The sequence below is a fragment of the Hippopotamus amphibius genome, chromosome 16 (genome assembly GCF_030028045.1).
Source record: "Hippopotamus amphibius kiboko isolate mHipAmp2 chromosome 16, mHipAmp2.hap2, whole genome shotgun sequence".
Taxonomy (NCBI): Eukaryota; Metazoa; Chordata; class Mammalia; order Artiodactyla; family Hippopotamidae; genus Hippopotamus; species Hippopotamus amphibius.
This window is the reverse complement of record NC_080201.1, coordinates 46,502,695-46,574,783: the sequence shown is the minus strand read 5'-3', so window position 1 is coordinate 46,574,783 and position 72,089 is coordinate 46,502,695. Positions and strand designations below refer to the sequence as shown.

General features: G+C 40.3%; 2 protein-coding genes across 2 annotated transcripts in view; one reads left to right on the top strand and one right to left on the bottom strand.

Moving 5' to 3' along the window:
• The window catches only part of ZNF792 (zinc finger protein 792), a 13,826-nt gene extending 11,523 nt beyond the window's left edge, over positions 1 to 2,303 (top strand). The window contains exons 3-4 of the mRNA XM_057710839.1: positions 1 to 59; positions 679 to 2,303. The exon at positions 1 to 59 is cut by the window's left edge and continues 64 nt beyond it. Coding sequence (XP_057566822.1) covers positions 1 to 59; positions 679 to 2,303 — 1,684 coding nt within the window. The remainder of the gene's footprint in view (positions 60 to 678) is intronic.
• Positions 2,304 to 20,426: 18,123 nt separating this feature from the next.
• Positions 20,427 to 45,083, bottom strand: ZNF30 (zinc finger protein 30). Its single transcript, XM_057711227.1, has 5 exons — positions 44,984 to 45,083; positions 43,488 to 43,567; positions 41,388 to 41,520; positions 40,298 to 40,393; positions 20,427 to 22,419 (listed from the first exon to the last, which is right to left on the bottom strand). Exons 2-5 carry the CDS (start codon positions 43,494 to 43,496, stop codon positions 20,801 to 20,803), a joined length of 1,857 nt encoding a protein of 618 aa, XP_057567210.1. The 5' UTR covers positions 43,497 to 43,567; positions 44,984 to 45,083; the 3' UTR covers positions 20,427 to 20,800.
• Positions 45,084 to 72,089: the final 27,006 nt, after the last annotated feature.

Sequence of the window (72,089 nt, the reverse complement as noted above, 5' to 3'; positions counted from 1 at the left end):
TGACCAAGTGGACATGACATCAGCCATGGCAAGAGGGGCATATAGAGGTCCTGGCTCAGGTAAGTGGGAGATGGGGGAACATGTGATGTCACTACTGTCTTCAGAGCATACCTGCCACTTTTCTCGTGTTCATCATTGTTTTCTCTTCTATCTTTCCTTTCCTTTTTGACATATTGCCCATTTGTCATTTCTGCTCTGACTTGGGGCCCCTGGCTGTGCCGCTCACTGTTTCCACAGCTCCCTCTGCAGCACTCTCCAGTGTGGGCCTGCACTTAATGTCAGGAGATATGCACATTTCCTCTGATAGTCCTTGAATACCAGCTAGCCACTTGCAATCAGATTTTCCTGGGCCTGGACACACCCTTCTGTACAGCCCTCTCAGGTTACCAGTAGCCAGCACCCCCCTGAAAAGCCTTTGTAGAGAAGTGAGTAGAAGACCTACCTTTCCACCTGATACTGTGCCCATCCTTGTGTCCTTGCTTCTGGTTAGGCCTCCCCTATTTCATGACCTTACCAGGCACAGTACTGCAGAGAAAACCATTCCTTATCCTGACCTCAGGCCTCTCCTCTTGCCAACAATCCCATGGACTCATTCCTGGATCAGACTTGCATTTGCAATTGGGTTGTTTCCTTCTATGAAAATTAACATGAATGTCACCAGCATTTCTCTACTTTCAGATTTTTTCTGCAGAACAGAGTGTGAGGAGTCACCTGCTGAGCTTAGTGTTTCTGTAGAAGTGTCACAGAACATGAACCCCAAGGAGGTCCCATCCACCCAGAAGGGCCACTCCTGTGACCTGTGTGGCCTACACTTAAAAGACATTTTGCATCTGGCTGAACACCAGGCAACACATTCCAGGCAGAAACCACATGTGTGTGAGGCATATGGGAGAGAGTCCAAGTTCAACACCAACCGTCACCAGCCACAGATGCAGCAGAATGTGGGCACGCGTATTGGAAGGAATGAAGGCAGGGCCTCACTTGTGAAGAGCTGCAGAGATGACACATCAAAGAAACCTTTCACACTGAGGGAGGGTGGGAAGGCCTTTGTGGCCAGATGTGGTTTTCTCCAGCATCAGGTCACTCCCTGTGTGGGGGAGCCACACCAGAGCTCTGAAGGCATGGTGGATTTTCCCACTGTGCAATGTCATAATAAATGCGCTGAATTTGAGAATGCTCTCAGTGACAAACCCTCACTTTTTCAACAGAGAACCCACACTGGAGAAAGGCCTTATGAGTGCAGCAAATGTGGGATACTCTTCAGCTATGCTGCTGGCCTCTTTCAACACCAGAGAGATCACAATCGAGGAAAGCCTTATGAGTGTGGTGAATGTGGGAAGTTCTTTAGCCAGCACTCCAGCCTCATCAAACATCAGAGAGTTCACACAGGTGAAAGCCCTCATGTGTGCAACGAATGTGGGAAATTCTTTAGTCGAAGCTCCAATCTTATTCAACATAAGAGGGTGCACACTGGAGAAAAGCCTTATGAGTGCAGTGAATGTGGGAAATTCTTTAGCCAACGCTCCAACCTCATTCATCATAAGCGGGTTCATACTGGCAAAAGTGCTCATGAGTGCAGTGAGTGTGGAAAATCCTTTAACTGCAACTCCAGCCTAATTAAACACTGGAGAGTTCACACTGGAGAAAAACCTTATAAGTGCAACGAATGTGGGAAATTCTTTAGCCACTTTGATGGACTTGTTCAACATCATATAGTTCACACTGGTGAACGACCTCACAGGTGCAGCGTGTGTGGGAAAGCCTTCAGCCGAAGCTCCGACCTCATGAAACATCAGCGAGTTCACACTGGTGAACGGCCTTATGAGTGCAGTGAATGTGGGAAACTGTTTAGCCAAAGCTCAAGCCTCAATAGCCATCGGAGACTTCACACTGGTGAACGGCCTTATCAATGCCCTGAATGCGGGAAATTCTTTAGCCAACGCTCCAGCTTCAATAACCATCGGAGACTTCACACTGGTGAGCGGCCGTATGAGTGCCTTGAATGTGGGAAAACCTTCAGACAAAGTTCTAATCTGAGGCAGCACCAGAAAGTTCACAAACCAGATAAGCCATATAAGTGCAATGAATGTGAAAAAGCCTTCAGCCAAAGGTCTACCCTCATCCGGCATCAGAAAATTCACACAAGAGAAAGGAGTTCAGAGAATGTGCTCCCTCCTTCTTTGGCACAACAGCACCCACTAGAAATTAACTCTGAGAGTGGTCTTTATGAGGGAGCTGTCAGCCAGAAGTTGAACCTTGTTCATCCAAATATCTTCACTGGAGAGATTCCCAATAGATGCTAGATATCTTGGAAGCTTTCTGGAGTAAGGTTGCTTTTTCCGACCACAAACTTTGCCAGAGTTTTTGTCACTGCTAGTGGTAGAAGTCATGTCAGCTCTACCCACTGGCAGGTCTCCAGAGTGTGCATCAGCTACTGCCTGTGCTCAGGGAAGGCAGGCCTCTGTTTCCTCTTTCTGAGAGGGAATCATGAGTAGCCTGAGGCCATAGGAAGATGTCATTCTCTCCCCGTGACTGATTTAGCTGTGGACATGACCCATCTTTGGCTGTGAAGACCTGAGCTGGGTCCTACTGGTAGCTTGCAGGGGGTTCCCTTTTTGAAGAACATTTGTTGATCTTGTATGATGCTCATGATGGATTCATCCAGCTTCCACATTACCCATCCTAACAACTACTTACTTTATATTGCTCTGGTTTGGGTGATAAGAGCCTTATTGATAAAGCCACTTTTAATCCCCTGCGTTCTGATAACTATGTGGAGTGGGCTGAGAACAGAATTAAGGTCTACCAAACCAAAGGGATCTCCAAATTTATCACCTCAGGGAAGAGCAGGATGGCAGAGAACAGTCCAGATTTGGCCTCATTTGTGTTGCTACCTGAGGTCTCCTAGGGAAGGTTGTAGGGCTTTGAGGGCCTAATGTTGTGGTCTGAATGACATGAATTTTTGTGGATCACAGATTACCCTGAAGAAGGGGAGGTTGTGCAACCTCCAGTGCATCTGGAAGCAACATGATTTGGGCCCCTTGTTTACTGGGGATGCCTCCTATTCCCTAGCACTGTTGAGTAGACACTGTTTACCTGGCCCCCGCCAAGGAGTTATATGCCTTTAATGTCTAACGTTCCAGTATATGTCATCTGCTATAAGACTCACTGGGTCCAGTTGGCAAACTAGAGGGAATGTACCTGTTTTAAAAGTGCATCCACAAGTGTTCCCTTAAATGTGACTGTGCAGGGTTCAGCATTTGCAGAAATTCTCAGGACCTCCAGACCTCTGTCCTATGACCAAGGTAACTAGCAGAGCAAATCAGCTGAAGGTTTTGTGGATTACTGCAGGCTCTCTAATTTATTCATGTCAAGGCCATTCCTGTGTTAGCAGGAAAATGGGGACTAAGAGAAGGTAGATCCTGTACACCAGGGATGAGGCATCTGTGATATAGCCAGCCATCTCTGCTGCCAATGCACAAGGAGAGAGGTAGTAGAGTCAATATGGGGTTGTCAAATCTTCTAGTTTTCTAAAATGAGTGGGAGATCAGATTTTTATGTGCAACAATTTCTTTTTAATGCTTTGTTGAGGAAATTTTCATGCAATAGTTGGCTGTATGTATTTAATGTGTACACTTTGATAAGTTTTAAAATACATATACACTCAGGGAACCAACACCACAGTTATGATAATGAATCTATCACTGACAAAGCTACCTCATGCCCCTTTATTATCCTTCCTTGCCTCCCCCAGGGAATCATTAGCTACATCCCAAGGAAACCATTGTTCTACCTTTTTTTCCACTATAGGTTTGTTTGCCTTTCCTAGAATTTTATACAATTGGAATCATAAAGTATTTATACTCTATTTTTGGTCTGTTTTCTTTCATACAGCATAAGCATCTTGAGAATCATCCATTCTGTGTGTGTGACTAGTTCATTCTTTTTACTGCTGAGTAGTGCCCTGTTGAATGAATACCACAAATTTTATGTTTTTTAAAATTAAAAATATCTCATAAAATACACAACATAAAATTTACTGTTTTAACCATTGTTAGGTGTACGGTTCAGTGGTATTAATATAGTCATATTGTGCAACTATTACCATTATTCATCTGCAGAGTTTTTTTCATTTTGCAAAACTGAAACTATTCCCATTAAACAATAATTCCCTATCCCCCTCCTGCCTCCCCCCACCCCCGGCCCAAGCCCCTGAAAACCAATATTCTACTTTTTGTAATGGAATCTGACTACTCTAGTTACCTCACATAAATGGAGTGATGTACTATTTGTCTTTTTGTGACTGGCTTATTTCACTTAGCATAATGTCCTCAATGTCCATCCATGTTACAGCATATGCCAGAATTACTGTCCTTTTTAAGATGAATATGCCATTGTGTGTATATGTCATATTTTGCTTATTCATTCATCCCTTGATGGATACTTGATTTATTTCTACCTTTTGGTTATTGTAACTAATGCTGCTATGAACACAGGTGTACAAATATCTGTTTGAAACCCTGCTTTCTATTCTTTTGGGTATATATCTGAAAGTGGAATTACTGGATCATATAGTAATTATATTTTTAATTTTTTGAGGAACCTCCATACTGGCTATACCACAGTGGCTATACCATTTTACATTTTCAACAAGCATTCTAATTTTTCCACATCCTCACTAACACTTGTGTTTTGGATTTGCGTTTTGTTTGTTTCTTTGTTTTGTTGTTGTTGTTTTTTGATAGTATCTATCCTGATGAGTATGAAGTGATATCTCATTGTTTTGATTTGTATTTCTGTAAAGATTCATGATGGTGACTATTGTTTCATGTGCTTATTGGTCACTTGTGTATCTTTAGGAAAATGTCTATTCAAGTCCTTTCTCAATTTTTGAGTTGGATTGTTTGTGTTTTGTTGCTGCTGAGTTTTAGGAATACTCTCTCTGTATATAATGTTGGATATTAATCTCTTATTAGGTGTGTCATTTGCAGATAATTTCTCCCATTCTGTGGGTTGCCTTTTTATTCTGTTGATTGTGTCTTTTGATGCACAAAGGTTTTAATTTTCATGAGGTCCAATTTGTCTTTTTTTTCTTTTCTTTTCTCTTTTTGCCTTCGCCTTTGGTATCATATCCAGGAAATCACTGCCAAATCCAATGGTATGAAGATTTTGCCCTATGTTTTCTTCTAAGAGTTTTATAGTTTTGGGTCTTGCATTCAGGTCTTTGATCTATTTTAAGTAAATTTTTGTGTAAGGTGTTAGGTAAGGGTCCAACTTCATTCTTTTGCAGGTGGATATTCAGTTTTCCCATTGATTGATCTTATCAAAAATTATTTGACCATATATGGGAGAGTTTATTTCTGGACTCTATTCTATTCCATTAGTCTATACTTTTGTCTTTATATCAATACCTCACCATTTTCATTAATGTGGCGTACATTAATGTAGTAAATTTTGAAATTGGAAAATGTGAGTCCTCCAATATTGATCTTCTTTTTCAAGGTTATTTTAGCTATTCAGGGTCCCTTGAGAATCCATATGAATCTTGGCATAGATTTTCCTGTTTCTGAAAAAAAAAAGTTATTGGGATTTTAATAAGGATTGCATGAAATCTCTAGATTGCTTTGAGTAGAACTGACAACTTAATGATACTCAGTCACCCAATCAATGAACGTGGGATATGTTTCCATTTATTTATGTCTCTTTAATTTTTTTCAGCAATGTTTTATGCTTTTTATAGTAAAGTTTTCACCTCCTTGGTTAAGTCAATTCCTGTGTTTTATTCTTATTGATGATATTGTAAAAGGAATTGTTTTCATTTTCTACTCAGATTGTTCATTGTTACTACATAGAAATGCAAATGATTTTTCTGTGTTGGCTTTTTATCCTAGTTTGTTGAATTAATTTATTAGTTCTAACAGTAATTTTGTGGAGTCTTGAGGGTTTTCTAGATTTAAGATTATTTCATCTGTGAACAGAGATAACTTTACTTGCTCATTCCCAATTTGGATGCCTTTGTTTCTTTTTCTTGCCTAATTGCTCTAGCTAGAACTTCCAGTACTATGTGGAATAGAAATGGTGACAGTGGGCATTCTTTCCTTATTCTTGACTGAAAGCTGTTAGTTCCTCACCATTGAGTGTGATGTTAGCAGTGGGTTTTTTATGTATGGCTTTTATTATGTTGAGGTAGTTTCCCTCTATTCCTAATTTGTTGAGTGTTTTTATTGTGAAGGACTGTTGAATTTTGTCAAATGCTTTTTCTGCAGCAATTGAGCCGATCATGTTTTATCTCCCCTTTATCCTGTTACTGTGGTGTTAGATGGTTTTCATATGTTGAATGATCCTTGCATTCTAGGAATAAATCCCCCTTGAACATGGTGTTTAGTCCTTTTAGTATGCTGTTGAATTCTGCATGCTAGTATTTTGTTAAGGATATTTGCATCAGTGTTCATAAGGGATATTTGTCTGTACTTTTCTTTTAGTATCTTTTTCTGGCTTTGATATCAAGGCAAACAAATTAGTAGGTGTTCTCCTTCAAGTTTTTGGAAAATTTTTGACAAGAGTTAGTGTTAATTCTTCCTTAAATGTTTGGTAAAATTCACCAATAAAGCCTTCAGGTCCATAGCTTTCTTCATTGTTGGGAGGTTTTTGATCACTCATTAATTTTGCTTAGTAGGTATAGTTTTATTCAGATATTCTTTCTTCATGACTCTGTCTTGATATTGATAGATTTTGTGTTTCCAGGAATTTGTCTGTTTCATCTAGGTTATCCACTTTTTTGCATACACCTGTTCATAGTACTCTTGTAATCCTTTTTATTTCTGTAGAATCAGTTGTAATGTCTGTACTTTTATTTTTGTTTTTAGTAATTTGTTATTCTAGCTAAAGGCTTGTCAATTTTGTTAATCTTTTTGAAGAAACATCTTCTGGATTCATTGATTTTTCTCTATTGTTTTTCTATTCTTTAATCTTTATTATTACTTTTCTTCTAGCTTTTGGTTTTGTTTGTTCTTTATTCTAGTTCCTTAGGTTATACAGTTGGATTGTTGATTTGAGCACTTTCTTGTTTTTAAATATAAGCTTTAAAGCTATACACTTCCTTCTTAATACTGCTTTTGCTGCACCTCATAAGTTTTGGTGTGCTGTATTTTTGTTTTCTTTCATCTCTATTTTCTTTTTTTTAGAAGATTTATTTATTTATTACTTATTTTATTTTATTTTTGGCTGTGTTGTGTCTTCATTGCTGCACACAGGCTTTCTCTAGTTGTAGCAAGCAGGGGCTATTCTTTGTCGCAGTGCATAGGCTATTCTCTTGTTGCGGAGCATGGACTCTAGGTGCATGGGCTTCAGTAATTCTGATGCATGGGTTCAGTAGTTGTGGCACATGGGCTCTAAAGCACAGGCTCAGTAGTTGTGGTGCATGGGCTTAGTTGCTTTGCGTCATGTTGGATCTTCCCGGCCCAGGGATCGAAACTGTGTCCCCTGCAGGCAGATTCTTAACCATTGCACCACTAGGGAAGTCCCTCTAATTATTTTCTAATATTCCCAGTGATTTTTTCCTTGTTCCATTGATTGTTTAAGGGTGTGTTGTTTAATTTCCACAAGTTTGTGAATTTTTCAATTTGCCTTTTATTATCAATTTCTACCTTCATCTTGTTGAGGTTGGAGAAGATACTTTTAAAATCAATTAAGCCTTAATTTGTGGCATAACATGATCTATTATGGAGATGTCCTATGTGCACTTGAGAAGAATGTGTTTTCTGCTGTTGTTAAGTACAGTATTATGTATGTGTCTGTTAGATCTCATTAGTTTATTGTGTTGTCAAGTCCTCTGTTTCCTCATAGATTTTTTTGTCTGGTTGTTCTATCCATTATTGAGAGTATAGTATTAAAGTCTCCAACTATTATTGTAGAATTATTTACTCTTTCAATTCTGTCAATTTTTGCTTCATATATTTTCTTGGTCTATTATTAAGTGCATAAATGTTTATATTTGTTATATCTTCTTGCTGTGTAGAAACTTTTATTGCTGTATGAAATGTCCTTTGGCTCTTGTAAATTTTTTTTTAATAAAGTCTACCTTGTCTGCTATTAGTATAGCCACCCTTACTCTCTTTAGTTATTATTTGCATGGAATGTGTTTTTCCATCCTTTCATTCTCAATCTACTGTGTCTTTGGATCTAAAGTTAGTCTCTGTAGTGAGCATATAATTGGGTCATTAAAAAAATCCATTCTGTCAATCTCTGTCTTTTTTTTTTTTTTAATTGGCTGTGTTGAGTTTTTGTTGCTATGCATGGGCTTTCTCTAGTTGCAGTGAGTGGGGGCTACTCTTTGTTGTGGTGTGCAGGCTTCTCATTGCGGTGGCTTCTCTTGTTGCAGAGCATGGGCTCTAAGCATGTGGGCTTCAGTAGCTGTGGTATGTGGGCTCAATAGTTGTGACTCATGGGCTCTAGAGTGCAGGCTCAGTAGTTGTGGCACAAGGGCTTAGTTGCTCCACAGCATGTGGGATCTTCCCGCCCCAGGGCTCAAACCTGTGTCCCCTGCACTGGCAGGGGGATTCTTAACTACTGCACCACCAAGGAAGCCCAATCTCTTTTGATTGGAGAGTTTAATCCATTTACATTTAAGATAACTACTGATAAAGAAGGATTTATTTCTGTCATTTGCTATTTGTTTTCTATATACCTTATAGCTTTTCTGTCCCCCATTTCCTGTATTACTGTCTTTTGTTTTGATTTTTTAATGTGAAATATTTTAATTCCTTTCTCATTTCCTTTTCTGTATATTCTATAGCTATCTTCTTTGTAGTTATCATGTGGTTACCATCCTAAAATTATAACACTATAATTTGAATTTATACCAACCTAACTTCAATAACACACACAAACTCTGCTCCTATACAGTTCCATATCCAACCCTTTCAGTTATTAATGTCACAAAATTACATCTTTATATTTACACTGTATATCCAAAAACATAGACTAATAATTGTTTTTTAATGCATTAGTTTCTCATATAATGTAGAAATTTTAAAATGGAGTTACAAACCAAAGTTACAATAATAGTAGTTTAAAAGTTGCCAATGCATGTACCTTTACCAGAGATCTTTATTCCTTCATATAGTTTTGAGTTAGTCTAACGTCTTTTTATCTCAACCTGAAGGACTCCCTTCAGTGTTTCTTGCTGGGCAGGTCTAGTGGTAACAAACTTCCTTAGCTTTCATTGATCTGGGAATTTCTTAATTCTTCCCTCCCTTTAAAGACAATTTTGCCAGATATAGGGTTCTTGGTTAACAAGTTTCTTCCTTCAGCACCTTGAACATAACATGCCCATTGCCTTCTGGCTTCCAAGGCTTCTGATGAAAAATCTGTGGATAATCTTATTATTTTTTGAATGTGACAAGTAACTTCTCTCTCATTTCTTTCAAGATTCTTTGTCTCTGTGTTCTGACAGTTCATGTTTTTTTTTTTTTTTTAAGTTTTCTATTTGTTTGTTTTTAATGTGGGCCATTTTTAAAGTCTTTATTGAATTTGTTACAATATTGCTTCTGTTTTATGTTTTGGTTTTTTTGGCCATGAGGCATGTGGGATCTTAGCTCCCTGACCAGGGATTGAACCTGCACCCCCTGCATTGGAAGGCAAAGTCTTAACCACTGGACCACCAGGGAAATCCCAATTGTGATGCGTTTTGATTTGGGTCTCTGTTGAGTTCATTCTTGGAGTTCATTGAGGCTCTGGCATGTTTATATTCATGTCTTTCATCCAATTTGGGAAGTTTTCAGTTATTAATTCTTCAGGCTCTCTTCCCCTTTCTTCTCCTTCTGGGACTCCCACAGCATGCACATCATTCCTGTTGAAGGTGTCTCAGAGTTATCCTATATTCTGTTCATTTTTCTTCAGTATATATATATTTTTAATTTTCCTGTCTTGAAGTTCACTGATTCTTCTGTCTTCTCAAATCTGCTTTTGAATCCCTCTAGCAGTTTTTTCCCCCAGTTAAGGTAATTTTAGCTCCAGAATTTCTTTCTGGTTTCTTTTTTGCTTTCTAACTCTTTTGTGTTATTTCCATTTTGTTCATACATCATTTTCTTTACTTTCTCATGTCTTTACTTGTTTTATTATCTACAAGACAGTGGTTTTGCGTAATTAGACTTTGTCTAATAGATCTGCCATCAGGTCTTTTGAAGAGACAGTTTCTGGTGATTTATTTTTTTCCCCTTGAATGGGCCATGCTTTCCTGTTTCTTTGTATGGCTTGTGATTTTTTTTGTTGAACACTAGACATTTGAGTCTAATAATGTGGTAACTTTGGAAAGATTTCTCATCTTCCCCAAGGTTCATCATTTTTATGCATTAAAATTTTTGAAAAAAATTGTTGTACGGTGTCTCTGCTGGTGATCCACTGGAGGTGTAAACATAAGGTCTTCTCAAGTCATTTCTGAGCCTGTGTCTTTCCATGTGCAGTGACTTTCTAAATTCCCCTGTATATGTGATTGCTTTGAAATGTCTTAGCCCTAAAACCTGGCTTGCAAAGGGAGAAAAGAAAAAAACGAAGGGGGTGAACAGACTGGTACAAATCCCCTGAAAGTTGCTTCAGCTGGAGAGGGAAGGGTTTGCCACAATGGGATGATGGTTACACAAATGGCTGCTGACTTCTGTGTCTCAACCTCTGCAGTCAGAAGCAGTAAGAGATCAGAGCACAAATCCTCAGTATTTAAAGATCAGGGTTTCACCCGGGTTCCCACCAACTGTTTGCAAGCTGCTCCAGGGACACATGCAGAGCTGCCTCCCACAGGGCACGGATGTGGGGGATGGGTAGCTGTTACAGTGCTCAGGTCTGAAATTGACCAAAATTAACTACAGTTTACCGTCTAAGCTTTCCTCTGGAAGTTGCAAGCCTTTGAAGAGTTCCAAAATAGTCATATAAGACACATTTTGTCAGTACAATTGTTGTCTAGTTGGGGAGACAAGTTCCTGGTGCTTCCTATTCTACCATCCTCCCATATTCCTTAATCAAGTGCACCACAATCTTTTTTAACCCTTTCTTCTGTTAAATGACATATGGGTTTTTGGCTATTACAAATTAAGCTACTGTGACCATGAATGTACAGGTCTTCATAAGGGCCTATGCTTTTACTTCTCTTGTGTTAATATGTAGAAGGGCCATGCCTTTGTCACAGGGCAGGTGAATATTTAAAATTTTTGCAAACTGTCAAATTGTGTTCTAAAGTGGCTGTACCATATGTGTTTCACCCAGCATCGAATAAGAGTTCCAGTTTTTCCACGTGTTCACCAGCAACTGCTATGATCAGTTTTCAATGTTTGCCATACTAATAGGCATGTAGCAATAGAATCTCATTGTAGTTTTACCTTGAATTTCTCTAATGACTCATAATTTTGAGCATTTTTTAATGTGTTTATTTGCCACCCATATATCTTTGGTGAAATGTCCATTCATATCTTTTGCCTATTGTTAAAATAAACATTGGTTGATATTTCTATTTTCATTAACAGGAATACATTGAAACTGCAAAGAAATTTGTTGGAATGTCACTCATTTATCAATGATGTCAGTAATTTACTTACCGGGATAAATTTTTTTGAATACTGAAAGAATATTTCCTCACAATTCTGTGCTGTTCCCAATGGAAAATGACAGACACAATACACCTTTACGTTTAATCTGAATTATTAACATACTCTCTACTTTCTTAAATCTTCACATGAAACAATAAATCAAGCTCTGAGTCACAGTGTTTACCACACAGTCAATTTCAAACTACAACACGATGTCTCTGAATGTGAGATTAGGGTGAGGTGTGTAGTAGCACACCATCATATTCTATTTATACCATACAGGGATACATTAAATATAAATAACCTTAAAGCATAGATAATAGTAAAATGTAGTAAAATAATAATGATGAGTTTTGAGTATCTCTTAGCTTAAAAACACCCAGGCTTACTCAAGTCTAAACTACATGTATTTAGCACATACAATTTGATACATGTTTATACCTATGAAATGAAAGGTTTTTCTTGAGCCCTCTGTAATCTCTCCCTCTGTACTCATCCATCTGCAGGAAACCACTGATCTGCTGGCTGTCACTACATATTTGTTTACATTTTTTTTAGAAAATTACATTAATCCAGGAGCAGTTTAGGTAGGCAGTTAAGAGTTCAAGATCTGCTACAAAATTGCAGGCAAGCTGTCTTTTGGGGTTGTAGTCTCTGAAGACTTGCCTGAGGCTGGAAGGTTCAATTCCAAGGTCTTTTCTGTTGACAGGAAGCTTCAGTTTCTTGTCACATGGATCTCTCCATAGGAATGATCATGGTGGGTTCTCTCAAATAAAGCAAGTGATCCAAGAGCAAGACAATGCACCCAAGAAGGAAACCAGTGTCTTTTATAACCTAAAATTCGAGGTGATTTGCCCTCACTTTTGCCATATTATGATTCATACAGGTTAACTCTACTAAAATGTAAGAGGGCTACAGAAGAGTGACAATATTGGAAAGTAGGAATTTGGGGGACCATCTTAGATCCCCCACTACAACTGCATGTTTTACCTTTTTTACATTAATTTTCAAATATCAAACCCTGGATTTCTTGCTATGTTACTTTTTTTATATTCTTGGATTTGATTTGCTAAAATTTTGTTCAGTTTCTGCGTCTATGTTGATGAAGGATATTGGTCTATGGTTTTCCTGTAACACCTTTGTCTGGTTTTAGTATGTTACCTTCGTACAGTAAATTGGAAGGCATGCCTTACTTTTCAATTTTTTGGAATAGTTTGTGTAGAATTGGTATGGTTTTTTTCTCTAAATATTTAGTAGAACTCACAACTGAAGCATTTATGCTTGAAGTTTGCTTTGTGTGAAGGTTTCTAATTCCAAATTTAATTTCTTAAATAGGTGTAGGGCTATACAAGTTTTGTTATGTGAACTTCAGTCATTTGTATTGCTAAAGGAATTTGTCCATTTCATTTAAGTTATCCATTTATTTGGTACAAGTAGATTCACAATTTTCCCTTATTCCCTTTCAAAATTTATATAATCTGTAGTGATGTCTCTTCTTTCATTCCTGATATTGGTAATTTGTGTATTTACTCTTTCTAACTTGATAAATCTTGGCTAGAGGTTTGTCTGTTTTTATTCTTAAGACTTTGGGTTTCTCTGACTTTCTCTGCAGTTTATCCAGTTTACTTCGTTGATTTCCATTTAGATATTTATTATATTATTTCTTTTCCTTTCTTTGCTTTTCTCTTTTCCTAGTTTTTAAATATGGAAACTGAGATCATTTTTCTGAAATCTTTTCTTTTGTTTAATGTGTTTAAAAAAAACAACAACATTAAACCACTTTCATCTAGGCCTCAGTCCTGACAATTTTCTCCTATGTTTCCTTCTAAATTATTCATACATTTACATTGTATATTTCAGTCACAATCCACTTTGAGTTAATTTTTGTTTAAGGCATGAGGTTAGATTGATCTTGATTTCTTTTGCCCATGGACGTTCAATTGCTCCAGCATTATTTGTTGAAAAGACTTCCATGCCTTCATTGAATTGATTTAGTTGGTTTGCCAAAAATCACTTGGTAAGTTTGGGTCTATTTCTGGGTTTTCAGAATAGTTCAGAACAGAATAGTTCTATTGACCTATGTTTTTAATCCATGCATCAATATCATGTTATCCTGTTTACTGTAGTTATATAACCCTTATCATCATGTAGCCCTTAACATTGGATTGGGTAGGGTGACTCCCCTCAAATGGGGCTTCCTCCAAAAAAGGCTCTAAATCAACTGGCATTGGACTTCCCTGATGGTACAGTGGTTAAGAATCCACCTGCCAATGCAGGGGACACGGGTTCGATCCTTGGGCCAGGAAGATCCCACATGCCATGGAGCAAATAAGCCTGTGCACCACAACTACTGAGACTGTGTGCCACAGCTACTGAAGCCCACACACCTAGAGCCCGTGCTCCTTAACAAGAGAAGCCACCACATTGAGAAGACTGCACACTGCAACAAAGAGTGGCCCCTGTTCTCCACAACTAGAGAAAGTCTATGCATAGCGAGGAAGGCTCAACACAGCCAAAAATAAATTAAAATAAATAAATTTACTTAAAAAAATACAAACAACCCAATTGAAAAATGGGCAGAAGAAATGAATAGACATTTTTCCAAAGAGGAAATGCAGATGGCCAATAGGCACAAGAATAGATGCTCAACATCTCTAATCATCAGAGACATGCAAATCAAAATACAATGAGGTATTACCTCACACCTGTCAGAATGGCTATAGTCAAAAAGACCACAAATAGGGACTTCCTGGGCAGTCTAGTGGTTAAGACTCCATGCTTCCAATGCCAGGGATGCAGGTTCAATCCCTGGTTGGGGAACTAAGATCCCACGATTTGGCCAAAAAAGGAAAGAAAAAAAAAAAAAAAGACCACAAATAACAAATGTTGAGGATATAGAGAAAAGAACCCTTGTACACTGTTGGCAGGAATGTAAATTTGTGCAGCATGGAGGTTCCTCAAAATACTGAAAATAGAGCTACCATATGATCCAACAAATCCACTCCTGGGTATATAGCTGAAGAAAAAGAAAACACTAATTTGAAAAGATGCATATGTTCCAATATTTATAACAGCATTATTTACAATAGCCAAGATATGGAAGCAACCTAAGTGTCCATCAACAGATGGATGGATAAAGACGTGTTATATATATAGTTATACACACACACACACAATGGAATAATACCCAACCAAAAAGAGAATGAAATTTTGTGATTTTCAATAACATGGATGGACCTGTTTAAAAGACCTGGTTGTGTTTAAAGGTAGCAAGATCCAGTTAACATTGGAAAATGGCACACTGGGTTCCCATGGCATGCAGCAGTAAAACAATAACCAGCAGGAAGTGTTTGAAGCTTTTGGTGAACTGAGCGGTGGAAGACAGTCCTCCTGGGATTTCGTGATGTGGCACCCTGCCTTCAGTACAATCCTCTAAAACATTAATGGAAGGAAATATATTGAGAGTTTAAATTTGAAAATGTCTTCTAGCGTCACAATTTATTGATAGCTTGGCTGGGTATAGAATTCTAGCTTGTAGATATTAGGCTTCAAAAGGGTGAAGATATTGTCGCTTTAGCCTCTTTCAGTATTTCTACTGAGAACTCTCTATATATATATCAATATATATATTGGTCAATATACATATTGATCAATCAATATATTGATTTCCCTTCCTTTATATGTGATCTTTGTTTTTTTCTGGAATCTCCAACTATCTTTTAAAGTGCTACAATATATATGTCTGCATGTGCGTCTGTTTTGTTAGGTAACTGATGAAACCTTTCAATCTTTAAATTCTTCAGTTCTTACAAATTTGTTTTTATAATTTCTTATCAAATTCTCCCTTCATTTTCTTTTTTGTGTGTGACTACTATAACTCAGATTTTCATTTTTTGACATTTTCCCTTATTTATAAGCATTCTCTTTCTTTCATTTTCCTCTGTGTCCCTCCTCCCCAATTTTAGGGCTATTTCCTCAACACTACATTTCATTCAACCTCTCTTTGAACAATTTTAAAATACATATTAGTTTTAATGTTCAATAATTCTTTTCATTCTTCTGTTATTTTGAACAGAATCTTGTTATTTCTCGGATGCAATGTAGTCTCATATTCCCCAACAATACTATAAATTTTGAAGTTATTTTGTTCCCCTGCAGTTTTTACTCCATATTTCCTTTATTGTTTCTTTTTTCTTATCTTTCAAATACCTAGTGATCCACAGCTATCCACTTATATTTAAAAGTCAGGTGTTGAAACTGAAATCCCGCAAGCTGCACCACATGGCCAACGACATTCAAAAAAAAAAAAAAAGAGAGAGAGAGAGAATGAAAAGACAAACTGGATTGGGAAAAAGTATGCAAATCATACATCCAACAAAGAACTTATATCTAGAAAATATAAAGAACTCTTCAAAATTCAACAGTATAAAAACAAACAACCCAATATGTAAAATGGCAAAGAAGTCAAAAAAATGCTTCACCAAACATATATGGATGTCAAATAAGCACTTGAAAAAATGGTGAACATCATTAGCCATTAAGGAAATGCAAATTAAAACCACAATGAGATTCCATTAGACACTTATTAGAATGGCTGCAAAGAAACTGACAACACCAAGTGCTGGTAAGGACGTGTAACAACCGGAACTCTCATACATTGATGGTGGGAATGTCAAATGGCACAGCCACTTTGGAAAACAGCTTGGCAATTTCTTATAAAGTTTAACACATAGTAATCATATAACACTTCTACCCCTAGGTATTTTCCTAATGAAATGAAAATATTCACAGAAATGTGCAAATGGTGCCTTTATAAATGATTGTCAAAACCTAGAAATAACCCAAATTTCTATCATCTGGTGAATGGATAAACAGATTGTAATTCACCCATACAATGGAATACTACTCAAAAATAATAATAAAAAAAGAACAAATGATGAACACAAGAAATGGATGAATCATAAGTGCATTATACTAAATGCAAAAAAGCCAGAAACAAAATTCTGCTAACTACTTGCATGACATTCTGGAAACAACAAAAATATAGATCAGTTGTTGCCATGACCTGGGGTTGGAGGAAGGGAATTGACTACCCAGGAGTGAGAGGGAACTTTTTGAGGTGACAGAAATATTCAGTATCTTGTTTGTGGTCATGGTTATACAACTGCATGTATTTGTCAAAAGCCATGGAACTGTACACCTAAAAAGACTGATTTTTACTACATGTAAATTATACCTCAATAACTCCAAACCAAAAACCAACATCATCAACATAGATATGAAAATTCTTTAATAAACATTAGCAAAGTGAAAGAAGAAATGTATGACAAATATACTATGATCTTAGGAATAAGAAACTGAACTAGCATGTGAAAATCAATGTAAATCACTGTATAAAGAAAATAAACAAGAAGAACTGTATGATAAGCTCACCTGATGAAGAAAGATCACTTTAATGATAAAAGGGCAATCCCTCATCCTGATAAATGACATCTATGGAAAATCTAAAGCTAATGTTATATTTAATGATGAAGACCTAAATGTTTTCTCTCCAAGCTTAGAGAAAATCCAAGATGTCCACTCTCATCCTTTCTATTCGATATCATACTAGATGCCCTATGAAATGCAATAAGAGAAGAAAACGCAGACTGAACAGGAAGTAGTAAAAGTCTCTTCATTCACAAACAACATGGTTTTTTCTGTAGAAAATTCTAAGAAGTCTACAAAAAGCTATTAGAATTCATAAACAAGTTTAATAACATCAGAGGATAGTCAATATGCAGGAAAATTATATATATAAATCACATATATACATTCAATAACACCAGTTATCATAACATCAAGAATTATGACATACTTAAGGATAAGTTTAACAAAATATGCAGAAGACCTGAACACTGAATACTGTAAAACATTGCTGAGAGAAATTAAGGACCTAAGTAAAAGGAAACACATATGTTCATGCATTGGTGGACTCAACAGTGTTACGATAATAATTATCTCCACATTGATCTGTAGATTCAGTACAACGCACATTATAATCCCCCAATCCATTTTCCTCCACAGAAACTGACAAGCTGTTTTATTTGTTTTAATTAATTAATTTCTTTTTGGCTGCATTGGGTCTTCGCTGCTGTGCACAGGCTTTCTCTGGTTGTGGTGAGTGGGGCTACTCTTTGTTGAGGTGCTTGGGCTTCTCAGTGCAGTGGCTTCTCCTGTTGTGGAGCACGGGCTCTAGCTAGGTGCATGGGCTTCAGTAGTTGCAGCGTGTGGGCTCAGTGGTTGTGGCTCGCAGGCTCTAGAGCACAGACTCAGTAGTTGTGGCACACCGGCTCAGTTGCTCTGTGGCATTGTGGGAACTTCCTGGACCAGGGCTCAAACCCATTTCCCCTGCGTTGGCAGGTAGATTCTTAATCACTGCACCACCTGGGAAGTCCCTGACAAGCTGTTTTAAAAATATGTAAATGAAAAGGACCTTCAACAAAGAAATTTTTGAGATGTACAGCAATTAATACTCTGGTATTAGAAGAAAAACAGACACACAGTACCATGGTATAGGAGAGTTCTCAGAAATATGAGTATATTTATGTAGTTTACTCATTTTTCAACAAAGCAACTCAATTGGGAAAGGTAATTCTCATCAAGAAATGGTCCTAGAACAAATGAATATGATTATTCCTTCTTTTAATAGATTTTTTACCTGCATACACTGTGGCAATTAATGTACAGGTGGTAGGGATAAAGAGGTGAACAAAATGAAATTCTGACTTTTTTTAATATAGTTATTACTTATTTTATCTATTGGTTGCATTGGGTCTTTGTTGCTGCACACAGGTTTTCTCTAGTTGCTGCAAGCGGGGGCTACTCTTCATTGTGGTGTGCAGGCTCCTCATTGCAGTGGCTTCTCTTGTTGTAGACCATGGGCTCTAGGCGTGTGGGCTTCAATAGTTGTGACACGTGGGCTCAATAGTTGTGGCTCACGGGCTTAGTTGTTCTGCAGCATGTGGAATCTTCCCAGAGCAGGGCTCGAACCCGTGTCCCCTGCATTGGCAGGCAGATTCTTTTTTTTTTTAATGGTGTTTATTAAAGAAATTATAATAACATGGACAAATGAAAGGTCTCTGATATATAACCATGCTCAATAATTACTGAGCACCTACTATTACAAGGCACTGTTAGCCACTCTCAGGTTAACTACTGTATTACTTACTATTATTGTACCATGTACAGCAGACCATTGGGGAAAGAGTCTTAGTTCTCTTGATAAAGTGGTAGTGAGCTCACTGTCCTGAGAGCAGAGGTCTAATACTAACCCATCCACCCACCTGCAGTCCAATAATCAGGCAATGATGATGGGAGGCCCTCAAGATAAATACCTCTTCTAAAGAGCTAAGATCTGGCAGGTGGATTCTTAACCACTGTGCCATGTAGGAAGTCCAAAATTCTGACTTTTAATCCTGATTTTCCTGTAGGCATTATTGTTCTAATTAATTTTATTTTAAAATTAATGTTCCAATTACAGTTCTGGCCTCATACCAAAAGTTCTGATACAAAGGCATCTCATTATTATTTTTTCCTGAATAGGCTATAATTTCAAATTTATACATACATACATGTGATCACTTCCCAAATGGAGATGTTAAAAATATCCCTATTCAGATCACTTATTGCAAAAAAGGAGTTGTATGATAGAAAACTCCACCAGTGACTACCTTTACCAATTACAATTAGTATTACTAATTAGTAGTAGTAATTTACCAATTAGTATTATTAATAATGGGAAACTCCGGCATTATGTGTTTGCAAATATATGCACCATTACCTTGGAAGTGTTCTTCAGAACCCAGTGAAATCTTTTAAACTTACAATATAGAAAAAGCCTGGGACAGAGGAACAAGTTACATGACAATGTGAGGAAACAAATACAGAAGGGGAGGCATTCTATAACACAACTTCCTTGGACTTCTCAAAAAATAAAAATCAAGTAAAAAGGCAGGACTCAAGAGCAAAAGATGAATATTTAGGGGCAAAGTCTACAACTTCCTGTTACATGAAGAAATAACTATGTACAGACAAAGAGGGAAGGAGATAGAGATGAAGTAAATAAGGCAAAAAATTACCAAAGATGCTGGCAATTTTACTATTCCTTCTACTTTTCTCTATGTTGAAATTTCCATTTAAAAAAACTACAAAAGAAATTTTCAAATGGACAGTTTATTTTTTTCTATCCTGTGATTAATTTCCATCGTATTCTGAATTCTGGACAAACGATGTGGATTATAGGCTGTTCTCAACAACTTCACACACATTAAAAGGCTGGGTATCTTTCATGAATTGTCTGATTCAGCTTAAGAGATGAGTGCTAAATAAATATCCTCTCATGTTTCTTTCTACAAAGGTTTATCCAGGAAGATTTATCTAAAATTCTAAAATGGATGCATGGAGAAAGGAGCATTTCTAAATTAATTACACCTGTAGGGTCTTACTCTCAAAATTTTACTAGCAGTTAAAAAAATATAATTATAAAACTAATAAATATTGAGCATAGGTTTTTACAAGTGTGTAGGTTCTATTATCATCACCATTTTAAAACAATGCCTGAAAAGTACGTTGCCTAGTGTCAAACAGGTTGTTAGGTGTAGAATGACAACGAGAGTTAACATAGGTGAAATGGCTACAGGCTTTCCAATATGTATCACATTCACTGGTTTTTAAAAATTAGGTTGAATTATCTGAAGTTCCAAATGATTTAAAAGCAACTGGAAGTTTTTTAAATTCACTTAATCACATTAGAATGTGTCATAAAATTTCATGCTATCAATGTTGTGAGCATTGATGATGTTTCCCATCTTTTCTGAATTGGCCACCAGTATGGTGATGATATTCTGATAATGTAAACACAGGAATGACAAATGAAGGCTTTTTTATGTTTTCTGAATTACATTATGGATTCTCTTTTTCTTTTTTGGCCGCACCACGTGGCTTGTGGGATCTTAGTTCCCCAACCAGGGATCAAACCCATGCCTTCACAGTGAAAGCACAGAGTCCTAACCACTGGACCACCAGGGAATTCCCATCATGAATTCTCTAATAAAAGAAAGATGAGAATATTTTCTAGAGGCCTACCAACATATTTTATATTTAAGTTTCTCACCAGCATGAATTCTCTGATGCTGAACAATGTTAGAGCCATACATAAAGGACTTCTTAAATTCCTTAAATTCTTAGGATTTTACACACATATGATTTCTGTGATGTGCTTTAAGGGCTGAACTATATCTAAAGGCTTTCTCACATTTTTTACATTTAAAGGGTTTCTCACCAGTGTGCATCCTCTGATGTTCAGTAAGGAATGAATTAAGTCTAAAGGTCTTTCCACATTCCTTACATTCAAAGGGTTTCTCACCTGTATGAACGCTCTGATGCCCAATAAGTTGTCCATACACAGTAAAGGCTTTCCCACATATGTTACATTCATAAGGTTTCTCACCAGTGTGAATTCTTTGATGCTGAATGAGGTAAGAGCCAGAACTAAAGGCCTTCCCACATTCCTTACACTCATAGGGTTTCTCACCAGTATGGATTCTCCCATGTTGTACGAGGTATGAGGCACGACTAAAAGTTTTTCCACATTCCTTGCATTCATAGGGTTTCACATCAATATGAATTTTCTGATGTTGTGTCAGATGTACATGTACTCTAAAGGCCTTTCCACATTCCTTACACTCATAGGGTTTCTCACCAGTATGAACCCTCTGATGTACAGTAAGTTGATGGCGACTAATAAAAGCCTTTCCACATACCTGACATTCATAGGGTTTCTCACCAGTATGAATTCTCTGATGCTGAACCAGGTATGAACCAGTACTAAAGGCCTTGCTACACTCCTTACACTCATAGGGTTTCTCACCTGTATGAAGCCTTTCATGTTGAACAAGGTATGAGGCACGACTAAAGGCTTTTCCACATTCCTTGCATTCATAGGGCTTAACTCCTGCATGAACTCGCTGATGTGCATTAAGAAATGAACTAAGTCTAAAGGCCTTTCCACATTCCTTGCATTCAAAGGGTTTCTCACCAGTATGAATACTCTGATGTCGAGTAAGTTGTCCATACACAGTAAAGGCCTTCCCACATTCTTTACACTCATAGGGTTTCTCACCTGTGTGAATTCTCTGATGTTTAACAAGGGGGGAGCTAGTACTAAAGGCCTTCCCACATTCTTTACATTCATAGGGTTTTTCGCCAGTATGAATTCGCAGATGTTGAACAAGGTAGGAGAAGGTACTAAAGGCCTTTCCACATTCTTTACAGACAAAAGGTTTTTCACCAGTATGAATACTCTGATGCCGAATAAGCTTTCCATACACTATAAAAGCTTTCCCACATTCCTTACATTCGTAGGGTTTCTCACCATTATGGGTTCTTTGATGTTGAACAAGGTATGAGCTACTATAAAAAGCTTTTCCACATTCCCCACACGCATATGGTTTCTCACCAGTATGAGTTCTTTCATGCTTAACAAAGGCTGAGCCTCTATTAAAGGCTTTCCCACATTTCTTGCATTTATAGGATTTCTCACCAACATGCAACCTCTGATGTACAGTGAGCTGATGTCCGTTTCTAAAGTTCTCCCCACATTCTTTACACTGGTAGGTTTTTTCACTAGGACATATTTTCTCATGTTGAACATGCTTTGAGACTTGACAAAAAGTCTTCTCACATTCCTGGCATTCATATGGTTTCTCTCTATTAAGATTTCTCTGATGCAGAGCAAAAGATGCACATTTTTCATAGGTGGATATTTCATTATAGCTGATTATCTCATCCTTGAACCGAAAACCTGAAAGAAAATGGAAAACCCCCAAATATTTTGTTTTCGTATATAAGAAAAATTGGATTCCAATGGAAGAAAAGCGACAAATTGAAGAGTATCCATTAAAGATAAATAATCAGGTAATACTAAAATATTGTTATGAAAGTCAAAAATAGGTCAAGGAGGAACGCAGAGATGAGTGAAAGTTTACATAAAATAGGAAGGCTGGTGATTAGTAACATAGGTTTCATTTCTGATATTTAGATGTGGATCAGAATCTTTGAAGAGCTTGTTAAAAAAAAAAAGTGATGTTCAAGTACCATCCCAGACCCCATGAATCAGGATACACAGGGAATGCTCCCAGGCACTGATATTCTCAACATTTCTAACAAATGTTTCTGGTATAGATGAAATTCCATCCCCTTCCCCCCCACCCCCGTGGTTTCTCTTTACACTTAGGATAGAAGCCATGTATCTTTCCATGAATAATATGGTCCCCTTTTACCTATCAGGCCTCATATCAAATCATAATTCCCTTTGTTCCCTATTTACTTCACTTCCCCCCTTCAGCACCTGGAATGTGTCACAAATTTTCTCATCTTTTGGTTCCATCTGCAGGTGGTGTCAACTCCCCAAAATCCTTTGGCAGGTGTTGTTTGCAGACTGGATCTTTCTCATCCTATATATGTTCAAGGTAAAATGTCACTTTATCAGGAATACTGGAAACTGCTGACCTTGTCTAAGGATGACCATGCCTTTATTTTCTGTTCTAACACTTCATTCCTGTCATTCCTACCTGTTTCAACTGCACAATTATTTCTCTTTATGATTTTTATTTCTCCCAAATCTCCTGGTGGTAGATAATATTTTGGCCTTCATGACTTTTGCCCTCATCATGCCTATGAAGATGTTGCATCACATGGAAAAAGGTATATAATCAAGTTTACTAATTAGTTGATTTACAGTAAGGAGATTATCCTCGACTCTCTGGAAAGGCCCTTCAAAGAGCTGTCTCTTGGCTTAAGGCAGAAGAGGAATCAGAGACATTCAAAGTATGAGAAGGACAAGACTTGCTGGCTGCTGGCTTGAAGATGGAGGGGGCCACATGGAAAGTGTAAGAAGAAAAGAAATTCTGCCAATGACCAGTGAGCTTAGAAGAGGACCCCATGCCTTAAGAACTGCAGTCACAGCTGGTACCTTGATTTAGCCATCACGTGCTGAACTTCTGACCTACTGAACTATGTGATAATAAGGAAGTGTAGTTTTAAGCTACTAAGTTTGTGGCAGTCTGTCATGCAGCAGTAGACAATTAATACACTCCCCAAGAGCAAGCCAAACCCGTTTCATTCAGCGTTGAACACTAACCCTCTAGCACACAACTGATTATAGGAACTGATTATAAACAAAACAAAACAAACAAAAAAGTCCCTAGACAAAAGAAACGAATTAGGATATTATTAAAAGACACTACTACAAAAATAATTCACTGATAGTCCATTAATATGAAACAGGGACTGGCTGAAGAAATAAACAGTTTCTGGAATGAGACAGGGAAAGTACAAGGTGAGCCTCAGAAAGTAAGGAAAATTTCAAAGATTTAGGGTTTTGATCAAGAATTGGAGGAGTTCTGTGCGGCAAATACAATGACAAAAGGAGCACACATGATTATTTTGAATTAATGATAATAAAAGATGAAACCATAATAATTCCTGTGAGGGGACAGAAAAGGTAATTTTCAATTCTTTTCATTGCTGAATAATCTCTTACTTATAAAGTATTTAACTACTAGTAAAGAATCAAATAATTTCTCTTCCCCTTTTCACTGGTACTATGTTTCAAGATAACCAAAAAGTTCTAGTTTAGAAGACCAAGACAATAGTTACAGAAGAAACAATAGTGACAAAACATTTTCCTACAAATAATGACATTTTTTATTCTGATGAGGGTTAACAATCACTGTTAAAATTGAAACCGTGCACCTCAGACTGGGACTTGAACCTACGTGGCTGGGGCTTGAATCCAGCCAAAAACCTGATTGGGACTTGAACCCACATGGCCGGGACTCAAATCCAGCTAAAACTCAAGATCCTCCAACTGAGAGCACATACCTGGTTTCAGGACTTAATGAAGCTCAGGTTCTTGATGTCTCCTCACAGAAAGAATTTGAGAGACAAAGTGATAGGTAAGAAGTCTACTTAGAGATTCATTTAGAGAAAAACACACTCTGCAGGCAGAGTGTGGACCATCTCAGATGGTGAGAAAGGCACCAGGGTGTGGGGGTTGTCAGTTTTTGTAAGGGTGGGTAATTTCATAGGCTAATGAGTGGGCAGAGTATTCCAGAATTGGGCCACCACCCACTTTTTGATCCTCATGGGCAGCCTTGCAACTGTCATGGCACCTGGAAGTTGACTTGTCCACCATCTTGAACCCATTTGGTTCTAATCAGTTTATGTTATGTCCTGGGGCTATGTCATTCTTTCAAAAGTTGTGCCCTGCCCCCTTCCCTCCTGTTTCAAAATCATTATGACAGGTTGCTAAAAAAAATGAATACTCCTTGACAATAAAGTAAAACCACACAGGTTACTCTTTAGTCACCAGGAGAAAAATTAACTGAATAATTTTTCAGTTATTCTTGCACTGTTATTCTATTCCAGTGGTCAATCTTAATAATGAACACAACCAGGTATTATGTCTTTTGATAAAATACACATCACCTCCTGTGATGTATTCCAGACAAAAACATTTACCTTTAATAAGGACCTACTGTTTAGCACAATATTCAATATCTTGTAATAATCTAAAATGGAAAAGAATTGAAAAAGAATATACATATGTGTGTGTGTGTATATATATATATATATATATATATATATATATATATATATATATAACTGAATCACTCTGCTGTACACCTGAAACATTGTAAATCAAGTATTCTTTGATTTAAAAAATTAAAAAAATTTTTTAAAAAGCTTACCTTTTAAAAAATATTCTCATACTATATGATAATAAGGACATTTTGACCAAAACCAAACAACTGGGATGGCCCATAAAGATAAGCATTGGATTTGTACACAAAAGTCAAATGGAAACCTGAATCTGATATGTTAGCTCATTAAACTGAATACTAGCCTTTAGGATAGCCTCTGTTATCTCTAAAGATCTGGACAATGTCATAAAGACAGAATTCTTATCCATGAAATCGTATAGCCGCTGGTTCAAAACAGACTCTGTTTAGAAAAAATACTGGTCTTACAAGGGAGAAACACTGCTCTCTTACAAGAAGAATGTTGTACTCAAATCTTTAAAGACCTCTCTGAGATCTTTAAGGTCACTAAAATGATCCAGGAAACAAATAAGAAATCTGAAAGTAGATAATTAAGGATATTTCCTCCACAATCTGGTTCTGTGGCCTCTTTGGATTACGGATGAAATCTGTTCTTTTGGTTGAGTTTGGGTACAAATCTTTGGTCCTGGCCTAGAAGCTGACTAGAAATCCTGATGATAATCCTTCTCTTAGGATTTGTCTTTACTGCAGAATTCAAATGTGAAATAACCTACAGTCTTAAATGCTGTTGTATAACCAACTTCTCATCAAATGATCCAAATAAACTTCCAAATAAAAGAATAAGACAGTATAACACTTTTAGAGGTTGGAATGACTTTCACATATACACAACCATAACACATCCAACAGTTGTGTACCTCTGGATAATTATGTCCCAAGAAGATAATGGTCTAGCCTCCAGACCAGGCTGAAGAATGACCAAATAGGGGGTCAGGGAAACAAAGACATGAAACCAACCTAATCCCTTGTGTCTGTTAAACAAAACCAAGGCAAACATCTTCCTGGAGCCTGTCTTAACTCTCCATAGAACATTAGGGCCCATGGGATCAAGTTTTAGTTTTTGAGAGTTTTTTTTAAGCAGTTATAACTATATATAAGAATTAATATTTTACGACTTTTATTCTTTTTAAAAGACTTTGCTGGTTTTTGTTTTTGTTTTGGGGGCCACGCAGCTTGCGGGATCTTAGTTCCCCAACCAGGGATTGAACCGGGGCCCTCAGCAGTGAAAGCGCCGAGTCCTAACCACTGGACCGCCAAGGAATTCCCCTTAAAAGACTTTTCAAAGAACAAAGAGGAGAATTCATTTATTTTCAAAATAGAATAAGTCTCATTCTATCTTAAAAATAGATAGGGTTCTATTAGATTATTTTATAAAACTAAGACATACTATAGGATAGCAATCATCTCATTTTTCCTTTAAGAATTTAAGAATAATGTTCCCATGGAACATTTTTCTGTTTCATCATTCAGAGTTATTTCATCATTTCTCATTGATTACGTCCAACTAAGCAAAAAAAAGAGACTAAAATAAGAAGCAGGATGGCACTGCCCAGAAAGATGACACAATAGTGGAAAAAATCATTATTTCATCATCCTACATCATTTTCTTATCCTGTTGCTCAAAGGACTTTAAGGCTTGAAAGCAGTTTGTAAAGATATCATCTTTGTGTCTTTAAAAAAAAAATTAGCTTTTATTGAACACAATTGGAAGTTCAAAATTTTTCATTATCTACCCATAACAGCGAAGATAAGTAAACGGACAAAGGAAGACAGTTCATAAATATGAGACAAATCAGAAGATGAATGCAGAGAGAAAGGGAGCAGCACTCCAGACCGGCACGTCCAATCTGGGTGCCACTGGCTGCCGGACTAGATGGACTTGACTGACACACTGAGGTGTGCTGTGAGTGTAATATACACACCAGATTTCAAGGACTTAGTGCAAAGAGAAATGTAAATTATCTCACTAATTTTATAGTGATTGTATACAAAAAGGACAATATTTGGGACATACTGAGATAAACAAAATGCATTATTTAATTAATTTTGCCATTTGGGGACTTCCCTGACAGTCCGGTGGTTAAGATTCGTGCTTCCAATGCTGGGAGCACAGGTTCGATCCCTGGTCAGGGAACTAAGACCCATGTGGCCAAAATAAATTAAAAAATAAAATAATTTTGCCATTTCATTTTTCTTTTAAAATTGACCACTTGAAACTTTAAAATTACATATGTGACTTGCATTACCTTTCTCCTGGACAGCACTATTCTAGGTGAGAAAATGGTATGTGGTATACTCTTACTAATCAATGTTGTTTATGATAAAAAGGACCACTGATTGATTAGTTGTATACGGACGGAGAGGAAATACAAATATTTGATAGTAACTCCATACTCTGAGCTTTTCTACATCTAGTATCTCCTTTAAATGGCATGTCTTCTTGGGGACCCTGGAAGCTATCCTATGAAATTTAGTTACAGGTACTGAATTCTGTGAAACATGTCTTCTTTAAGCCAGGCAACTCCCAAATGTGCCTGATGTATATCTCGTCTCTCTGCACCTTACCCTTTTGGACAGCTATGTGTCTCCTGCATGAACTGCAGGGATTCATGCTGAGGCAGTGGATGCTGCCCTGCTGGGCAAGATGGGGGTCCTGTGGGATGTTCCAAACAGAGAAAGCCAAGGGCGGTATTAGTCTGAATGTTCAGCTGAGCCTAAGATGACCCTCTAGTTGGCACTGCAGGTAAGATTATGGCTTTTTTTGTGTGTGTGGTTATGGAGAATAACGTCCTCACTCTGAGTACATTCTTAAGTATTTAGGGATAAAGTGTCATAATTTGTGCAACTTACTTAAATGGTACAGCAAACTTTTCTTATGTAGTTGTAGAACAAAGTGGTAAAATATTAAAAACTGGGGACTCCAGATGAAGGTTTTAAAGAACTTTATCATATCACTATTCCAACTTCCATGTAGTTTTTAATTTAGTTGTCAAAATGTAAAAACAAAACAACTCAGACTTTTAAGAATGGTATAATACTTCCATATACTGAGACATTAATAACAATATACAATTTATAAAAAACAAAACAAAACCCACTCAACATAATGTAAGTAGATTGATAAGATGTAAAGTGTACTGGGTTGAATAGTGTCCCCCCAAAATTTTTCTTCACCCAGGAACTCAGAATATTGCCTTATTTGGAAATAGGGTCTTTATAGATGTAATCAGTTAAGATGAGGTCACACTGGATTAGGACAGGCCCTAAATTTAATATGACTGGTGTCCTTATAAGAAAAGGAGAGGACACAGGAGACAGACACAAAGGAGAAAGAACACCACATGACAATGGAGGCAGAGGTTGGAGTGATGCATCTACATATAAGCTAAAGAACGACAAGAACTGCACTTCCCTGGTGGTCCAATGGTTGGGACTCTGAGCTCTCAATGCGGGGGGCCGGGACTGGACCCTTGGTTGGGAAACTGGATCCTGCATACTGCAACTAAGATCCTGCACTTGGCAACGAAGATCCCATGTGTGGCCACTAAGACCCGGCACAGCCAAAATAAATAAATACTTTAAAAACAAGCAAACAAAAACACAAAGAACCCCAAGACCACAGACAACCACCAGAAGCTAGAAAGAGGCAGAGAAGGATCCTCCCCAAGAACCTTCAGAGAGAGCACACCCTGGACCTCTTGATTTCAAACTTCTAGCTTCCAGAAGTGTGAGGCAGTAAATTTCTGTTGTTTTAAGCCACCAAATTTGTTGGTAACCTGTCACGACAGAACTACTGTAAAAGTCTGTGGTGACGTATTATGGCAAAAACTAATACACTGGGTAAGATGGGTGAATATATAATACAGAAAAGAGTTTGACACAGGTATTGAAAGACTTTTCTTCAGTTAACTGCCAGTTCTGAAAATAAATTCTGATCATATGCTGAATAATTAATAAGTAGTGTGGTAGTGTCAATTTTAGTTTTAAAAAAATGGATAGAAGTCCACCAAAATGTGTAATGATACATACGTGAAACTAAAGTCTCTGAAAAAAAACTTCAAATATGCCCATTTTCTATTAGGACTTATATAATTTTTTATTTTTTTAAAAGCTAGGGGACTTCCCTGGTGGTTCAGTGGTTAAGACTCCACACTCCCAATGCAGGGGGCCTGGGTTCAATCCCTGGTCAGGGAACCAGATCCCACATGCCTGCCCCAACTAAGACCCAGCACAACCAAATAAATAAATAAATTTAAAAAATAAAATAAAATTTGTTTATTTATTTATTTATTGGCTATGTTGGTTCTTTGATGCTGCACACGGGCTTTCTCTAGCTGTGGTGAGCAGGGGCTACTCTTCATTGCGGTGTGTGGGCTCCTCGTGATGGCTTCTCTTGTTTGCGGAGCACAGGCTCTAGGCTCGCAGGCTTCAGTAGTTGTGGCACACAGGCTCAATAGTTGTGGCTCATGGGCTCTAAAGCATAGGCTCAATAGTTGTGGCTCATGGGCTTAGTTGCTCTGTGGCATGTGGGATCCTCCTAGAGAGGGATCAAACCCGTGTCCCCTGCACTGGCAGGTGGATTCTCAATCACTGTGCCACCTAGGAAGTCCCTAAATAAATATTTTTAAAAAATAAAAACAACAAATTTTAAAAAGCTAAATTTCTTTTTTATTTTTTAAATGAAAAAGAATTAGTGCATGTTCCTAACAAATCTGACTTCCAACCATAGAGCAGCGTTGAAATGTGTTGCAAAAGACCTTCAACTTATCAAAAAGAACACTATCGCTTTCTTACCACCTTATCCTCATGTTCTTACCCTGCACTTTCTCCCTAACACGCTTCCTTTCCCATGGCTCCTCAGCTGTCTACATCTCTTGCCCTCACTTTCATCTCAGGATCCCATTAGAGCTGCTCTTTACCAAGCTGTGAATGCCACTGAATTACTTATTCTAGCTCACATATTAAAATTGTAAATTTCATTATAAGCTTTTTTTTTTAACTAAGCTCCTATAAAAGGACACAGTCTACCATGAAGAGACTCCCATTTGCTAAATGTGGAACAATTTTAACCTCAAAATGACAGTAAAAGATTACATAATAACTCATTGACTACAAAAAGAATGCATGGGGCCACACTGATATAAATAAAATAAAAGAAAAACTATATATTAAAATTCAAACTAACATGTTAAAGAAATGACAAAGTTACAAGATTACCACTTGGTGACCCTTCAGTTTAGGCATCAGCAAACTATAATCCACAGACCAAATCTGGCCTGCAGTAAGTTTTTCAAGTAAAGTTTTAATGGAAAACATACCAAGTTGTTCAAGGATTGTCAGTGCTGCTTTCATGTGACAACAGCAAAAATGAGTAGCAGCAACAGAAACCATATGGCCTGTAAAACCTAAAACATTTACTATCTGACCCTTTGCATGAAAAGTTTGCTGACTCCAGAACAAGTTGCTTTACTTAAGAATCAGCAATGGGGAGAAGAATCAAGATGGTGGAGGAGGACGTGCGCTCACTCCCTCTTGCAAGAGCACTGGAATTACAACTAACTGTTGAACAACTATCGACAGAAAGACACTGGAACTCACCAAAAAAAGACACCCCACATCCAGAGACAAAGGAGAAGCTGCAATGAGATGGTAGGAGGGGCACAACCGCGTTAAAATCAAATCCCATAAATGCTGGGTGGGTGACTCACAAGCTGGAGAACAGTTATACTGCAGAAGTCCTGAGGGTTCTGAGCCCCACGTCAGGCTTCCTAACCTGGGGGTCCAGCAACGGGAGGAGGAATCCCCAGAGAATCAGACTTTGAAAGCCAGCGGGATTTGATTGCAGGACCTCCACAGGACTGGGGAAAACAGAGACTCCACTCTTGGAGGGCACACAAAAAAGTGTGCTCACCAGGATCCAGGGGGAAGGAGCAGTGACCCCATAGGAGACTGAACCAGACCTACCTGCTGGTGTTGGAGGGTTGCCTGCAGAGGTGGGCAGCTGTGGCTCACCGAGGAGACAGGGGCACTGGCAGCAGGGGTTCTGAGACGTGCTCATTGGCGTGAGCCCTTCCAGAGTCCACCATGAGCTCTACCAAAGAGCCTGTAAGCTCCAGTGCTGGGTTGCCTCAGGCCAAACGACCACCAGGGTGGGAACACAGCCCCACCCATTGGCATTAAAGTGTCACTGAGCTCCACCCACCAAATCGGATTAAAGTTTTACTGAGCTCCACCCACCCAGCCCAAACCACCAGCAGTCCCTCCCATCAGGAAGCACCCACAAGCCTCCTAGACAGCTTCCTCCACAAGAGGGCAGACAGCAGAATCAAGCATTATCAGCAGTATTTCATCGTGTGAAACTGAAAATCACAGCCACAGAAAGACAGAGAAAATGAAAAGGCAAAAGACTTTGTACCAGATGAAGGGACAAGATAAAACACCAGAAAAACAACTAAATGAAGAGGAGATAGGCACTCTTCCAGAAAAAGAATTCAGAATAATGATGGTGAAGATGATCCAAGACTTTGAAAAAAGATTGATGCAAAGATCGAAAAGTTGCAAGAAAAGTTTACCAAAGACCTAGAAGAATTAAAGAATAAACAAACAGAGATAACAACACAATAACTGAAATGAAAAATACACTAGAAGGAACCAATAGCAGATTACCTGAGGCAGAAGGACGAATAAGTGACTTGGAAGACAGAATGGTGATAATCACTGATGCAGAAAAGAATAAAGAAAAAAGAATGAAAAGAACTGAAGACAGCCTAAGAGACCTCTGGGACAACGTTAAACACACCAACATTCGCATTATAGGGGTTCCAGAAGGAGAAGAGAGAAAGAAAGGACCTGAGAAAATACTGGAAGAGATTATAGCTGAAAACTTCCCTAACATGGGAAAGGAAATAGCTACCCAAGTCCAGGAAATGCAGAGAGTCCCAGGCAGGAGAAACCCAAGGAGAAACACGCCAAGACATATAGTAGTCAAATTGACAAAAGTTAAAGACAGAGAAAAGTTATTAAAAGCAACAAGGGAAAAACGACAAATAACATACAAGGGAACTCCCATCAGGTTAACAGCTGATTTCTCAGCAGAAACTCTTCAAGCCAGAAGGGAGTGGCACAATATATTTAAAGCGATGAAAGGGAAGAACCTACAACCAAGAATACTCTACGCAGCAAGGATCTTATTCAGATTCGACAGAGTAATCAAAAGCTTTACAGACAAGCAACAGCTAAGAGAATTCAGCACCACCAAACCAGCCCTACAACAAATGCTAAAGGAACTTCTCTAAGTGGGAAACAGAAGAGAAGAAAAGGACCTACAAAAACAAAAACAAAACAATGAAGAAAATGGTAATAGGAACATATTGATAATTACCTTGAATGTAAATGGACTAAATGCACCAACCAAAAGACACAGACTGGCTGAATGGATACAAAAACAAGACCCATACATATGCTGTCTACAAGAGACCCACTTCAGACCTAGGGACACATACAGACTGAAAGTGAGGGGATGGAAAAAGATATTCCATGCAAATGGAAATCAAAAGAAAGCTGGAGTAGCAAAACTCATATCAGATAAAATAGACTTTAAAAAATGTTACAAGAGACAAGAAAGGACACTACATAAAGATCAAGGGATCAATCCAAGAAGAAGCGATAACAATTATAAATATATATGCACCCAATATAGGAGCACCTCAATACATAAGGCAAATGCTAACAACTATGAAAGAGGAAATCGACAGGAACACAATCATAGTGGGGGACATGAACACCCCACTTAAACCAATGGACAGATCATTCACACAGAAAATTAATAAGGAAACACAAGTTTTAAATGACACAATAAATCAGCTTGAATTAATAGATGTCTATAGGACATTATATCCAAAACCAGCAGATTACGCATTCTTCTCAAGTGCACATGGAACATTCTCCAGGATAGATCACATTTTGGGTCATAAATCGAGCCTTGGTAAATTCAAGAAAACTGAAATTGTATCAAGCATCTTTTCTGACCACAACTCTATGAGATTAGAAATCAATTACAGGAAAAAAACTGTAAAAAACACAAACACATGGAGGCTAAACAATATGCTACTAACTAACCAACAGATCACTGAAGAAATCAAAGAGGAAATCAAAAAATATCTGGAGACAAATGACAATGAAAACACAATGATCCAAAACCTATGGGATGCAGCAAAGGCAGTTCTAAGAGGGAAGTTTATAGCAATACAATCCTACCTCAAGAAACAAGAAAAATTCCACATCAACAATCTAACCTTACACCTCAAGAAACTAGAGAAAGAAGAGCAAACAAAACCCAAAGTTAGTAGATGGAGAGAAATCATAAAGATCAGAGCAGAAATAAATGAAATAGAGACAAAGAAAACATTAGCAAAAATCAATAAAACTAAAAGCTGGTTCTTTGAGAAGATAAATAAAATTGATAAACCTCTAGCAAGACTCATCAAAAAAAAGAGGGAGAGGACTCAAATCAATAAAATTAGAAATGACACAGGAGAAGTTACAATGGACACCACAGAAATAAAAAGCACCATAAGAGATTACTACAAGCAACTATATGCCAATAAAATGGACAACCTGGATGAAATGGACAGATTCTTAGAAAGGTATAACCTTCCAAGACCGAATCAGGAAGACACAGAAAATATGAACAGACCAATCACAAGTAATGAAATTGAAACTGTGATTAAAAACCTCCCAACAAACAAAAGTCCAGGACCAGATGGATTTACAGGTGAATTTTATCAAACATTTAGAGCAGAGCTAACACCCATCCTTCTCAAACTCTTCCAAAAAATTGCAGAGGAAGGAACACTCCCAAACTCATTTTATGGGGCCACCATCACCCTGATACCAAAACCAGACAAAGATACTACAAAAAAAGAAAATGACAGACCAATATCACTGATGAATTTAGATGCAAAAATCCTCAACAAAATACTAGCCAACAGAATCCAACAACACATTAAAAGGATCATACACCATGGTCAAATGTGGTTTATCCCTGGAATGCAAGGATTCTTCTATATACGCAAATCAATCAATGTGATACACCATATTAACAAACTGAAGGATACAAACCACATGATCATCTCAAGAGATGCAGAAAAAGCTTTTGACAAAATTCAACACCCATTTATGATAAAAACTCTCCAGGAGGTGTGCATAGAGGGAACCTACCTCAACATAATAAAGGCCATATATGACAAACCCACAGCAAACATCCTTCTTAATGGTGAAAAACTGGAAGCAGGCCCTCTAAGATCAGGAACAAGACAAGGAGGTCCACTCTCGCCACTACTGTTCAACATAGTTTTGGAAGTCCTTGCCACAGCCATCAGAGAAGAAAAAGAAACAAAAGGAATCCAAATTGGAAAAGAAGAAGTAAAACTGTCACTGTTTGCAGGTGACATGATGCTATACATAGAAAATCCTAAAGATGCCACCAGAAAACTACTTGAGCTAAGCAATGAATTTGGTAAAGTTGCAGGATACAAAATTAACACACAGAAATCTCTTGCATTTCTATACAGCAACAATGAAAGATCAGAAAGAGAAATTACGGAAACAATCCCATTCACCATTGCAACAAAAAGAATAAAATACCTAGGAATAAACCTAACCAAGGAGGTAAAACACCTGTACTCAGAAAACTATAAGACACTAATGAAAGAAATCAAAGACGACACAAACAGATGGAGGGACATACCATGTTCTTGGATTGGAAGAATCAACATTGTGAAAACAAATATATTACCAAAAGCAATTTACAGATTCAATGCAATCCCGATCAAATTACCAATGGCATTTTTCACAAAACTAGAACAAGAAACTTTACGATTTGTATGGAAACACAAAAGACCCTGAATAGGCAAAGCAATCTTGAGAAGGAAAGACGGAGTTGGTGGAATCAGGCTTCCCAACTTCAGGCTATACTACAAGGCCACAGTGATCAAGACAGTATGGTACTGGCACAAAAACAGAAATATGGATCAATGGAACAGGACAGAAAGCCCAGAGATAAACTACAGTCAACTAATCTATGACAAAGGAGGCAAAGATATAAAATGGAGAAAAGGCAGCCTCTTCAATAAGTGGTGCTGGGAAAACTGGACAGCTACATGGAAAAGAAGGAAATTACAACACTTCCTAACACCATACACAAAAATAAACTCAAAATGGATAAAATACCTAAATGTAAGGCCAGACACTATAAAAATACTCCTAGAGGAAAACACAGGAAGAACACTCTTCGACGTAAATAACAGCAAGATCTTTTTTGATCCACCCCCTAGAATAATGGAAATAAAAACAAAAATAAATAAGTGGGACCTAATGAAACTTCAAAGCTTCTGCACAGCAAAGGAAACTATGAGCAAGACGAAAAGACAACCCTCAGAATGGGAGAAAATATTTGCAAACGAATCAACAGACAAAGGATTAATCTCCAAAATATATAAACAGTTTATCCAGCTCAATATCAAAAAAACAAACAACTCAATCAAAAAATGGGCAGAAGACCTTCACAGGCATTTCTCCAAAGACATATGGATGGCCAAGAGGCACATGAAAAGCTGCTCAACATCACTAATGATTAGAGAAATGCAAATCAAAACTACAATGAGGTATCACCTCACACCAGTGAGAATGGGCATCATCAGAAAATCTACAAACAGTAAATGCTGGAGAGGGTGTGGAGAAAAGGGAATGCTCTTGCATTGCTGGTGGGAACGTAAATTGATACAGCCACTATGGAGAACAGTATGGAGGTTCCTTGCAAAACTAAAAATAGAACTACCATATGACCCAGCAATCCCACTACTGGGCATATACCCAGAGGACACCATAATTCAAAAAGACACATGCACTCCAATGTTCATTGCAGCACTATTTACAATAGCCAGGACATGGAAGCAACCTAAATGTCCATCAACAGATGAATGGAAAAAGAAGATGTGGTACATACATACAATGGAATATTACTCAGCTGTAAAAAGCAATGAAACAGGGACATTTTTAGAGACATGGATGGACCTAGAGACTGTCATACAGAGTGAAGTGAGTCAGAAAGAGAAAAACAAATATTGTATATTAACACATATATGTGGACTATAGAAAAATGGGACAGATCAACCAGTTTGCAAGGCAGAAATAGAGACACAGATGTACAGAACAAACATATGGACACCAAGTGGGGAAAGCGGGGAGGGTTGGGGGGGAATGAACTGGGAGATTGGGATACCAAATTGTATACTCTAAATATATGCAGTTTATTGTAAAAAATAAAAAAATAAAAAGTTAAAATAAAATAAAATAAAATAATAAAAAATATAAGAATCAGCAATGAATGCTAAAATTAGCTGTAAAAGTTTGATGAGGAATATGGCATTTACAGCTCCAAAGTATCTAACAACAAAACACTTCTTAATTATATATGGAAAAAGATGCAGTGAAGAAATCTGGCAGATACCACTGTAATCATGTGGTCGAAGTTAACATCACCAGAAATGGGATAAACTGACACCACAAGCCTCCTGATATATGATGCACTAAGGACAACAACACTTCAGTGATATTTCTGCCAAAAATACAAACTGAGTCTAATTATGAGGAACCACTAGACAAATGCAATTTTGAGGGACCATCTAAAAAGAGATGTACTCATCAAAGATGGCAAGGTCATAAAAGACAAAGGAAGATCAAGGAGTTGCTTCAAATTAAAGGAGACTACAGTAAGATGATAACTGAATGAAATCCATGATTTTTGTTTTGGATTCTCGGTTGGATTTTTTTTTTTTTTTCTATAAAGAATACCATTGGGACAATTGCTGAAACTTGATTGAGGTCTGTAGATTAGGTAAAAGTATTACACCAAAGCTTGATTTTGATAATTATGCTATGGTTATAAAGAGAACAAACTTGTTCTTAAATACACACTGAAACATTTAGGATAAAGGAAAAGGGCATCACATGCGGGCAGGATGAGAATGATAAAAAGCAAATGCATATCAACTATTAACAACCCCTCCCGGGTAAAGGTCACATGTTTCAATATGTTCTGTACTATTCTTACAAGTTTTCTGGTTAGAAATTATTTCAAAATAAAGAGTTATATAAAAGCTGTCAATTAAGTAAAGAACCTTGTACATATTTGTTTAAACCAATAAATTTCAGCTGAAAGAAGAATGCACACACAAATGCAGAATAGCACAGTGATTATTACAGATCATAAGCGAAGCTGTGTCTGAATTCTAATTCCAACATCTAGCTCTGAAATTAGAACAATTTCTTAACCATTCCAAGCCTTAGTGTCCTCAGATACAAAATACTGATAGCAATTTCACACACATCATTGTTGCTGTGAGAATCAATAAGGCCATGCATGTAAAATGCTTAGCAGAGTTCCATGCATAGAGCATAGAATCAATAAAGTAACCGCTATTACTACTACTATGACTACCACCATCACCACCACCACTACTGGCTGAATAAGGGACAGTGGGCTGGGACTTCCCTGGCGGTCCAGTAGTTAAGACTCCATGCTCCCAAGGTAGGGAAGCCTGGGTTCAATCCCTGGTGAGGGAACTAGATCCTGCATGCCGCATCTAAGACCTGGTGCAGCCAGATAAATAAATAAATAAAATTTTTTTTAAAAAAAGAGAGAGCGAGAAAAAAAAAAAGAGAGAGACAATGGAGCAAGTCAGTTCAGTTTGAGTAAAATGAACAATGTTAAGATTTCATATTCCCCTCATTAATTTCCAGTTAATGATTTTTCCTCTTACCTCTCTGAGAAAACTGAACTAGAGAAAAGACACAGATTCTTTCCTCTACCACATCAGTTAAGTTATCTACATCCAAATCCACAGTCAGTTTTTTCTTAAGCACAAATTCTACCACCTTACCTCAAACTCAAGGCCACTGCTTCCATAATAATGTCCTCTTTCTGATTCATCTCTTTTTACCACTCTATGGAATTGGTCACATTATCAATCATCCAGGTGTAACCAGCCCCACCTCTTCATAACCAAATGCCTCCACAGAACGGCTCTCCTCATTCTCATCACTGCCTCACCTCCCGTCCTGTTTAAACCACACCACTCAGGCTTCCATTCCTTGACGCCACTGAGAATTTCTGGGAAAGTCAGATATTGTGGTCAAAGTTTCATTTCTTATTTTAATTCACTTTTCAGCGATCATTCCTCCATCTTGAAACATTTTCTTCATTTCTCTTTGGTGGAACCACTTTCTGATTTTAATTCTACCTTAAAATGTGCTCCTCCCCAGCAGTCCCTTTTGCAGTCTCCTCTAGCAGACCTCCAAGCGTAGAGAAGCCTCTATCTGCACTGGCTTTCTGGGTGACCTTATCCAGTGCCCTGGGCTCTAAACACCAGCCATATCCCAATGAAACCCAAATTGTTACACATGAGTCTAAGCTCTCCCTGACCTCCAGACTTGCACACTCAACAGCCTACTCAGCATCTCTAAGGGGATGATGAATAGTCATCTCAAACTTAACGTTTTTTTTTTCTTCTTTTTTGCCCTCGCCATGTGTGGCTTGTGGGATCCTAGTTCTCTGACCAGGGATTCAACCTGGGCCCTCGGCAGTGAAAGCCCAGAGTCCTAACCACTGAACTGCCTGGAAATTCCCCAAAGCAGACATCTTTAAGATCTGCCCTCCAACCTGCCTTTCCCTCTCTTTCCCATCTCAAGCCATTGTATCACCATTCACCTGATCATGTCAAAGCCTGTTGATTCTTCTTAGTTTCTCTCTTGGCCTCCATACTTATTTACAATTCACCGACATGTTGTTAGTTCTACACTCAAAATATATTATGAATACTGTACCTTCTCACCCTACCACTAACATTCTAACCCAAACCTCTATCACCCCCAGTTTGCACCACACAATTAGCCTCCCAATAGGCTTTCCTAGTCTTACTCTTGGCCCCCTTTCAGTCTATCCTGTATGCATCTATGCAGGAAAAAGCAGAGAGTAGTGGGGTATATGACAGACCTGATAACCCCCAAAATAACCAATGGACATTCATTGGAAAGGGAAATAGATGAATTTGAGAAGAGCTAGTATATGGTGGGGAGGTTTAAAGTGGCCAGAAGTGATTAATCAGGAAGGGAGATAGAGGGCTGTGATCAGGCAGAGTCACGTGAAGGCCTTAAGGGGTGGCTGGGAAAGTTTTATCTCCTCATTTGGAGAACCTGAGTGAAGAATATGTGAAAATTCTTTGTATAATCTTGCAACTTTTCTGTAAGCCTGATATTTTTTTTTAAATGTTTTATTCTGCTCAGGGCGATGGTTCTATGGATATCTGCCTTGTAATAACTCACCAAGCTGTATATTTTAATGTGGTGGTTTGGTTTCTACCTCATATTTAATAGACATTTCAAATAATTAAAGTTGGAAAAACATAAATTAGATCATGGCTTCCAGTCACTTTCAGAAAATAATCCAAATTCCCAATAATTAACAAAATTATATACCTATATCTATATCTATATGACCTGGCCCCTTCTAACGCTCTGCCTTTTTTCTTATTCCTCTCCCCTATTAATTCTGTTTCACTCTTCTTACTGCTCCTGAATCACACAAAGCTCATTCCTACTTCAAGGAATGTACATGTGCTGTTCACTGTGCCTGGAATGTTCTACATAATCGTATGGCCTAAGCCCTTACTTCTTGTTCTTGTCTCTGTTCAATTACCACCACCTCAGAATATATACATAAATCTAAATGCAAAAGAGGCGTTGAAAGCAGTCAAATTAAAAACACAGCAGAAATACTGTACTGGGAAAGTGAATAATAAAATGACAGGGAAATATGAGGTGAGTGAATGCTACAATTGGCAAAGATTTAGACAATTTGGCAAGATATTCAGCCTTCCCTCAAGTTTCAGGCCTTTGAAGGGAGACTTCCAAACAGCCTCTCAGAGATGCACCTGCTCGTTGACCACATGCGCTGTTTCCAGCAGTGATGGCTTCTCTACCTGACATGCTCTCCCTCACCTGTGTACTGTCTTCTTGGAGCTTTCTTTACCATCATCCAGGGCTCTTTCCATTGTTCCAATAAGGTGATCACATGTGGTTTAGGACGGGAATGACCTGCTTACAAGATAAGAACACCATTTAATGTCGAAAAGAAATAAAAGATCAATTCAAAAATACTTTGTTTGGGTTAAACTTGTAATAAATGAAAGGTCAACATGATACTGATAAGTACTGCGGAGAAGAGAATGGCAAGGGGATTCAAGAATGCAAATAGGAAGGGGAAGGGGAAGTGATACCTATCTACCTACCTATCTACCTTCCTTCTGTGTCTTGACAGAAAGCATGACACTGTAACTGAGAACAAAGACTGTGGAACCAGAGCACCTGGGTTCAAATTCCTGGTTCTGCCCTGTACTAGCTGTGTGACCTTGGATAACTCAGACTCACGGGGCTTCAGCATTCTCATCTAAAATGATTACATATATTTGTATTTGATTTGTATTAACTGATTTTTTTCCCTCACAGTCACCTTATGGGTAAGCAGGTACTATGTTTATTAAGAGCTTAAAATAGTGACTGGTACACGGTTAGCACAGTGTGAGTGACCAACATTATTACTGTTATTTTTCTAAGAGAAAACAGAAGTTTCCTGAGACATCTATATTTATAATTCCCTTAATCCTAAATGCAAAGCTCGTGGATTACAAATTTTAACCACGAAATCAGGTCAGTTGTTTTGTAAGAAATAAAATGATGTAACTTCAGCTTTAAATAATTTATGCTTATCCAATCCAGCACTATATAAATTGCACAGGCTCTTCAGATGGAACAAATCGGAACTTCTGTCTAGCTGTTTTGCCTGCAGGTGGGCTCACAATTTTGGGCATAAACACAACAGGAAATCTGACCTTTGTCAATATTTATACAATAAACACCCCAGAATTCTAATCCTGCTATTTCATCAGTTCCAACCTAACAAAGCTCAAACTATTTCTTTGGGAACAGGGAGAAGAAATTACATTCACTTCTTAAGACAGCCCTAAAATGTACAATGAAGAAAGTATCTCCCAGGAGCAGATTTTAATTTATTTGAGAGATGTAAACTTACCCAGGGAGATGAGGTTCCTATAGTTCTCCAACATCACATCTCTGTACAAGTCCTTCTGAGCAGAATCCAGACTCTCCCACTCCTGGTGAGAGAAGGCTATGGCCACATCCCTGAATGTCACTGATCCCTGAAACTGCAAACCCACATATTTCTGGTGAAATTAAGGAAAATGTTTTCAAGATGAAAAGAGAGAAAATGAAGAGTTCCAACGTAACAAAGAAGCAATAATACAGCAATCAAGTAGGCTGGATGCTTATGATATAAGAAGTAAATGAAGCAGATGCAAACTATTACACGCAGGATGGATAAACAACAAGGTCCTACTGTATAGTACAGGGAACTATAAATATCCTGGGACAAACCATAATGGAAAAGAATATATGTATGTATAACTGAGTCACTTTGCTGTATAGCAGAAATGAACACAACATTGTAAATCAACTATACTTCAATAAAATTTCTTTAAGAAAGTAAGTGAAGCAGAATATCTTCATGTTCTAGAAGAATCCTGTGCTATGGACAAAATTTTCCATTATGTTGTGACATACCACAATACTCCAGATCTGTTGGGAAATGGATAAAATAATCAAAGTGTCTTCGTTAAATAAAAGTATACACAAGGCACTGCCTGCTAGGTGCCCTAATACATTCTCAAGAACTATCAGTCTCTACATTATTTTCCCTTTAAGAGAAGAAGTTTGGTTTTTTTTTTAAGCATAAAATCTCTGTTTTAGAAAATAGATATTACACAACTTTGTTAATTCCTCAAGCTTCAAGATCATTATGTCAGATCATATCATAAGCATTTTTCCTTGTATTGATAAACACATTTTCCATGATGGCATGAAAGTACATCTCAAGGATATTCATCAGCGTTTATAATTATTTTATATTTATATGAGATTGGACCAAATGCCCCAGGTGTCCCCAGTTCTGGTAATCTATGTTAACCTCCTCCTTACGATAATATGCTTGTTAGTATACTGTCACGCGGCATTTCTCACGCAACACTTTGGCTGTTCTTCAGTTAGTGTATAATGATGAAGATGATTCAGAATCAAATGTAAGTCACCCAAGTCCAGCAGGTCCCATTCCACAACAAAACTAACCTAGCACCACTCTCTCAGGCATCACCTGGCAAGAACCATGGGATCAGTGTTTCCATGTCACAATCACATCCCTAATGTGCCCCTAAAATCCTCACAGAGTGTGTGATCTCATCATATTAAGACTGGGAACAATCAATACAAAATCCCATCTTATCAGGTCTGTGAAAAATTTTAAATTTTCTGATGTATGGTAAAAATTAGGCCAGTATCTCAGACTCACCAAACCACACACTGAGATAGGAAGCTCAAACAATTTTCTCATGGGACTTCACATTTGCACTATTTCACATAGAAGGAATCAGGAAGCACGCAATTTTTTTTAAGCTCTTTATTGGAATATAATTGCTTTATACTCTTATACCAGTTTTTGAGGTACACCAAAGTCAATCAGCTGTATTTACACATATATCCCCATATCCCCTCCCTCCCGCGACTCCCTCCCACCCTCCCTGTCCTGGCCCTCTAAGGCATCACCCATCATCGAGTTGATCTCCCTTTGTTATACAGCAACTTTCCACTAGCTATCTATTTTACAGTTGGTAGTGTATATATGTCTATGCTACTCTCTCACTTCATCCCAGCTTCCCCTTCACCTCCCCCGCAAAAACCCATGTCCTCCAGTCCATTCTCTGCACCTGCATCCTTATTCTTGCCCTGTCACTGGGTTCATCAGTACCATTTTTTTAAATTCTGTACATATGAGTTAGCATACGGTATTTGTTTTTCTCTTTCTGGCTTACTTTGCTCTGTATGACAGTCTCTAGGTCTATCCACCTCATTACATAGAGATCAATTTCATTCCCTTTTATAGCTGAGTAATATTCCATTGTATATATGTGCCACATCTTCTTTATCCACTCACCTGTTGATGGGCATTTAGGTGGAAGCAGATAATTAGATGGTGCTCTCTTAGGAAGAACCCCCCAGGTTAATCGATGATAATTATCTATGTAATCTAAAAATCCCAACATTTCAAGGAGAAACAACTTACATGGGCCATGCTTTTGGAAACCGATCAGTTTTCCTTGGGGTTCTTCTACCAGAAAGGTTCAAACTCTAGAAACTCTAGAGCTGAGAGAAGAAAAGGAGACTTCAGTATTCCCAACAACTTTGGCCAATAAAATTATCCCCCTTCCCCAATTTCAGCTTCCAAACTATGCCACAACCACCCTCACATAAAAGTTTGTGGAAGAACAGAGGGATTCTGGATAAATCCAAGCCCCAGTGAATCAAGCTGTAAACAGTTGGTTGCAGAACAACACTTCTTTTGTGGCCTCAGGATAAGATCAAACCATGGGAGAGGGAAAATACAGAAGATATTGATCTGGCATTTACAAACATCTCAGTGGCTCAGTTTTCTCATAATTAAAATAGGGATAAGAATATTAGCTACTACATATGGCTATCTTGAAGAATAAGAAAATTCAGCTAAAACACTTACTAGAATAGAATAATTGCTTAACACGGGTTAGCTATTATCACTAAAGGACATTATATGCCCCTTATTTCATTTTTATTTTTATTTTTAATGCACATTCTGTATTTTTATTTGCTCAATCTAACAACTAATTTAGAAGTATCTCCTTTTTTGCGGGGAGAGGGGGCCTTGCTGCGCGGCCTTGGGGATCCTAGCTCCCGGGCCAGGGATTGATCTCGAGCCACGTCAGCGAAAGCGCCGAGTTCTAACCACTGGACCGCCAAGGACCGCCCTCATTTTTATAAAAATAAAACTTTGTTTCCAATTTTTACTTATCTCTGGCATGCTTTCTTGTATTCTACCTAAAACATTTAGAGCCTGGACTTAAGAATGCAACTCTTCTTTTAAAAAATAGCAGAAAGGATTCGCTGACATTTAAATTTCCCCTTTAATTCCTCCGTAGGAATTCAGAGAGAGGCACCATTCTGCAGTAAGATGGAAAACTGAAATAATTCATAAAGGTTGAACCCCGTTCCTTCTGTGCAATACGGAGATTGATGTAAATGTTTATACCAATATCATCTTATTCTCTTTTCTTATATAAATTTGTTACTGGAAAACTAATTTGTACAACAGATCCTTGGAAGTCACTTTTTCCTGCTCTAAAATTCCCATCTCCAGATCAGTTTTGCGCCTTCCTGCGGGGAAACTTCATGCAGGGACTCAATAACCGACCTCCTTTCTGGGGACCAGCTGTCTGGGGCAAACCCTCGTTGCTGGGAGGGGAATGGGGCTGGCGGCAGTAGGCACCTGCAACACGGGTCCCAGTGGCACCCCTCTCAGCTGAGACTCCAAGTTCACACGGAGGTCCCGTCCCCAGTCTTCGCGGACTCACACCCCACTCTCTCTTATAAATTACCCTCTTTCCCTTGACTGGACCAGCCGTGCCCGCGCTCTGAGCCTCCCAGCCTGAAGCGCCTCGTCCACCCTTTCACTCCCCGCCTGACAGGGTCCGGGGTCCGCACCGACCCACACGTCCCGCACTATTTCCTTTCCCAGAACCCCGTTACCCGGTGGTGCTGGTCCGAGTCTGCTGAGCTCTCCCTCGAGGCCGGGCGCTGACTTTTTCTTTATAGAAGTCCGCAGCTCGCTGCCTCGCCAACCATCACAAACAGCGGATGGAAATGCAGCGGTCCAGGTTGCCTGGGCGGCCTTCGGGAAATGTAGTCCCAGGCTAAGTGGGCCTGATCGCAGTGGCCTGTGGGAAATGTAGTCCGGAGTAGTCAAACCCGAGAACCTGCGCGGTCCACATGACGACCGTGCCCCCCGCACCCCGGAGACTTCTGGGAATTCCGTCGCTATTGGGAGTGCGCAGGCGCAAACTGACAGCAGGTACAGGCTGTTCCCACTTTAGCGCTGGGCGAGTTTGATGGGTTGGTGTTCCCGGACCCAAGGAGGAGGATGGTACCTGGGTGGATCAGGGAAGGCGGAGATGAGGACACAGGAGTTCACAATCACCTGAGGCCCATAGTAGAGAGTAACTCAGGACATTACCATGCCAGACGCCAGAAATCATAATAATATATACTAAAATGTGTTATTACTTTAACATAAAAGTATGGAAAATAGGTGTTTGAAATTATTTATCGTTCTGCACTGTTTATTTTTCCGTTACAGAAATGCTATTATTAAATAGGACAGCAATGGAATTAATAGTGGCAATTAGTAATAATAGTAAGACGGTTTAAACACGTGTGTGAGAAAAATGGGTCTATCCTCTAATAAAGCATTTTAACTTTTATTAGATATTTAAATTTTGTACACTATATTATGTATCCTTAAGATACATAAAAGTAATAATTTTTTTTTAAAAAGAGTATCTTTTGTAAAGAGACTTAAGTTTTTAAAAAATTTGATTTATTTTTTTGGCTGTGTTGGGTCTTCATTGTGGTGCGCAGGCTTCTCCTTGCCGAGCACAGGCTCTAGGTGAGTGGGCTTCAGTAGTTGCAGCATGCAGGGTCAGTAGTTGTGGCACACAGGCTTAGTTGTTCCAGGCATGTGGTATCTTCCCAGACCAGAGATGGAACCTGTGTCCCCTGCATTGGCAGGCAGATTCTCAACCACTGTGCCACCAGGGAAGTCCAAAGTAAGAGCTTTTAAAAGGAGAATATAAATACAATAGGACTAATTAAACAGATATCGCTACTTAAAAGAAATGTTTCTGTCCCATGGCACATTAGGATATTTTTACTCTTTCTGTTTCCTTTTCCAATAAAACTTCTTTGAACTACCTGTAGCCTTTATGACATTCTTCTTTTCTTTTATGTAGTGGTAAAACGGAGTACAGTCAAACATAAAATTCACTTTGACTTGCAGATCTGGTCTTATCAAGCCCACATTACACTCATTCCTGGCGTCAACCCAATGTTATGATGTCAAGCTAAATATCCTCTCAACAAAATATTTTCATATGGAATAGTTAGGATTTTACTTACTAGCAAGAGCAGGTTTTTAGCCTTGTAGAAAGTAGTTTCCAACTCTTCAAAAATGTCCTTTGACTTTGTATCTACAGGCTTTTTTTGGTCAAGCATCTGTTTGCTGGCCAGATCCTTTACATCTGTAAGTTCACAGTATAGGTTATTCATGTCTGAAATTCCCATTGTTTTTAAACACTCTGCAGCATACTGGATGTCATCGGAAGTTAAACCTCTTCTCAGGGAAAATGGCATTAAATCACAGAGGCAGTATGAGCTTATGAAATTGGAGTCCACATAAGTAGTGTCATGCCTTCTTCAACCACTTATTGAACATCTGTTGTAGGCCTGCCTGTTCTAGTCTTGGGGACAGAGTGGTGAAGAGTAGCTCATGTTCCAGGGTTGAAGACAGAGCCACAAAAAGGAACTAAACACATGACCAAGATAATATCAGATGACCATAAAGGTTCTGAAGACAACCAAATAGAGTGAAGAGATTAAAGAGACCCGGGTGACTCCACATGTGGCAAGCAGGGAAAGCCTTTTTGAGCATGGGATGCTAGAACAAGGCAGGGATGAAGTGAGGGAGCCAAATGGAAGATAAATCAACACAAAGAGCCTTGATGATGATCATGGAACAGGGCTTCGTGCTAGAGGGTAACCCAGGTCCTGTTATGTGTTTACACCCTACGGGACAGAATACTTCTGCATACTATCCTTATGGAGTATTTTTTTAAAAGGCTCACTTTTCAAATGTAAATAAATGTCTCATAACAAAGGTGGACTCTCTGTCAGTGGGAGGCCATATATCCGTTTGTCGTAAATGGATGAAGACCGATGCTCCCTGGGATTCACTAGGCACTGGGGATATAAATCACACGTGTACTTTTACCAGGTCCTCTCAACCCTGGAGAAGGAATTGTCACTATTTCCTTCTTAGACCGGAGAAAATGGAGTCTGAGGGCAGCGAGAGGACTTACTTAAGATTAGAATCAGCAGTAGGGACGTCTTCATACACCCTCTGGATTCAGGACCCTGGGCCGGAGTGATGCCTTTCCAGGGTCTCCAGACTCATCAAATATCTCTGAGTGCCCATTTCTTATCTTCTGCTTTGTCTGGACCAAAATTTAATCAGGCTTCTCTCCTCCCACTTGCCCGTAAACTCTGGTTTGTCCCCAAGCCATGAGCAAGCACTAAAAGGCAGACTATGTACCCCCGCACTTACCCCTCAGCCCCAGCAGCTTATCCTGAGCGTCGGCTGAGAAGAGCAAGACAACGTTCCCATCAAACTGCTGCTGACCGTGCTCCCCCTCGCTTGCCCAACACCCCTTTAAAAGTTTCTGCTTTTGCTTACCCCTCCCTATAAAAGAAAAGCTTTTTTCTGTTGAGATGCTCGCAGGTTTCTGAGATGGAGTTCTCTCTGTAGCTGGGCAGTCTTTTTGAATAGTCTCTCCTTACCGAAGTCTGGGTTTGTTTTTATCCAACAAGAACAGGGAGAGGGGAAGAGTCTCAGACACCATAAATCCCCATACTGTGCACCGGGACCAAGAAAGTGGGAGCTCAAGAGTGTGAGGGACCCTGTGGGCAGAATGAGGTAGTAACACACGACTCCATGCCATGTGTTACTGGTGAATGTGATTGATCTATGTGTTCCTGCAAAGCACAGACAAATGGAGCTGGTCACCCAACTCAACAGACCTCTTCACCCCTGCTCTGGATGGGAGTCTCAGTGCCCCCGCCAGACTAAGATTAAAATTCACACAAGACTCAGGGTGCCGCCCAGGGGTGGGGGGTGGGGGCCTGGGGGGGGAGGCGAGGGGGGAAGGAGGGAGCTCACCCCAGTCAGGGATCAAGAGTCTCAGGAAGGTGAAGACATCACTGGGGGACACTGCTTCATCACCGTCCTTCCTTGCTTGACTTCAAAACCACCTGGAGGGTGACTCAGCCCAGCGCTCCTGTCCCCACAGCAGGTGTGGACCCACCAGTCCCCAGCTAAATGACCTAAATGCCAGAAGTCCCATCCCCACTCCCACAGGCTACAAAAACACACTCCCCATCTGGGCTGTGATTGGTCCACACCCCTGTCAATGCCCAGAATTTTCGATAATGTAGTTTTTGTGGGGCATCCTTCCAAGCTAGTGTTGTTGAACCCAAGCTTGTGTGCCAGACACAGTGAGGCCAAACGAAAGGCCAGAATTTGGGGCAGAGAAAGCTTTATTAGTCAAGGAGGTGCCAACTCCAAAGATGAGAGACCTAGACTCATCTCAAATCCATCTTGCTGGCTGGCCAGGGCACAAGGTTTTTCTTTCTTTCTCTCTCTCTCTTTTTTTTTTTTTGGCCGCACCGAATGGCATGTGGGATCTTAGTTTCCTGACCAGGGATCAAACCCATGCCCCTTGCATTGGAAGCACAGAGTCTTAAGCACTGAACCGCCAGGGAAGTCCCAGGGTGTGAGGTTTTTTCTTTTTTTAATTAATTAATTAATTGGCTGTGTTGGGTCTTCGTTGCTGCATGCGCACGGGCTTCAATAGTTGTGACACATGGGCTTAACAGTTGTGGCTCACGGGCTTAGTTGCTCCGAGGCATGTGGGATCTTCCCAGACTAGGGCTCAAACCTGTGTCCTCTGCATTGGCAGGCGGATTACCTAACCACTGTGCCACTGGGGAAGCCCGGGTGCGAGGTTTTCAAAGGCAAAAAAGTAAAGGGCAGGGAGTCTTTGTGAGTTCAGCTTCCTGATAAGACCTCAGCTGCAGACTTGCTGGCACTGTCTTGTGACTCCATGTGTTACGGGTGAATGTGATTGATCTATGTGTTCCTGCAAAGCACACTGGTAAATCATGGTCTTGTGACCCCTTAACTTCTTTCTAGGACAGAGCGAAAGCAATGGTTGAGGCATTTTATTACTTACTTAGAGCCCTCCTGATGGTTCAGGAGTTTTCAGTTCTTAATTGATCCTTCTGATGTCATCAATTTCAAGTCCACTTGGGGGCAGCTGGTTAAAGCCACAGGATGTTATCTTTACAGTTTGGGGTCATAGATCAAGGCATTCATTTCAGCTAATAATCATGGAAAAGACTAGGTTGGGCTTGCTTTTCCTTTCTTTCAGCCTTCTCTCACTTCCCTGGTTAGTAACTGTTTGCTCTTTGGAACTCAGGGAAGGTCTAGGAGACTAAAGTCTTTTACTACAAACAAGAAATGGGGTATATGGAAAGGCTTTTGTACCCTGGCGGGCTCCCCGGGGTCCTGCTTAATTTCACGAGGGGAGAATACGTAGTTCCTGGAAAAGGCCAGTAGGCACCAGGAGGGTTCCTGGGGAAAACGTCCCTAGATTTCACCTATGAGGTGAGGCTTTGCTTCCTCTTAAAAGGCCATACTCAGATTTCCAGGGCCACTGCGGGCCACACCTGGCCTCCAAATCTTCACTAGTGACCTGCACCTTGGACACATGAGTCCTGATGGGTTTTGGGGGGGTCATGGTCCCTACACAAAGCCTCTGTCTTTCCAGGCTGTGTGGTTCTGGGCAAGACAATTAGTTAAGCTCTCTGAGCCTCTGGGGCTGACTTGTGAAGGTGATAGTACCTCATTCCAGGGTGTTAGTATAATGACAGTAAAATTCCCTCCAGTTCACAAGTTCTTAACTGTAGTACCTGAAAGAAGAGTGTCAGCATCTCCTGGTAACTTGTAAGAAACGCAAGTTCTTGGGCTCCACCCCGCATCAACTGAGTCAAAACTCTGGGGGAGCCCAGCACTCTGCTCTGTGCCCTTAAGGGCATTCTGATGTTCACTCAAGTTTTAGAATTGACTCTAATTAACATTCCAGTGGCTGAAATGGGAAGCATTTCATGGGAGGTGACATGAAAAGCCCAGGGCTGGCACATACTCGGTGCTGTTATATAACTGTTATTATTAGCACTATAACCACCTGGGAAGGCAGAGTAGTGTCCATGTCAGTTACACCAACGTCTAAAGCCCCCTAGGAGGTCCAGTCTGCAGATGGGCTAATTGGGATGGAGGAAGAGATTGCAGAAGCAGCGATGGCCTGGCTGGTGAAGTCAGGGAGGCTGGTGAAAGGGACTGGAGGAGGTGTCTGCAGGGAAAAGGGAGGAGAATCCACACACATAGGTGTAGGTGATTCACTTCTACAGAAGGTAGGCTTTGAGGAGAGCAGTGAGGTGCCAGGAGGTGTGGCGAGAGAAGTAGAAGATTCTGCGACTATGATTAAGGGACTGGAATGCAAAGGGCCTCTACTCATTCTCATTAGTTAGTGGAACCCCAAATATAGGTTGGAACCTGAAGTGAGGTGCAGCAGGAACAGCAAAAAAAGGAGAGTTAGAAATTGCATCTCATTTCATGATGGGTATCTGGTGTGGGGGATGGGCACAGGGGCAGACAGGTCAATCAAATCCGTGACGGCTAATCTGGTGGTCTCTGGAATCTGTAAGGGGAAAGTGGCCAGGGGCAATGTAACTGCATTCCCCACAACCAGCAGGGAGAGAGAACAGGCAGGCTGAGGGGCACTGCTGTCTGAAGTGGCCTGAGTTTTATCCTCTAACCTTATGGTTACATGGGTCCTGTGATCTTCTCCAAGCCCAGGTCTTCAGCAATGACCATACCCTGGAAGGCAGGAGGCGGGGCTGGCTCACCTTGATCCCAAGACAGCAGCTGTAGCAGCAGCAGCAGCAGCAATAGTGGCGTTGAAAGTTTCTGTTTACAAAGCCCACAACTGACAGATGGGGGGTGGAGAATTTCTCCTCGACAAAGTATCTGAAAGCCTTCCTGAGTCTACTTCTTTGACTTCGATAAGGCTAATGAGCTGAGTCAACGGTCTTCATCAAGCTCTTTCTTTCTCAGCCACTCTGGCTGTAGGAGGCTGACTATGGCCAGGCCAGACAGGCCTGCTACACCTGGAGCACTCTTGCAAAGAGGCAGGAAGCCTCCAGCAGGACTGCATGAGCAGGTGATGGTAGGGCCTTTGGTGAATGAGCTCATAAAGACGTCAGTGATGTCTTACCGAAGCTTTCTTCTTGGCATAGAGGTTTCCCTTCAGAGGCCCAGGACTGCTCCCAAATATGTGACAACTTCATGTGTCACCAGGAGCCTAGGTGCTGGTGGTATACTTTCATAGCTATGGGAGAACCTTTTTTCTGAAAGTCCTGCCTTTTGGACACTTTTTGACTGCCTTCTTCCTTAGATATTCTCTTCCTTCACATTCCTGGTGTCTTCAGCTCAGTCTCCTCTAAGCAAGGCTCTCAAGGGTCTTATAGGGGGGTCTTATAGCCCAGGCCTTATAGAGGTGTCTGATCAAAGGAGGAGAGTCAGTTTGTGCCCCTGAGGGGGAATCTTTACCATCCCTCAGTGGCCAGACACTTTAAGATACAAGCAGATAGCAGTGGTCCCCTCCAGGACCCTCAGAGAGGAGCACTCAGGTTGTCTCATCTGATACTGCCTCTTAAATAACACAGAGGGGCAAAGGCACTGGATCCACATAGACCCGCCTAGGAAGGGACTTCCCCGGTGGTCCAGTGGTAAAGAGTCCACCTTCCAATGCAGGGGATGCGGGTTCGATCTTTGGTCGGGGAACGAAGATCCCACATGCCATGGGGCAACTAAGCCTGCGTGTCACAACTATTGAGCCCGCACACTGCAACTAGAGAGCCCGCATGCCACAAACTACAGAGCCCATGCGCCACAACTAGAGAGAATCCTGTGCGCTGCAACTAAGACCCAATGCAGCCAAAAATAAAAAATAAACTAAAAAAAAAAAAGAACTGCCTAGGAAAAGAGCCAAGAGAGGCGCAAGGGCAGCGGGGTAGCCTCGGCCAGAAGGGAACAGAGGTGTAACCAGAGGTGGGGAAAGGGTAGGAATGAAGCTTGCTGAGCACGTTGCCCAGAGGGGCAGTTTGTGTGCCGTCTGATCCTGGGAGCGTAGTACTCGGAGAGCTCCCCCAGCTACCTGCTCCTCCAAGGTGAAGCATGCACTATTCAGCCTGATGCTTGTGACATAGCATTGGAACATGTGACAGAGAAAGCGCACCAGCTGAGCACACACCAGTGAATGGCATGAGGAAAAAGTGCCAAAGGTAAAGGGTGAGGCCCAGAGGCCAAACCCTAGCAGGACTTTCTAGCACTTTCTGACTTTCTGCTGTTGGTTACAAGTGTTTGGCACCAGATGGACCTCATGGTTTGACAAGATTGTTTAATATGGCGAATCCAAGAGCCTGCATATCTGTCATCTCCAGGTATGTGTCACCGTGTCTGTGGGCACCTCAGTGCCTGACTCAAGGGTAGGAACATAGGCAACCTATGTTTGGGGGCCCACCGGCCCTTTCCTCTATCATCGCCAGAGGGCAGAGCCTGCTCAAAGCCAGAGCAGGAGAGCAGCCTAGATCCCGCCAGGGTGGGGGCCTTGCTTGTGGGAGGCTGGGGTAGAGAGACAGAGGTTGGGAAGACTGGGGCTCAGCCCTGTCTCACATGGTTACTGTGTGCCCGGACAGGGTGGGAAGGCTGAGCAGGGCATATGCTGAGGTGTGTGTGGGGGTGAATTTTCTCCAGTCTCTTCCTTTCAGGCAACCACCACAGATGCCCCCAGTTAACTCCTGCAACCCACCCCACCCCCTCCAGACTGGTAGGTCAAGGCTCTGAACACCACTTCCTCCAGAGGCCACTCCAGCTCCTCTCCACTTCCTGGAGTTAGATGAGCCTTGTAAGCATGTAAGAAAAGTAAATAAAAGTTGTACAGAATAAAAAATAAGTAAAACTGCCTTAGATGCATAGCAGTCATGATTATGTATGTGGAAAATCTTATGGAGTCTAGAAAGAAGCCAGAGGAAGAAAGGTGTAAATTTAAAGTGCTGGTATAATTACCATGTGTAAAATAGATAGCACGGGAACCTGCTGTACAGCACAGGGAGCTCAGTTCAGTGCTCTGTGGTGACCTAGATGGGTGGGATGGGGGGTGGGGGTGGGAGGGAGGTCCAAGAGGGAGGGGATATAGGTATACATACAGCTGATTCACTTCATTGTACAGTAGAAACTAACACAACATTGTAAAGCAATTATATTCCAATAAAAAAATAAAATAAGTAAAAGATAAGGCTCTACACAAATGTTTAAAGCAGCTTTATTCATAATGGCCCAAATGGAAACAACTCTGAAGTCCTTCAGGAGGTGCACGGTTAAACAATCGGTGGTATATCCTCAGCATGGTACTGCTCAGCAATACGAAGGAACCAACTATTGATACACTCAACAACCTGGATGAATCTCCAGAGAATTATTGAGGGCAAAAAGTCAATCCCCAAAGGTTGCCTAGTATATGATTCCATTTAGCTAACATTTTTGAAATGAGAAAATTATAGATTGGAGAATAGATTGCAGTTTTCAGAGGTTATAGGTAGGAGGAAAGTGGGTGTGGTTATAAAAGTCAACAAGGGAATCTTGTGGCAATGGAAATGTTCTGTATCCGATTGTATCAGTGTCAGTATCTTGGTTGTGATAATGTACTATAGTTTTGCAAGATGTTACCATTGGGGGAACTGAGTGAAGGGTATGAGTGATCTCTTTGTATTATTTCTTACAATTGCATGTGAATCCACATTTATCTCTAAATAAAAAAGTTTATTTTAAAAAAAATAAAGTGCTGGAAGAGAAGATATATATATATATCTCTCTCTCTCACAATTGTTTTTTTTCTGTATACTACCATATACCAATACACATATGTATTTGTGAATCTGTTTGTACATGAGTGCGTGTGGCCTAGTGGCATGGAAAATTAATATTGATAAACTGTCAATTCCAATCAGAACTCTAAAAGCTGGTTTATTAAATTATTCCAAGAGATATTGGTGCCCTTTGGGCATAAGGCTTTTCAGCCAGGGTGGACCCTGCACCCACCTGATGTGTATCTCCTTGCACCTGGGAGAAAATTACTCACAGACGGATGTGTGGTTTGTGGCAAGACTCGGCAAGACTCAGTCACCTGAGAGTGCTATGCTGACAATTGTTGGTCCCTGCAAATGTAAAGGTAAGAAAGAAAAAGTCAAAGGCATGCAGATTAAAACAGAAGAAGTTAAAATGGCTTTAATCATATAAATGCAATTCATAGAAAACATTATTGTAGAAAATCCTAAAGAATCAAAGAAGAAGCTATCAGAAGTCAAAAGAGAATTTACTAAGGTCTAAGTATACAAATCAATATGTATTTTTTAAAATATATTTTCTGTATACCATCAATGAACGATTGAAAGCTAAAACTGAAAAGATACTTTATAGTATTTACAAATCTCATAAATTACTTAGGAATAAATTAACAAAAGCTGTGCAAGATCTATTCACAGAAAACTACAAAACATTGGATGCAAAATTCCTCTTTAAGGGCCAGGTAATAAATATTATAGATTTTGCTAGTCACTTATGGTCTCTTTCAAATATTTTTGTTTTTATTTTTAAAAACCCCTTTTAAAATGTTAACACTATACTTAGTCACTGGCCTTATGAAAACAAATGAGGGGTGGGACTTCCCAATGCGGGGGCCCAGGTTCAATCCCTGATCAAGGAACTAGATCCCACATGCATGCTGCAACTAAGGGATCCAAATGCAGCAACTAAAAGATCCTGCACGTCACAACCAAGATCCTGAGTGCTGCAACTAAGACCTGTGCGGCCGAAATAAATAAATAAATATTTTTTTTAAAAAAGGGTGGCCAAATTGAGCCTATAGGCCATAGTTTGTGGACACTGCTACAAAACATTGCTGAGAGAAATTTTATTTTTATTTATTTATTTATTTATTTTGTGAATAAGGCACACAGTTTATTTACACTCATAATTGCAACCTAAACTGTTTTATAATTCTTATTTACAACCCATAGAGTTTCTGTATTCTGAATTATTCCTTCACATTTTCTGACATTTGGCATAATATTCAAACACACTTCATACACAGACCTCCTCTCCCAACTCCACTCACAAGACTGAATAAATACTAGAGAAACAAGCTAAGCGATTATTTGAAGGTTTGATCTTCTATTTACTTCAACATGACAGAAGTCGGTTCTCTGTGCTGAAATATTACAAAAGTGAAGAATTAACCAACTCATTCACCTGAAAAGTCTATTATCTCTGTTCAAGCACCACTGAATAACACGAATATGAAATCTGCCAAGTAACAACCTCACGGGCAGGCTGCTTTCTACGTCCCATCGCTCTCTATCGCTTCTATTATCATGTCTTCTTCTTCTGTGTCTCCCTGGGCTGAAAAGGGCTGAGGCTGGCTGGCAGGCAGTTCACTCCCACTATTCTGACTCAAAAGGAAGAGACCAAGTGTCAGGTTCAGTGGTTTGAGTGTGTTCATGCAGCGCTTCCTCTGCAGGCCGCCCTCCACTTCGCTGGGCTTCATCTCCACTGTCCGGGTCTATCATTCCATGCTCCCTGTCAGTCAGGGCTTCCATCTTCAATCTCCCAAAGTGTCGCTTGAGAGGAAGTCTTCCAATATCTTGGATAAAAGAAATCTGAGCTTGATTTCGCTGAGAGAAATTTTAAAAGACCTAAACACATGGAGATATATATATACAGAGAGAGAGAGAGAGAGAGAGAATGCTACTGTACTGGAAAAGTTAATATTGATAAATTGTAAATTTTGGCCAGAACCCTGAGAGCTGGTCAAATGATTACAAGAGATGTTGGTGCCATTGGGGCACAAGGCTTTTAGGCCAGGATGGACCCTGGACCTACCTCATGTGCCATCTCCTATCCTTGGCCTTAGGAGAAGACAGGTCACAGGGAACTTCACTGTTTGCAGAGCTCTCAGTTAGAAGAGAAATGCCCTAAGAAGACGTGCGAACAGCAGTCCCTGCTCTACATCTTCTGAGGAGATCCAGGCCCCCTTGTGGCCAATGGTGACATCTGAGTTGAACTAAAAGAGAAAAACCTAGTAGACTGTGTGCCATGGCGCCAAGATCCCTAAGGACTATAAAAAATGGTTACCCATGACGCCTCCATGATGAGAGGGTACCATAGTCTGGTCAAATCCTGGCAGGGCCACGCCACCTGTGTGAGTGAAGAAAGTTCTAGAACTAAAATGCTGTTTTACCAAATTTGTAAAAAACAAGCGAAGAAAATCCCCCTGCCAGGAGGGGATGATGCCGGGTGCAGCATCCAGGCAGGTCAGGGCTCAGGTTCTTCACCTCAGATACCTTAACAGCCCAGCTAGTGGAGCTCTAGGCTCAAGCCTCTCCAGGGAAGCCTCGGAGAAGGTGCCTGGCTCTAGGACATGGAGCCTTGACTTAAGAATCCTGGGAGCAGAGAACGGGGTGTAGGATGGGGAGTGTAAAATGCTGCCACCAGTGACAACTACCTAAAAGGAAACGGCCCCAGCTTCTTGTGCCCCGTGATGTTCTGGTGTCTTCTCCCTTAGCACTTGTGCTGCCGCAGCCTCCCTAGCCCTTTGGGTACGTACTCACCCCAGGAAACAGCGCAGCCCTCTTCCCCTCCGCATCCCCTCTCTCATCGGGCCTGGTCGCCACCCGGATCTGGGCTGCCCCTCAGACTCTGGGCAGGTTCTGCTCTCCGCTGACCCAGGGAAAGAGCTGCAGGATGCGCTGGCACTGACTACCGAAGCCACCGTCCCCAGACCAGGAGCGGAAGAGCCTGCAGACCTGCACGCTAGCGCGGAGCAACCGCGGTCCTGAACGGTTCCGACCCGCGAGGGGCGACACTTCACATCCGCGCCAAGTCAAGGCCAGCTGGGGTTGGGCCGTTGGACCTCGCCCTTTGCCCTTTGTCTCTACTTCTTCGCGCCCTTCGCTCGCGCATCCTTCTCTGTCACGTGTCACGCGTCCCAATGCCACTGGACAGTGTGTGCCTCGTTGTGCGGGGACTGGAAGCCAGGAGACCTCTCTGAGTCGCCCAGCCCACTCTTAGGATCCCTCAGCGCTCAAACGGCTCTTCACGGGCAACTTCTCAGCCTTCGTACCACACTCCCCGCTCCCCAGCCGGGCTCCCTTCTCCTGTCTGATCTGAATAACCCTCCTCCGCCTGGGCCGTTGACTGCAACCACTACCACTCCAGGTCTACATCACAGCTAAGAGGCTAAGCTAAGATCTGACCTGGCAGGCTCAGTGCTCCTCTTTGAAGGTCCGTACCTTAGTGCGGTGCGGGTGCGGGTGCGGGTGCGGGTGCCGGTGCGGTGCGGTGCGGTGTGGTGTGTGTGTCTGACTTCCGGGTCTCAGAAGGCATTGCTGTCTGCTTGCACTTCCAAGATGTTCCTCCCCTCAGGAACGGGGACAATTCCTCCTGCAGAGTGCAAAATGACTCTTGGCACTTGAGCAGGCCTTTGTGAGGCCTGGGCCATCCAGTCACCCCTAGATCTCTGCCTGAAGGAGACTGAATTGAAAGCCCTAGGGAAGAGCTAAGAGGAGGACACACACACACATACACACACACGAAGAGGAGGACACACAATAGCAAAGGCTGGATGGTCACCGAAGGGCTCGCCACCCTGCCCCGTAGCAGTGGGAGTGTACCATCACCATGCAGGACCCTGGAGACGAAAGGAGTGGTGGAGTCCTCACCTCCTTCCGGTGAAGTCCTGAGCCTCTGAAGGGAAACCTCCATTCCCAGTGTCCAGAAGACACTTTGAGTAAGAAAGTAAAACATCTTCTAAGAGCCCATGGCCAAAGGCCATGCCATCCCCAGCTCTTACAGTCCTGCTGGAGGCTTCCCCTCTCTTTGGAGGCCTGGTCTGGGTGCAGTAGGGCTGTCTGGCCCACTCTCATCCTGCCCCTGCTGCCAAAGAGGTCTTTTTAAAACGTTTTGGTAAAGGCCACCCAGCTCTCCAACCTCACTGAAGTCAGGCAAAACACAGGGAGAAAATCTTTGAGATATTCTATCAAGAAGGAACTCTCCATCCACATCTGACAGTTGTAGACTCTATAAACAAAAATCCCCATGCCCCTGCTGCTTCCACTGCCACTGTTTTGGGGAGATGGAGAGCTGCCTCTCCCTCCTAGGTTCTTTGCGTAGTCACTGCTGAGGCCCTAGACTTGTAGGAAAAAGCTGAGCTCCAATGGAACCACAAGTGTTAAGGAATATATCTGAGGCCACGTGAGACTGCAGTGCCACCCAGCCTGCCTGTTCTTTCTTCCTGCCTTCAGCAGCCACTGCAGACGCTCCTACCATGGGCCACTTTCACCTTGCAGATCCCAGCTACTGCCTTATTATGAGACACCAACCTGGCTGCCCCACCTGCCAGGCCCCCAAGCCTGTCTGCCTCTGTACCTATCCTCACATGAAATATTGATCAGGAAATGAGATGCCCAAATCCTAACTCTCTTTTTACTCTTCCTGCTGACTCTCTTTTTTCTTTTAGGTTGAATAGTAATAAGACAAACCACCCAGTAAAGAATGGGCAAAACCTTTCCAAAAGGTGATTCACAAATGTTCAACAAGCCCTTTTAAAAAAATGCTCAACACCATTAGTCATCAGGGAAGTTAAAATTAAACCACAGTGAGAGATACCATTACACAACCATCAGAAAGAATAAAGGTTACAAATCTAACAGCTCCAAATGCACTTGGGGGGTGTGGAGCACCTGAATCCCCTCTCACTTCTAATGAGAATATAAAATGGTACAAACACTGTGGGAAAAAAAAGGCATGCAGTTTCTCATAAAATTAAACATATACCTATTCTGACACCTCAATTTCACTCCTAATAATTTAACCAAAAGAAATGAAAACACGTGTACACAAAAATGCTTGCACAGTCTGTTCTTAAGAGCTTTGTTCATATTAAACAAAATCTGGAAATATGTCTGGTGCCAACGCATAAGGGAATAGACAAGTAAATCACAATGAATTCGTACCACTCAACTATCAAGGAAAGAATTCCTCATAACAGGCAACAAACAACATAGATGAATCAAAACAACATTTTACTAAGTGAAAGAAGCCTTTTATAAAAGAGTGCATACTGGAACTTTCCTGGTGGCGCAGTGGTTAAGAATCTGCCTGCCAATGTAAGGCACACGGGTTCGAGCCCTTGTCCAGGGAGATCCCACATGCCGCAGAGCAACTAAGCCTGTGCACCACAACTACTGAGCCTGCATGCTGCAACTACTGAAGCCTGTGCATCTAGAGCCCATGCTCCGCAACAAGAGAAGCCATCACAATGAGAAGCCTGTGTACTGCAATGAAGAGGAGCCCCTGCTCACCGCAACTAGAGAAAGCCCGCACGCAGCAACGAAGACCCGACGCAGCCAATAAATAAATAATTTTTTTAAAAAAAGAGGGCATACTATATTTATGTGGAAATCTAGAACAGCCAACTTATACTGGAGCAATTCCTGAAGGATTGGGAGGAGGGGGCAGTGTTTGACTGAACCCGGAGACACAGCAGTGAGCAGATCAGGGAACTGCCAGCTGTGGGCAGTGAGGGCAGCCCAGTCCTGAGTGATCCTCATTGGTGGCAGAACTGTTCTCTCTCTGTGCTGACCCACCTGCTGGTAGCGGGAGGAGTGTGTGTGTGTGGATCTGAGACCTGGCCTAGATCAAATTCCCACAGTCCAGACATGTGTCCCAGGAGTTGGGGTCTCATGGGCCATGAAAGTTCAATCAGAGGATGTTGGAATTGCTCCAGAAAGAGCCTGTGTCTTTTGCCTATATATTCATTCACCAAACCTTTCATCCACTCAAGATTGCTTGCTGATTTGCTTCTTTTTTGCCTTGTTTCTCCCCACCGCCTATCTTCCCATTCTCTGCTGCACACCTACCTTTATACTTTTCTCAAAAATGTTTTTAATATTTACAAACTTTTGTAACAGTCATGAAGAAAAGTTCACCTTCTCTGCCATGATAATGGTCGATTTCATCTGTGTAGCAAAATCTACTCATAAAACCATGACTTTAGGATGATATTCTTTATACTCTTGCTTCAATTTTTTTCAGTCAAGTCTTTGAGGTAAAATTTATGTAAAATAAAAGGTAGCTATTTAAAGTATAGAGTTGGGTAAGTTTTGACAAATATATTCACTTGGGTATCTAACAAAGTAATTAAGATACAGATCTAATAATGTTCCATCATCCTAAAAATTGCCTTCTGCCTCTTTGCTGTCAGTCCCTCTACATACCTAAGCTCCCAAAAGTGACTGATCTATTTTCTGACATTATAATTAGTTTTTCCATTTCTAGAATTTTATACAAATGGAAGCATATGTTAGGTAGCCTTTTGTGTGCCTCTCTTTTTGGTCAGTATAATGCTTTTTAGATTAATCTACGTTGTTGCCTAATCCCATAGGTCATTCCATTTCATTTCATAGTAGTAACTTATTGTATGAATACACCAGAGTTTGTTTATCCATTTTCCTGGGAGGAGCGGCCAACTGCCATAGGAGTCTGTGAGGAGTCCCAGCCCCAGTATCACAAAGCAAATTAAAGAAAGGAAAGTTGGATTGGGAGGCCAATGACAGTAACTAAATAATTAACACAACAACTTTAGCGGTATCCTGTAAACTCATTTTTATTAGGTGTTTTCCTTTGCATTATTTTGTGCTTGGCTTGCACAAAAAAATTCAATTTAGAAGTTTCCTGTTTGATCTGGGGGTCATTCATGAGTATTTAAAAATGTCCAAGTGAGTGAAGCTTTTTGGAAAATTAGTTCATTATCTGCTACTATTTACTAGATTTGGATGAGGGGATAAAAATTATAAAATATCTATTTCATAATAGGTCAGTTTCCCTTTTTGTTTATTCTTTGTTTCAGTGTTTAACTCTACAGAGGCTGTAAGATAGCTTGTTTCAGAAAAAAACTTTGTTTTTTCTTTTTCAATCTTACAACTTCCTCTGTATCCTTTATCTTTTATATCTTACCGTATTTAGCATATTGTCTCTTAATGTGAAGTTACCAGTTCAACTCAACATTATCAATTAGTAATAAATGGAAAGGTTAGACAACATTTTGGTCAGTGAGCAGATAAGCTCCAGTTAACATTTATGGAAAGAAGGTAGGAAATGTGTTAACTTGAACTTCTTGATCTATGCATTTTTTCTTCAAGTGGCATTTATAGTTATTGTTATATTTTTATTTGTTAAAATATATAAGTATGTGAGAAAGTGTTTGGGTTTTGTTTTGTTTTTAATTTTTGTTTTTATATTGGAGTATAGTTGATTTACAATGTTGTGTTAGTTTCAGGTGTGCAACAAAGTTATTTAGTTGTATGCATACATATATCCATTCTTTTTCAGATCCTTTTCCCATTTGGTTACTATAGAGTATTGAGTAGAGTTCCCTGTGCTATACAGTAGTGTATGTATGTTAATCTCAGCCTCCTAATTTATCCCTTTCCCCCACCCCAGCTCTCCCCTTTGGTAACCATAAGTTTGTTTTCTAAGTCTGCAAGGCTGTCTTCCAAATAATTTCATTTGTATCATTTTTTTAGGTTTCACATATAAGTGATATATGATATTTGTCTTTCTATGTCTGATTTAGTATTATAATCTCTGGATTCATCCATGGAAAGTGTTTTAAAAGATAAAACAGTAAGTATATTTTAGATATACTCACTTTGGTAGGCAGATTTCTAAGATGGTCCTCAAGAATTGTAATAATTCTTCTTATATTCTTCTTACAAGTCCTTTGTAATAACGTACATATATCTTCCATCCGTGGCTTATCTATGCATTTTCTCAATGGACTATTTCAAAGAGCTAAAGTGTTTAATTTTTATGAAGTCCAATTTATCTTTTATTTTTCTGTTAATGTTTCATGCTTTTTGTGTTCTATCTAAGAAAGCTTTCCCCATTCAAGGCTGTGAAAATCTTGTCCTACATTTTCTCCTAGAAGATTTTTTTTGATAAATTTATTTATTTATTTGCTTATTTATTTATTCATTTATTTTTGGCTGCATTGGGTCTTCATTGCTGTGCTCAGGCTTTCTCTGGTTGTGGCAAGCAGGGGCTACTCTTCATTGTGGTGCGCCGGTTTCTCATTGCGGTGGCTTCTCTTGCTGTGGAGCACAGACTCTAGGTGTGCAGGCTTCAGTAGTTGTGACTTGAGGGCTCTAGAGCACAGGTTCAGTGGCTGTGGCGCACAGGCTTAGTTGCTCCACAGCATGTGGGATCTTCCCGGACCAGGGATCGAAACCATGTTCCTTGTATTGGCAGGTGGATTTTTAACCACTGAGCCACCAGGGAAGTCTCATTTTCTAGAAGTTTTATAATTTTAGTTTTTACATTAATGTCCATATCCATTTCAAGATAACTTTTGTATAAGGCATTAGGTAAGGGTTGAGGTTTATTTTTCCTATATGCAGATTGATAGGGGGCTCCCAGGTCAAAAAGAAGGTTGAAATCTGAAGTTGGGGTGCTGACCTACTGTACAGGCAAGCTGAGGACTGATGCTAAAGTTATGCTGTCATTAAGCAATGTGTTTTCAGAATGAGGGAGCACCATGTAAAATGGGGAAAAGTTTTATTGGAGGCAGAAAGACTGGGAAGTGGGTGATATCTGTATAAATTTCATCAGCATCAAAGATAGGCTTGGATGCCCTCTCTGCAAAGCTGCTAGCTGCTGGAGTAGAGGAAATTGCAGAGTCAGGGATAGGTAGGACAGTAAATACAGAGGCATAGGGGAACGTTGTTCTCTGTTGCTACCCATCAGTGGTCCCAAGTGGGGCTGAAAAGAGGCTCCGGCGCTAAAGGGAAGATGAGCAATGAGCAGTTGGAATGGAGCTACTGACCATAAATACAAGGGACTTTGTGGAGACTGGAGCCTTTGCAGGGGATATCTGCTTCACACTAAGATGGCATGGTCAGATGGGAAGGAGCACACACTGGAGCCTAAGGGACACCTGCAGAGAAAGCCTGTAGAGGGGAGTGGCACTCATGTCAGTTACCAAACTCCAAAGCAGCCGCATGCTAGATATGCAGCTATTCTGGCCACAGCACTGGAAGTGACTATGGAAGCAGTGATGGTGTTGGTTGGTGAAGGGGGTACTGGTGGCAGTGACTAGAAGAGTGATCTATAAGAAAAAGAGGAATATCCACACCACAGGTATAGGTGACTCAATTTTGCAGGACATAGGCTTGAAGGAGATGACTGGGGTTCTAGGAGGTGCAGGAGGTCAGAAATAGAAGATCAGACAGCTAAGACTGAGGGACTGGAATGGAAAGGGTCTTCATCTCATTTTTCAGTGGAATCCCAAGTAGGCTTGAACTATAGGTAGAAAGAGAGTCAGCAAGAACAGCGAAAGGAGAGTTAGTAATCTTTTCAATTTCATCCGATTTCATCAATATCTGGTGTGGGCTTAGGTATGGGGGAAGGCAGGATGGCGGGGGGGCTGGAAATCAGGTCAGCAGTCAGTGACTGATAATGTGGTTGTATCTGGGATGTGCATGGTGAAAGTGACCACAGTCACGGAGTCTGAAAGTCTTCAACAGGCAGGGGAAAAGAATGGGAAGGCTGCGTGGCACTGCTATCTGACGTGGCCTCAGTTTTATCCCTCAACACTTGTGGTCCATCAGCCTCTAATTTTTCTCCAAGCCTAGGTCTTCACCAATGACTGTGCAAGGAAGGGAGAAGGTGGAGGCAGCTGTCCTCCACCAGAAAACAGTAGCCGTAGCAGCAGCAGGGACACGGGAATTTTTGTTCACAGAGCCTACAACCAACAGATATGGGTGGAAAGTTCCTTCTTGACAGAGGATCTGGAAGCTATTCCCCCTGTGTCTTCTCTGACTTCAGTGAGCTTGGACAGTTGGGTGACCTTCACCAAAACTTCTTAGAAAGACTTCTTTGGCAACAGGGGCAGGATGAGAGTGGGCCAGACAGACCTGCAGCACCCAGATCAGTCCCTGAAAGAAAGGGGAAGCCTCCAACAGGGCTACAGAAGCTGGGGATGGCATGGCCTTTGGTGATGGGCTTATAGAAGATGTTTTTACTTTCTTACTCAAAGTGTCTTCTGGATACTGGGAATGGAGGTTTCCCTTCAGAGGCCCAGGACTCCACCAGAGAGAAGTGGTCTCCAGTCTCTCAGGCTTTGGATGCTGGTGGTACTCCTCCTGAGCTTCTCTCATCCTGCACTGTCATTTTTCACCCGTCTCCTTGCCCATTTCTTTCCTCCTCTATCCCAGGGCCCTCAGGGCAGTCTGGGAGGGTGACTGGATTGCAAAGACCTCATAAAGGTGCCTGCCTGCTCAGGTGGCAAACAGGAGAGTACTCGTATTTGCGCCTTTCAGGAAAGATCTTTATCATTCCTGAGTGGCTGAACATTTTGGTGGTGCAAGCAGATAACAGCGGCTTCCTCTGAGAGTCCCCTCTGGACACGGAGGGAAGGACGCCAGAGAGACTACGGCATCAGATACCGCCTCTTAGGGGCGATGTAACACCGAGGGGTGAAGACCGGAAATTGCAGTAAGAGTCTGCAAAGAGTCGAGGTGAGGGTCAGGGACAGTGGGGTGATCTAAGCCAGATGCGGGAACACCGGTGGGCAGTAGCGGGTGAGGGGCCGGGGGCGAAGTTGGCTGAAGAAGTTGCCATGAAGAGCAGTGTGTGTGCCTGGTGAAATCTTGGAGACTCGGTAGAAAACTCAGGTTTCCTAGCTTCAGGCTCCTCCGCGGCGAAGCGCGCACCGTTCAGCCCAATGCTTATGAGACCGTTGGAACAGGCGCAGAGAGACGGCGCGCGAGTGAAGCGCGCGCGAGCAAAGCGCGCACGAGCGATGCACTCGCAGAAAAGAGGGCAAGGGCAAAGGGCAAAGGGCGAGGCTCAACGGCCCCAGCGGGACTCTCTCTCGCGTCGGAGCTTCCCGTACCTGCTTGCAGATCTTTGGCACCAGATGTGCCCGACCCCCCCCCCCAACCCCCCGCGCTCCGTGGGGACTCTCCAGGACTGTGGATGCTCGGTGCCAGCGGAAGAGGGACCGCCCACCCACATGGGCGCGAGAATCTGCAGCCTCCTCAGCGCCTGAGCAGGCGCTGAGGAGGCAGCGACCAGTGCTCTTTCCCTCTGGGTCGCTGGAGGGCAGAGTTGGCTCAGAGCCAGAGTACAGGAGCCGCCCAGACCCTCCAGGAGTGGGGACCAGGCTCACTGGGAGGACCAGGTATGGGAGACAGGATGGGGAGGGGAACAGGGCTACCAGGAGACTGATGTAAGCAAGGGGCCGGGGAGGCTGCCGCAGGGCAAGTGCTAAAGCCATGAGAGACACTGGATGGAGCAGCACCTGGCGCGAGAGCCCCCAGCCTCTTCAACAACCACAGAGAACACCCCACACCGTGACCCCCAGGCTCGCCACCCTTCCCCCTCACCCCCACTACCATGCAGGTAGCTCAGGGCTCAGGACACCAACCTCTAGGAACCTCTGTAGCGCCCCTCCAAATCCTGGAGCCGAGCACCTACGTGGCCACCCTGGAAAGGCGTGAGCCTGGAGTATCATCAGCTAGGCTGGGATGGTTTCTGAGGTAGGAACCAGGTGCTCTGACCTGTCCTCGATGCTGCACGCTACATCATCCCTTCCTGGTAGGCAGATTCTCTTCACTTGTTTTCACAGTTTTGGTAAAACAGTATTGAAATCCTAGAACTTTCCTCAGCTCACACAGGTAATAGGGACCCTGCCAGGACTTGACCCAGGCTGTCTAATCCTACAGATCATGACATTAACCATCCGAATATGGTGCGTCTTCATCATGTCCACGTTATGTATTATTTTTTTAATAGTCCTTAGGGTTCTCAGCACTATAACTCACCTGTAACAACCATGTGCCCAACCTACTAGCAGGCCTAATTTTGGTTCAACTTGTAAGTGGACCACCAGCTACTTACAAGTCTCCTCAGACGATGTAGTGAGGGACCACCAGTTGTCAGTGTATCTCCATGGCAAATTTCTCTTCTCACTGAGTCTTGCAGGAAACAAACAGCTGTCTGTGAGTTATCTTCCTCTCAGGTACAAGGATAGGAGATGCACATTAGGTGGGTACAGGATCCACTTGTCTTAAAAACCCTTCTGCCTCAAGGGTACCAATATTTCTTACAATAATCCCATAGACCAGATTTCAGAATCTTTGTTAAAACTGACAACTTACCAATATTAACTTTTCCAGGCCACAAGCATGGTATATCTCTCCATATATTTAAGTCTTTTTTTCTTTTCTCTCAGCAATATTTTGTACTGGGGACAACACCAAGGCCTTTGGGCCAAATTCAACCCATAGCCTGTTTTTATAAGACCAGTAAGCTAAGAATTGTGTTAAAATTTTAAAGAGTTTTAACATGCACGTGCACACAACACACGAATCTGTGACAGAGACCATGTGAGCCACGAAGCCTATAATATTTGCTATTTGGTCTTTTAAGAGAAAGTTTGCAACCACTGTTTTGTAGTTTTCTGTCTATAGATCTTCCATAGCTTTTGCTATTTATTGCACATATTCTATGGGATTTGTGAATTTCAGTTCTCAATAGTTGATTGGTACTATACAGCAAATACTATATAGATATCATATATATCATCATATATACATGATCTTGTATCACTTCTGTACTTTTCTTAGGGTTTTCTACATACACAATAATGTGTTCTAAGAATGAAGCTAGTTTCACTCCTGTTTTAATCTCCATGCCTTTTATTTGTCTTTCTTATCTTTACATTTGCAGAGGCCAACAACTGTCAGCATAGCACCGTCAGGCATTTCTTTTCTAATTAAGCCTTGCAGCCAACTACACAGCTGTCTGTGAGTGGCCTTATCCCAGGTACCTGGACAGGAGACGCACAGCAAGTAGGTGCAGGATCCACCCCGGCTTAAAAACCTTACCCAAGGGCACCAACATCACATAATAATTCCATAGACTGTCTTTCAGAGTACTGACTAAAATTGACAGCTTACCAATATTAACTTTTCTGGTCCACAAGTAAGATATATGTGTGTATATACATACATATATGTGCATTATACATGCATTGGCATTCAGTAGTACACAGAAAAAACAACTGCTTTTTGTATCGACCTTTATACTAGAAACTTGCCGAATTCATTTCTTACTTCTTGTAGTTTCTTTGTAAATTCTATTAGATTTTCCACATGCCTAGTCATGTTTTCTGTGCATAAGGCACTTTTTCTTTTTTTGTAATCTGTACTTTTTTTTTTAAGTTTTTTTTGTCTGTTTCTTTGGCCATGCTGCGCAGCTTGTAGGATCTTAGTTCCCCTACCAGGGGTCAAACCTGGGCCCTTGGCGGTGAAAGCACAGAGTCCTACCCCCTGGACTGCCAGGGAATTCCCCTTGTATGTCTTTTATTAATTCTTCTTACCTTTTACCTTTGCTATGACACCCAGTAAAACATTAAATACAAGTGGAGGCAATGGACATCCTTTGCCAGTTTCTAATCATAGGGTGAAAGTGTTCAGTGTGTCATTAACTGAAGATTTTTTGTAGATGTGCTGTATTCCATAAATGAAATTGCCTCCAGTTCCTACCTTGCTGTGCATTTTTTTTGAAAGAGGTGTAAATTTTGTGAATTACTTTTCCTACAACTATTGAGTTAATCATGTGACTTTTCTCCTTTATTTTCTTTACAAAATTTACATCAATCAATCATTTAAAGCAATCTTACCTCCCTAAGAAAAACACCACACTTAGTCATGCCAGATTATCCTTTATATTTGGTTCAATTTGATTTCCTAGAATGTTGTTAAAGATTTTTATGTGTATGTTATGAGTGATATTAATCTGCAGTTTTCTTTTCTTGTAGGTTTTGGTATTAGGGTAATGATGACTTCATAGAATGAGTTAGGAAAATTTGCCTCCTTCTCTATTTTCTGAAAGAGTGTATGTAACACTGGTAAAATAATGTCATTTCATATTTGGTAGAGTTCACCAGGGAAAAAATTTAAACCTGTAAATGTCTTCCTTGCAAAGTGTTTTGATCCCTTGGTTTTTTTTGTTTGTTTGTTTTTAATAAATTTATTTATTTATTTATTTATTTTATTGGCTGCATTGGGTCTTTGTTGCTGCACATGGGCTTTCTCTAATTGCTGCGAGCAGGGGCTACTCTTCATTGTGGTGCACAGGCTCTTCACTGTAGTGGCTTCTCTTGTTGCGGAGCACGGGCCCTAGGAGCGTGGGCTACAATAGTTGCAGCACACAGGCTCAATAGTTGTGGCTCACGGGCTCTAGAGCACAGGTTCAATAGCTGTGGCGCACAGGCTTAGTTGCTCTGTGGCATGTGGAATCTTCCCAGAGCAGGACTCGAACCCGTGTCCCCTGCATTGGCAGGGGGATTCTTAACCACTGCGCCACCCAGGAAGTCCCTTTTGACCCATTGTTATCATTTTAATCTCTTTTAGATATAGTCATGCCCCCCTTTCATATTCCTAATATTGGTAATTTAATTTTCTCTTTTTATCTCTCCTTCAGTCTTGGTAAAAGTTTACTAATTAAAAAAAATTATTTAAGCTTTGTTGATTTCTCTACTGTATAATTTCTATTTCTGCTCTTATTTTTATTACTTCATTTCTACCTATTTTGGATTTCATTTACTCCTAAATTTTAAGATGGAAACTTGAACCATTTAAATTTTTTTTCTTATTTTTTAGTATAAACACTTAAAGCTGCAAATTCCCTTAAGCATACCCCTTTAGCTGTTTCTCACAAATTTTTATTTGCTGTGTTTTAATTATTGCTCAGTTTTAAATATTTCCTAATTTTCCTTATTTCTTCTTTGACTCATTGGTTATGTAAAATTTTGCTTTGCTTTATTTCTAAATATTTGTGGATTTTCTAGATATCATTATTATTGATTCTACTTTAATTCTATTGTGGTCAGAGAAAAGGCTTTGTATAATTTTAACCTCTAGGAATTTATTGAGACTTATTTTTTGGCCCATCTTTGCCTTGTTCCTGATCTTGGGGGAAAGCATCTAATTTCTCATTGTTGAGTATAATGCAGGTTTTTTGTAGATGTTCTTTACCAAGTTGAGAACGTTCCCCTAGTTTGCTAAGAGTTTTTATCATGAATAGGTGTTGGATTTTGTCAAATACTTTTCCTGTATCCAGTAATACAATCACATGATTTTTTTCTTTAGTCTGTTAATGTGGTGGATTGAACTAGCCTTGCATACCTTGAATAAGTCCCACTTGGCCACAGTTTATAATTCTTATTATACATTGTTGGATTTGACTTGCTAATATTTTTGGAGGATTTTTTTCATCTACATTCATGAGAGATATTGGTTTGTAGTTTTCATTTCTTGCCTGGTTCAGACAGTAGGGTAACGCTGTTCTCTTAAAATAAGTTAGTAAATGTTCCATCAGCTACTATTTTCTAAAACAGACTGTAGACAATCAGTATTATTTCTTCCTTAAATGTTCAGTAGACTTCACCAGTGGAACCATCAAGGCCTAGTGCTTTCTGTTTTGGAAGGTTATAAATTATTGGTTAAATTAATTTAATAAATATAGGTCCACTCATATTATCTATTTTCCTTGTGTGAGTTTCGGCAGATTGTGTCTTCTAAGAAATTGGTCCATTTCATCTAGGTTACCAAATGTGTGGCATAGATTTTTTTCATAATATTCCTTTAATATATATATTTTTTTGGACACACAGCTTGCGAGATCCTAATTCCCCAACTAGGGATCAAACCCAGGCCCCTGCAGTGAAAGTACAGATTCCTAACCACTGGACCAGCAGGGAATTCCCTAATATACCTTTTAATGGCCATGGGTTCAGTAGTGATGCCCTCTCCTGTGTCTTCTCTTTTTCTTTTCTAGGTTAGCCTGGCTAGAGGTTTATTGATTTTGTTGATATTTTCAAAGAACCAGTTTTTGTTGATATTATATATTGATTTCCTTTTTTTAGTTTCATTAATTTTTGCTCTAATTTTTATTTCTTTTCTTCTGCTTACTTTGGACTTAATTTTCTCTTCTTTTTCTAGGTTCCTAAGGTGGAGCAGAAATGATTGATTTTTCTCTTCTTTCTGCTCTTCTAATATATGCATTCAGTGATATCAAATTCCCTCTAAGCAGTGCTTTCACTGCATCCCACAAATTCATATACGTTGTATTTTTATTTAGTTCAAAATATTTTTTTACTTTCTCAAGACTTTTTCTTTGAAATGTGTTATTCAGTGTCCAGGTATTTGGGAATTTTCCAGCTATCTTTCTGGTTAAAATTTGAAATTTGTCAAGTGTGTTTTACGGCCTAGAATGTGGTCTATCTTGATGAATGTTCCATGTGAACTTAAGAAGAATGTATTCTGCTGTTGTTGGATGAAATATTCTGTCAATTAGTTCAACTATGACCTTACTGATTTTCTGCCTGCTGGATTACTGATAGCTGAGGTTTGAAGTCTTCAACTGTAATAGTGGATTCATCTACTTTTTCCTTACAGCTCCATCAGTTTTTGCCTCCTGTATCTTGACACTCTTGTTAGGCCCATACACAGTAAGAATTGTTACAACTTCTTGGAGAATTGATTCCTTTATCATTATGCAGTGCCACTCTTTATCACTGGTAATCTTCCTTGTTCTGAAGTCAGCTTGTATGAAATTAATATTGCCACTCTGGCTTTATTTTAATTAGTGTCAGCTAATTAGTTCTTTCTCTATCCCTTTACTTTTATTTATTTATTTATTTATTTATTTATTTATTATTTTATTGGCTGTGTTGGGTCTTTTTTTGCTGTGCGCGGGCTTTCTTCTTAGTTGTGGTGAGTGGGGGCTACTGTTTGTTGCGGTGTGCGGGCTCCTCATTGCCGTAGCTTCTTTTGTTGTGCAGCATGGGCTCTAGGCACGTGGGCTTCAGTAGTTGCAGCACATGGGCTCAATAGTTGTGGCTCACGGGCTCTAAAGCACAGGCTCAATAGTTGTGGTGCACGGGCTTAGTTGCTCCGTGGCATGTGGGATCTTCCTGGAGCAGGGATCGAACCCATGTCCCCTGCATTGGCAGGCAGATTCTCAACCACTGTGCCACCTAGGAAGCCCCTATCCCTTTACTTTTAATATATGTATGTCTTTATATTTAAAATGGGTTTCTTGCAGACAACATATATTGTTGGGTATTTTTTAATCCACTCTGATAGTTTCTGTCTTTTCTAAATTGGTGCATTTAGACCATTCACATTTAAAGTGATTATTGATAGAGTAGGAGTTATATCTGCCATATTTGTAATTGTTTTCTACTTGTTGCCCTTGTTCTTTGTTTCTTTTTTAATCTTCCACTTTATTTCTGCATTCCCTATGTTTAATTAGCATTTTATATGATTCTATTTTCTTTCCTCCCTTGTATATTACTTATATGTCTTTTAAAACAATTTTTTTTTGGTTGCCTTAGATACACATTTGTAACTAATCCAAGTCTACTTTCAAATAACACTGTATTGCTTCGCAGGTAGCACATGTACCTTATAACAGAGGTATATTCCTCTCTCCCATGCATTATTGCATTATTGTCATTCATTTCACTTATCCTTAATCTATAATCACCTAATACCTTGTTGCTATTACTATTTTGAACATATTTATTAGGTCAATTAAGAATAAGAAAAATAAAAGATTTCATTTTACCTTCATTTATTTGCTCTCTGATGCTCTTCCTTTACTTGTGTAGATCCAAGTTTCTGACTGTTGTGAACTGAATTGTGCATACACAAACCCCAAATTCATATGACAAAGTCCTTAGAATGTGACTATATTTGGATATAGAGGCTCTCAAGA

Coding starts and splice junctions, on each gene's coding strand:
- ZNF30 (XM_057711227.1), bottom strand. Junction 40,394..41,387: donor TAGGAACCTCATCTCCCTGG/GTAAGTTTACAT, acceptor TCTTGTAAGCAG/GTCATTCCCGTCCTAAACCA. Junction 22,420..40,297: donor TCCAAGAAGACAGTACACAG/GTGAGGGAGAGC, acceptor ATTTTCTTTCAG/GTTTTCGGTTCAAGGATGAG.